This window comes from Homo sapiens, chromosome 10, assembly GCF_000001405.40.
Source record: "Homo sapiens chromosome 10, GRCh38.p14 Primary Assembly".
Taxonomy (NCBI): domain Eukaryota; kingdom Metazoa; phylum Chordata; class Mammalia; order Primates; family Hominidae; genus Homo; species Homo sapiens.
Genome location: NC_000010.11, coordinates 47,391,212 through 47,462,779, shown reverse-complemented (window position 1 = coordinate 47,462,779; position 71,568 = coordinate 47,391,212). Strand labels below are relative to the sequence as shown.

General features: G+C 47.5%; 1 protein-coding gene and 2 long non-coding RNA genes across 3 annotated transcripts, besides 5 other annotated features; 2 read left to right on the top strand and 1 right to left on the bottom strand.

Moving 5' to 3' along the window:
* Positions 335 to 990: an enhancer, noted in NCBI's record as "H3K27ac-H3K4me1 hESC enhancer chr10:48276917-48277572 (GRCh37/hg19 assembly coordinates)". NCBI's record gives its function as "activates a minimal SCP1, AML or CMV promoter by ChIP-STARR-seq in naive H9 embryonic stem cells {active_cell/tissue: H9 hESC(naive)}" and the evidence as "EXISTENCE:reporter gene assay evidence [ECO:0000049][PMID:30033119]".
* Positions 9,401 to 10,364: an enhancer, noted in NCBI's record as "H3K4me1 hESC enhancer chr10:47777655-47778618 (GRCh37/hg19 assembly coordinates)". NCBI's record gives its function as "activates a minimal SCP1, AML or CMV promoter by ChIP-STARR-seq in naive H9 embryonic stem cells {active_cell/tissue: H9 hESC(naive)}" and the evidence as "EXISTENCE:reporter gene assay evidence [ECO:0000049][PMID:30033119]".
* LOC124902420 (uncharacterized) lies at positions 44,325 to 46,680 on the top strand. Its single transcript, XM_047426116.1, has one exon. It carries the CDS (start codon positions 44,433 to 44,435, stop codon positions 46,407 to 46,409), a length of 1,977 nt encoding a protein of 658 aa, XP_047282072.1. The 5' UTR covers positions 44,325 to 44,432; the 3' UTR covers positions 46,410 to 46,680.
* Positions 47,553 to 48,053: an enhancer, noted in NCBI's record as "H3K4me1 hESC enhancer chr10:48324135-48324635 (GRCh37/hg19 assembly coordinates)". NCBI's record gives its function as "activates a minimal SCP1, AML or CMV promoter by ChIP-STARR-seq in naive and primed H9 embryonic stem cells {active_cell/tissue: H9 hESC(naive and primed)}" and the evidence as "EXISTENCE:reporter gene assay evidence [ECO:0000049][PMID:30033119]".
* Positions 47,553 to 49,096: a biological region, named in NCBI's record as "BRD4-independent group 4 enhancer GRCh37_chr10:48324479-48325678".
* Positions 47,897 to 49,096: an enhancer, noted in NCBI's record as "BRD4-independent group 4 enhancer chr10:48324479-48325678 (GRCh37/hg19 assembly coordinates)". NCBI's record gives its function as "activates an origin of replication core promoter dependent on BRD2, P300/CBP, MED14 and CDK7 cofactors, and independent of BRD4, by STARR-seq in HCT116 cells {active_cell/tissue: HCT116}" and the evidence as "EXISTENCE:reporter gene assay evidence [ECO:0000049][PMID:35650434]".
* Positions 48,206 to 55,615, bottom strand: LOC107001062 (uncharacterized). The gene is made up of 4 exons (NR_134500.1): positions 55,227 to 55,615; positions 55,074 to 55,132; positions 48,848 to 48,919; positions 48,206 to 48,284 (listed from the first exon to the last, which is right to left on the bottom strand). It is a non-coding gene; the product is annotated as an uncharacterized LOC107001062 (long non-coding RNA).
* On the top strand, positions 48,305 to 49,393 carry LINC03029 (long intergenic non-protein coding RNA 3029). Its single transcript, NR_134499.1, has 3 exons — positions 48,305 to 48,346; positions 48,537 to 48,693; positions 48,927 to 49,393. It is a non-coding gene; the product is annotated as a long intergenic non-protein coding RNA 3029 (long non-coding RNA).
* Positions 55,616 to 71,568: the final 15,953 nt, after the last annotated feature.

Here is a 71,568-nt window from a genome sequence, read left to right as displayed (position 1 = left end):
AAGGAATGGTGTGTCCATATCAACAGAGGAGGGAGAGACAGAAGAGAAAGAGCTTGTCAGGGCCTGAGTCAGAGCGGGCTCATGCTGTGGGGCTAAGAAGCTCAAACGATTTCCAGAGACAGTGGGGAAGCTTTACAGGGACAGGCAGGGGAGGATCTTAACCCGGCTTTCGTAAGCCTCTGGCTTGAGTATGGAAGGTGAGTCTGGGACAGGGAGCCCAGCGCCGAAGTGTTGCAACAGTATAGGGAGACATACAGACCAATTCCCTCCCACCTAACAGCTCTGTGCTTTGGGGTCCTGGGTTAGTTTCCTGGGAGAAGGCTGGCCTTGGCTACCTCTGTCCTTGACCAAGGACATCGTTTTAAATATTTGTGATGTGTCCTAGGCCACTGCATCTCTGTCCCTGTAGTGAAGAGAAGATACTGATTCCTAAGCTCCTACTCTGAGAACACAAATATCTGCAATACTTCGGTAAGCCCTAGGCCTGAGTGTGAGGTTGCAGGCACTTCCATGGCCCCATGCAGGTGTCCAAGTTCCCTCGTGGTATTTGGCCAAGGGGGGCCCTGTGTGATGCCCTAGCGCGGTGACTACCCGTGTTCCTGGCCCATGGGCATCTTCCACGGAATTCTGGGCTTAGCCTGGGGATTCATGCGGGCGCATCTCTGTGATCTGCTCTGGAGCAGGATGTACATCAGGTCTCTCAGACCTGAGTCCCTGGTGCCTGGCGCTCAGCCTTGACTGAAGTGCTCGGCCCACCCTGCTGGGCCAGCCAGCTCCTGCTCAGGGCCACAGCCCTGTAACCACGGCTTCCTCCCCAGGACTCAGGAATTCTCCCACTCCGGAATGCCTTGCTGCTGGGGTGACCAGGTCTTCACTTGTGAAACAGGAGTCGGCCACCTCAGCCCTGCGCCTGGCCTGGTGGAACATGGGTCACCGCCCCAACCTGGGGCAGCCGCCCCATCCCAACGCAGTTGCTGCCGCTCTCCATGCCTCCCTGTGCCCAGCTAACCGGGGGACTTGTCCCCTGGGAAAACCTGGGTACCCAGGCTGCCTTTGGTTTCAGCCCCTACTCCTCTTCCCGGGCTGCCTTTGCTCCCCGGACGGCCCCTTTCCCCGGGCTGTGTTCACATCGGCTGGGAAGGGTCCCTTGCAGACAGATCTTGGACGAGGTCGCGTCCCCCCTCGTGACCAGCAAACTCCTAAAAGCCGCCCTTGCCCCAGAGCCCCTGTAGCCTCCAACCGGCAGTCAGGAGGCAGCGCCGTCTCAGCGCCGCTTAGTGGCGCCAGGCGTGCCTGGAAATCCGCTTTCGCAGCGCCCCCTCGTAGCCGCCTCCGCCCGCAGAAAGGCGTTCCCTGGACAGAGAAGCGGGCGCGCGGGGGCGGGCGCGCGGGGCCTTGCCGGAGAACCTGACTCTCCGCAGCAGCAGTGGAAGCCAGAGTGACGCGTTGTGTTGAACACCAGTTTTCTGGAGCGCTGTGTGTTCTCATAGCTGAGCAGTCTGTTTCTCCAATCAGGTTTCAAAGCCACTTCAACTGCACTGGCCCCTGTGGGTCACTGCTGCACCGCCCTGGCCCATGTGGGTCCCTGAGGAGCGACCTGCCGGGGCCACCTGGCTGGACGAAAAAGACACACCTTGGACTTAAGCCGTGAGAAAAAAAAAACTTCATCAGTAAGAAACAAGTCAATAGACAAGTAAAAGACTAGGAGAAAATATGCATAAAACATAAAAAAGTGACTTGATTCCTGATTCTGGAGTATTTAAGAATTCCTATAACTCAACAAAAAGTTCAGTTTTTTAAAATGAGCAAAAGGCTTGGGTAAACTATTCACAAAGGAACATAGACAAATGCCAGTACACACATGAGAAGCGCATACACATCCACAAACTTCAAACAAGCCCACCTCATGTATTTCTAGTGAGTAAGGAAAAGAACGCAAACACTTTTGAAAATTGTTTGGTTGTTTCTTGTAAATTTAAACAAATACCCTATTATATTATCCAGCGAGTCCATCCTTAGGTTTTTATCCAAGGATAAAGAGGTGAAAACTCATATCTAACAAATAGACTTCTGAAAAGATGAAAATAGAAGCTTTATTCATAAAAGACAAAAACTAGAAATAACCCAAATATTCATTCACAGGAGAATGAATAAACAGACTAGGTTGAATCCATACAATGGAATGGTAGCAGACAATAAAAAGAAAATGAACTATTGATGCCCCCTACTGCACAGCAGAAGCTCTGAATCGTGTTCCTGAATGAAAGAAGTCAGGTATGAAAGAATAAACATTGTATGATTCCATTTATATGAAAATGAATCTGTGATTTAAAAATCAGACTAGTATTAGGTTGGTGCAAAAGTAATTGCGGTTTTTGCCTTTTTTTTTTTTTTTTTTAAATAGTTGCTTTGGGGTTTATGGATGGAGTGGCATGGTAGAGGTTAGCTGAAGGGGGCATGAAATAACTTTTTGGGGGTGCTAGAGTGTTGTAAATCTTACAGTGGGGGAGGGACAGGAGTGCAGGCATTTGACAAAACACATTGAATTGTGAAATTTAAGATTTTTGAATTTCTTTGTATGTAAATTACCTGCCAATAAAAACATGACGAATAGAGCAGTTATGAGCATTTGTGTGTAGCTTTTTGTGCAAACTTAAATTATAATTTCTCTGATAAAAGCCCAGGAATGTGATTGTTGAGTAATATGGTAAGTGCATGTTTTTTGAGAAACTGTCAATCTATTTTTGGGAGTGGCTGTGTGTATCATGTTATATTCCCACAAGCAAGGGATGAGAAATTTGGTTTCTCTGCATCCTTGCTAGCATTTGGTTTTATCATTATATTTTTATTTCAACTGCTCAAATAAGTGTGCAGTGATTTCTCATGATCTCAATTTGCATTTCCCCAAAGGCTAATGATGTTAAATATATTTCCACATGCTGATTTGACTCGGCCATGAAATGTCTCTTCATGTCTATTGCCCAATTTCTTATTAGATTTTTTTTTTACTGTTGAGTTTTGAGAGCTCTTTATGCATTGTAAATGTGAGTCCTTTGTCAGATACGCGTTTGCAAATATTTTCTCCCCTCCATAGCTTGTCCTTTCATCATCTTAACAGAATATTTTGCAGAGGCAAAGTTTTTAATTTTGATGAAGTCCAATTTATCAATTCTTTCTTTAATGAATCGTACTTGGGTGCCATGCCTATGAACTCATCCTCAACTCCTAGGTCCAGATGATTTTCTCCTGTGTCTTCCTATCATAGCCAGAAACTAGAAAAGAACCAAAATGTCCCTCACTAAGTGAATGCTTAAACTAAGTGACACATCTATGCCAATATTCAGCAATAAAAAGAAACAAATTATTCATGCAAATAACTAAATGGATGGATCTCAAGAGCATTAGGCTAAGTGAAAAAAACCAATCTCAAAAAGTCACATACTGTACGATTTCACTTGTATAACATTCTTCCAGGGGCAAAATTATAAACAGTGAAAACAGATTAGTGGTTGGCAGGTGTTAGAGGCGGTGGTGGGGAAGTGTGACTACAAAGAGGTAGCAGGAGAGATCTTGGGATGATGGGATAGTTTTGTGTCTTGGTGGTTACAGGAATCTACACATGTGATACAATGTAATAGAAGAACACACATTGTGCTAATGTCAGTTTCCTTGTTTTGATATTGTTCTGTAGAATGTAAAATGTAAACAGTGGAGAAACTGGGTGAAGGATATTGGGACCCCTTCACAAATTCTTGTCAATCTACGATTATTTGAAAATTTAAAAGTCTAAAGGCTCTGGGCAGGGCCTCTCTCTCTCTCTCTCTCTTTCTCTCTCTCTCTCTCTCTCTCTCTGTGTGTGTGTGTGTGTGTGTGTGCACGTAGGTTTTCTATTTTACATTTCAAGCAGATGGCCAGGCCCTTGGTATTGCACAGGTGCTTGCAGTGTGTATTAGCCAGGGTTATCCAGAGAAATAGAACCAACAGGCTATATACAGGTATATGCAAGAGGAGATTTATTATAGGAATTGGCTCATGTGGTTATGGAGACTGAGAAGTCCCACGGTTTGCTATCTGCAAGCTAGAGAAACAAGAATGTCAATGGTGTGACTCAGTCTGAGGCCGAAGGCCCAAGAAGTACAGGGCTGGGGGGTGGGGCAATGGTGAAAGTCCAAATGCTATGACCTGAAAGTTAGTGTCCCCTAAAGATTCATATATTGAAATCTTAACCCCCAAGGGATGGTATGAGAAAGTGCAGGTATGGGGAGGTGATTAGGTCACCAGGGTGGAGCCTCATGGATGGAATTAGTGCCTTTATAAAAGAGGTCCCAGAGGGCTGCCTCAGCCCTTCCACCATGGGAGGACACAGAAGACATTATTGGCCAAAAGATGCTAACAATGAACCAGAGAGCTGACTCTCACCAGAAACTCAATCTGCCTTGATATGGACTTCCCAGCCTCCAGAACTGTTTAAAATAAATTCCTGTTGTTTAAAAATTATACAGTTTGCAGTAGTTTCTTTAGAGCAGCCCAAATGGACTAAGACACAGTGGGAACAGTGGCCTGAAGTGAAACTCTCTTCCATCTTGTGTTAAGATGGAAACTCCTGAGAGGTGATGCTCAGTGTCTCTGAATGAGGGAGTGGGCAGGGAGGTAGAGAAGGCAGAGGTCAGGGAGTTAGAGATGTAGCTTGCACGTCACTGGACCCCCAAGGGGTGTCTAGATGGTGCCAGGCCCAGGGACCCAGCCTCACCATGGCCCTGGACTGAAGGACCCATGCAGGCTGGACAGTGGGTGATTGGGGAAACCAAGAGGACTGCTGACCAGGGGGCTTCTGGACACAAGACTTTGACCCAACCCTGGAGAAGGAGGAGCCCTTCAGGGTTATGTGAAAAATCTCTCTAACTATCAAGAATTCCATTTTGAAATTATGAATCTTTGAGATGAACCACAAACCTTGCAAAAATTTCACAGACCACTTGAGAATGTGGCCCCAGCTTGGGGTGTTCACTTCCTCTATCAGCTGGAGAATTTCCATGGAAAGTATAGGAAAGCCTGCCTTAGAGTCCATATGGGAGATCCCAGCCTGAGCCTGGCTACAGGCTATGCAGAGGCAGGACCCAAGAGGAGACCAGAAGGACAGGACTGTAGTGACTATAGGTTGCTGGCTCATGATCACCCGGGCAGCCAGGCCTCAGCAGGACCAGACATTGGAAAGCCCACAGGACCCCTGCTTGGGGTCTCCTTCAGGTTTCCCTGCTCCCTGGGCCATGCGGCCTCAGCTCTGCTGTCTTCTCCCCACCTCTGCCTCTCTGTGTACTTGGCTGCTAGTAGCCCTGCAGTCTGCGGTTGCTCATCCTCTGTTCAGATGACCCCATGGCCACTTTGCTGGGGAGAGATTCTGATCCCATAGTCTGGGTCAAGCTGTCTATGCCTGATCTGACCACCAAGGTCATACCATACAATCAGGGCTGCTGCTGGACCCAGCACGGGGTATGGAGAAGTTTGAGGGTGTGGCTGTGGGCAGAGCAGGTGTCCCCAAAGTTGTCTCCAGCAAGTGGAGGAGCCTGTTCACCTGTCTCCCCATGAGTGGCCCCTGTCACCTTGCTTCCTTTACTCCTGCTCCAGATGCTTCCACGAAGCTGAGCCACATGGGAAAGCAAGCATCCCTCTGCCACCCTCACTGCCTTGGCACCGCCCCTTCCATCAGATCCCACTCCTGCCTGCTGCCTGCAGCCTACCTGGTGAGCTCATGCCAGCTCAGAGACCAGGGCTGGGCCTGGGCAGAGGGAGTCCCATGCCTTATGTGCAGGAAGCATGGGTCTGGGCTGTTAACAGCAAAGCCATTGTATTTGTCCACTAGGCAGCCAGAACAAAGTCCCACGCACTGAGTGACAAAAAAACAGACATTTTTTTTTTCCTCAGAATTCTGCAGGCTGCAAGTCCAAGGTCAAGGTGTGGGGAGGGTTGTTTTCCTCTGAATCTCATGGAGCCAGGTTTTGCTGATGGCCGCCTTCCTCCTGTGTCCTCCCATGCTTTTCCCTCTGTGCATGTCTGTTTCTTAAACTGTTCCTATAAGGACAACAGTCGTACTGGATCAGGGCCCACCCTAATGACTTTGTTTAATTTAACCTTTACAAATCCTCTCCAAACACAGTACAGCTGCATTCTGAGGAATCTGGGTTAGGACTTTAGTACATAAATTTGGGGAGGACACAATTCAGTGCATGCCAAGCTTTATCAGCAGCACTACCCTCTCTAAGTGGTAATTTCTAAAAGACAATGGGGCTCTGGGGAAAGACTCCAACATGTTTTGAAGCCAAAAGGCCCCAGTTCCAGCTGGACTGCATCGTTATGGGTAGTTTGGGGGCCACAGGCCTCCTGGCTTCTGCAGAGACCACAGCTGTCCAGAGTGAATGAGATTCAATATGTCCCCCCTGCCCAGCACACCCGGGGACTCCTCTATGGCTGCTCCTGCAGGATGAGCTCCAGGCGTCTGATGCCATGCTGGGTCAGGACCCTGTGGCTCAGGCCAGCCTGCAATACCGGAGGGGACCTTGGAATCTCGTCATTTCCTCTGACGAGTGAGGAGCCAGGGTAGACCATGTGGGTGCCCTCATTGTTCTGGGGCAGTGACCCCCTGCTCATGATCCCTGTGGAGGTTCTGGGCTCCAGGGACATCCAGGCCAGAATGCCCAGCAGTTCAGCTCATGAGTCCAAAGGTAATCTGGGAGTCTCAAACTCACGGATACAATTATTGCAACCAGAAATCCTGGTCCTTTCTTCCCTATATCCCTGCTTCTGTGGGTGGGTGGGGGCATCCCAGGAGGAAAACTCTTGCTCAGAGAGCAGATGGCCCTGGAGGTGTTTGTTTGACAGCTGGGACTCCATGAAGGGAAGGGTGGCCCCAGCTCAGGCTGTCTCAGAAATGGGAAGGAACAAAGTCTGCAGAAGCTCTACCCTGGGGCCCAGGGGACAGCAGGCACAGGGGCTGAGAGGCATCTCCCATTTACCCTCCCCCCAGGGTCTTCCTGCCTTGGTGGCCTCAGACATCAGTGGCGCAGGGGCCTCCCTGAGGACTGGCATGAAGATGAGAAGGGGGTGGTGACAGTCCATTGTTCCAGGAGACACAAGTGTTACATTTGTTTACTAGGCCGATGTTACAAACTGATTTTTAAAACAATGCTTGCAGAGTCATGGAACAAATACCACGGAGCAGCACCTAGCACAGAGGAAGGCCCCCTGCCCTGGGCATCTGTGGGAAACCAGGGCCCCAAGTCTGCGGTGAGCTGGTGCAGAAACTCTGAGCTGAGGAGCTAACATTATACCCATCTGCAACTGAGAGAACCTGCCAGGCTCCAACAAAGCCAAACGGGAAACTCTCCCCGGGAGACACCGTCCTCATCCAGGGAAACCAGGATTCTCATGGAACGTCATTTTCTACTGAAGAGGAGCGCAGAGGAAAAACTCCCAGGTATCCCAAAGAGAGGCAGCAAATACAAGAAACAAGGAGATTCAAGTCCCAGAAAGTAAAGAGAATGGAGTGATCTAAAAGGAATATTTAAATGAGGGAGTGTGAAATGTTTAAACAAGATAAAGGAATAAAATTATATGACAAGAACAGCTAATTAATACAAATGCAGTTTTAAAAGGACCAAAGTTCTAAAATTCATCAATGAGAAATGAAACACAACAGAGAGTTTAAGACAAAAGGTGGAATAACTCCAAAGACAGACCTGAGCAGCATCTGCCCTGCAGCACTGCTGACCGAGACAGAAACCAGAAACAGGATATTGTGCACAAGGAGCACATGAGAAGTGTCTAGCAGGACAGGTCACTCCAGCATCCTCCGCTCACCCCAGCATCCTCAGCTCACTCCACTATCCTCAGCCCACTCCAGCATCCTCCGCTCACTCCACCATCCTCAGCTCACTCCACCATCCTCAGCCCACTCCACCATCCTCAGCTCACTCCAGCATCCTCAGCCCACTCCACCATCCTCAGCTCACTCCAACATCCTCAGCTCACCCCGTTGGGGAGGCAACCATTGAACTCCCTCTGATTTTTCTCATTCCCTCTGGATGCTGATGCTTAGGGAATGCAGACCCCAGCCCACCAACTTCTAAGCAAAGCCAGCAATGAGAGGAGCTCCCTGCTTGCTGGAAGGGAAGGGGAGTCCATCCTCCCTGCCCAGCCTAGGGACTTCCGAGATGCGCTGGATAGGTCTTTCCCCCTTGATCTTTAGCACAACCCAGAGGGTGGTGATTTCCCCCTTTGGCATCTGGTTGGACAATGGATGGGCTTCGCTGAGGGCTGGCAGCCTTGTTGAGCCTGTTCTTTCAGAGAGTGGGAGTGAGTGTCCAAAGGGTCCTCTCAGCCGCCTCCTGCTACATGCCCCTGCCCACTCTCCTAGGGTTCTGCTGGGGACCCCAGTGGGGGCAAAGCTCAAGCCTGGGAAGGATGGGGAAGGTCTCTGGGCACAGGTGGAGAATGTGAAATAACATGAATTCAGCACTTGCCATGTGCCAAGCAGGATGCTGAGCACATCCAAACCCCCAGGACCTAACCATGCTTACACGCTAGGAGGGAAGGCACAGAGCATTCCAGCCTGTGCACAGGGTCAGGACTGGATGGGCCCCTGGGTCCTGGCTGAGCCGTGCTGTCCTTCCATTCTCCAGTGCTCCCGGCCTCCAGCACTGGGTGGCAGGTGCTGGCAGGCTGCCCCACACATCGGCCTGCCCCAGGCTGCCCTTGCACCAGAAGTTGCTGCTTACGGGACTCTAGGGGACTCTCCTCAAACTACTCAGGACCCCAGCAGCTCACTGGACCCTCTAGCTGCATGGTGGCCCCAGAGGGCTTTTGTGGTCTGACCTCAGTAAATGCAGGTGATGGGAAGATGGTGTGGGGAAGCTGTGGGTCTGGCCTGAATTGTGTTCCCTCTGCTCTGCCTTGTTTGCTGGGTTTCTGAGGTGGAGGAGGGATGAGGGAGAGGAGAGGGGAATGGGGTGAAGAGGCAAAGAATTTTCCAGTAGAGGGAGACCAGCTGTGAGAGCTGTGTGTCTGTCTTCCTGCATGCTCAGCATGGAGTGTGTGAGTGCACATGTGTGTGCATATGTGTGTGTGCGGGGTGTATGTGGTGTGTGTGCATGTGTGTGCTTGTGTGTGCATGTGGTGTGTGTGTGCATATGTGCATATGTGTGTCTGTGTGATGTGCATATGTGTGTCTGTGTGATTGTGTGTGTGTGTGTGTGGTGGTGCATGTGTGTGGTGTGTGTGTGCATGTGTGTGTGGTGAGTGCAAGTGTCTTTGGGGGTGCTGGGATTGTGGGGATGCAGCGAGTTGCCATCCTGACTCTCCTTTGTGGGCCCCTCTTCTCCACAGGCCTCAGAGTGCTTTACTACATTTATCTCACCTCCCTATATCTAGCAAGGGGCCCCAAAGCAGAAGAGTTGAGGTGGGAGGTGGGGAATGGGTGTCACCCGCCCTGGCTGTTTCTCTGGCTTCTCAGGGCCACGTGCTTCCTCTCCAGCCCGAGAACACGGCTGTCCTTCATCACCTACTGCATGGAGGACAGCATCGTCCTGCAGCTCACACTCACACTAGGCAGGGGAGTGCTGCTTTGAGCCCCCAAGGGAGGCCTGAGGGGCTGGGCCAGAGGGAGCTCCAGGGAGCTGAGGGGCTCCCTGAGACCTTGGTTGGGAGCCTGACAGCACACATGGCAGGCTGGTCAGGACACCACTCAGTGCCCATCCTGATCTCAATGACTGTTTCCCTGAACGCTCCGGCCCCTGGCTGCACTGCTACTGCAGGTCCTTGTGCTCCGAAAGTTCTCGGCCTCCCTGATCTTCTCCCTCCCCTGCCCTCCCTCTGCCCTGCCTCCTTCCCTGGGAGGTGGCTGTGAGGATTCCTTGGGTGCAGGGGCTGGCGGGGCAAGTGTGTGTATCCTGTGAACACCTGCCTATGCTGGCAGCTGCTCTCTGTGTGTCCCTCTCCGCCCTGGCCGGTGGGGGAGGGAGACAGGGTCAAAGCCACGGGGAGTGCTGAGGCTTTAGCGCAGGGAAGTTGGTGGGCCCAGACAGGGGAGCCACTGGGTGGAGTCCTGAGTTCCAGGCCAGGCTGGGAAGCTGGAGGGAGGCAGGAGGAACAAGTGTCCATGGTGCTGGAGGTGGCACAGCCCTAGGGCACTGCAGAGCTGATAGGCGGGGAGGTGAGGACACTTCCAATGCAGATGCCTGGAACTGAGCCCAGAGGGAACGAAGCACAGAGGAGAGGTGAGGACACTGAGGACGGGAGGGGGCCTGGGCCCCTCTTGCAGCTTTGACGGGGAGCAGGGAGGAGGCTTCCCCTCTGTGGGAGACGGGAGGCTTGGGTGTGTGCCTCCTGTGCTGTGGGTTTGGGAGAGAGAGACTGAAGTGGGCATGAGGGGGAAGAAAGCAAGTCTATGGGGGAGGACTGTGGTGGGAGATGCAGAGAGGCAGTGGGGGCAGGGCCCTTCAAAGGCTGAGTGAGGAAGAATGGGTGGCTGCCTCCCCTCCAACCTCCCTGTTCCTGGGGGTCCTCCCCCAAACTGAATTCCCAGAGGCTGCTGTGAGGAAGCGGCTGTGTCTCAACCAATGTCTGTGTGTCCGCTGGGCCAAATCTTCACCTGGTGTCACTGAGGGTCCAAGAGGAGGCGGCTGGACCTTGAGTACTCAAGGGCCCTCTCCCCACCATGCCTGAAGCAAGGAGCCCAGGAAAGGTCTCACTTGGCCCCTGCACAGGGTGGGCTTAGCGTGATGTTCCCGCCCTGAAATCTGTGGTGCTCTCTCAGGCCCCAGGGGTACAGGCTGTGCACTCAGCCAGGCCCTCCCTGATGTCAGGTGTAAGTGGAGCCACAAGGCTGCCTGAAGATACCATGTCTCATGCCTCAGCTGAGCACCCAGGCCTCGATGCCTTCTTCAGGGCTGCTGAACACTCGGGGTCTCTCCTCCCTGTCCTTCTGTGTGCCTGTGGCAGGCAGGACACCCACAGCGGCAGGGCCAGGACACGGGTGCGGCAGGCGAGCCACTTAGGACCCTGCTCAGGGCAATCCATCACAGAAGCCCTGTTTTAGCTGCGATTCCAGAGACCTACAGGTGATTCCCCATCTCCTGCTCTTCCTGATCCAACAAGGACCACCGGGCACCCACTCTGAGGCTCAGGGAGTGTGTCCTTCCACCACTGTGGCTCCTGCCCTGAGACAAACACCACAGGGGACACAGGGCAGGTGGGGCTGGCCCCAGGAGCCAGCTGGGGTTCCCACAGGTCTGCAGCTGCCAAGGGCATTGGCCTCCACCCCGCCTCCTGGCCCTGGCCCTGTGCATTCCAATCCCTGCTGACGCCTGGGGTGCCCCTGGTCTATGCACCCAAGGAAAGCTTTCTCTGAACCCTGCTTCTTGTCTTTCTGCAGTGTCACACCTTCAAGGCGGGCTGTGGGTGAAGCTGGCCTGCCGACATGCTTTCTGAGGCTTTCAAGGATTTTCAAAAACGGGAGCCCACAGTTAAAAGCCCAACTTTGACAGGCACAGTGGCTCATGCCTGTAATCCCAGAACATTGGGAGGCTGAGGTGGGGAGATCGCTTTAGCCCAGGAGTTCAAAACCAGCCTGGGCAACATAATGAGGCCCTGTCTCTACGAAAATTTTTAAAATTTAGCTGCAGTGAGCCATGATCGTGCCACTGCATGCTGGCCTGGGCAACAGAGTGAGACCCTGTCTCAAACCTGAACATTCTTTCTAAAAATGCAAATTTCTAGATTTTTTGTAAAATGGGAATGGCAGGAATAGTGGGTGTCCCTCCATGTCGGCCCCTGGCTGGGGCCTGGGGCTTCACCCTCCTCACATGGGGAGCTGCAGGGCCCACCTTCATTCCAAGGCCTTCCAACTGCCGACTTCAGCTGGCTTGTCCTGGCCTGCTCCTCCTCATGGTATCTCCTGTTTGGCCTCTGAGGTCACCCATCCAATGGCCATGATGCTTCCTTAGGAAGAAACTTGTGGGGGCACTGAGACTGTGAGAGAGAGAGCAGGAAAGGCCAGCTTGGTGCCCTGTGCTGAGCTCCCAGGCCTGGGTCCCCTCAGTGCAAGCATTGGGTCCTCTCCCACAGCTGAGGCCAACAGCAGCTGCTTCCAAATGTGATGCTCCCAGGCTGCACTCTCAACATCTCCCTGCTCAGGTTTCTAAAGGGCCTTTGCCAGCTGGACACTGGAAGGTACATCTGAGCCTGGGTGGTGCACACCTTGGCCAGCCCAACTCGGCTACCCTGAGCAGGGCTAGGGGCTGCTCTGGACCTTCATGGAACGGGTGGTTCCAAGTTACATTCTGCCTCTGTCCCTGGCCTCCTTCCTGGGCTCCCTAGAACCCTCCTGGCTTCTTGGTGGCAGCCTGCTGAGAGGGCTCATTCTGTTGCATCTGGGGTTCAAGCTTCTGCCTTGGCCTTTCCCTGCTGTGACTGTCACCCTCCATGTGGGGCAGCTTTGCACAAGTCGGCCAACTGACAGGTCAGTGCTGTGACTGCCGGGCCACGTGAGCAGAGGCAGAGGGCCGAGCTGGTGGGCAGAGGGCACCTGTCACCTTGACTCAGCTGCCTCCAGGGAGGAGTGACGACTCACATCCTCACCTGGGGTTGCCAGGGCTGCTCAGACGCCACAGCCTGTGCATGTCCAGGGGACATCATCAGAGGAGCGCAGCTGTCACACTGGCTGCACGACTGAGCAGCTTTAAATCAGGAGCAACAGAAAGAGACCCCGACGGGGAGGGGAACTCTCTACTCCACCCCCATCCTCAGCTCTGCATCGGGGAGAGGCAGGGTCGAGGACAGAGCCCAGGACCAATCATGGAAGTGTCAGCGCAGCTCCTGTTTCTGGGACCTACCAGCTCCCAGCCCTGTGCCAGTCCCCGCAGAGCTCAGTGCCCTGGGACTCAAGACAGGCCTAACAGCGTCCTTTCTGTTCATGGGAGGCACTGCTGGAGCTTGCTGACATTGGACAATTTGCTCCTGGTAGTGTGCCCATGGGGAGCAGAGCTCAGACATGTATGGTGTGTCTGTCCCCACAGCCTACTGCCAGGGCACCCTGCAGTGAGAAACAGGGAGGCTAGAGCCCAGCTGCTGGTCTGGGGCCAGTGGCACCCAGCCTTATGCTGTCCCCATGGAGGGAGGATGCCCAGGGCTCCCTTCCTCTCCAGCAGCTGCAGCTGTGTAAATGCTGGTCAAGCAGAGCCCCAGCACACACAGGCAGAGGTCAGGACAGATGAGGTCATCACAGAGGACCACACAGGGCTGTCACCACCCATGCCAGGACCCTGGATGGTAAGAGGGCATCCTCACCATGTCCCAGACAGCAGAGACAGATGCTGTGATTTATCCTGTGGGGCCAAGGTGAGCTGAGGGTGTTTGTGTGGACGCCTTTGTTGGGCTATGGAGGTTTCCTTCTGCTCACAGGATGCTGACGCCCCCACTTCTTGTTCTTCATCCCCTGAGATAACCGCCTGGTTCCTGTTTCTCGTTTTGTTGATGTGGTAAATTACACAGATATTTCAGCTCCTGCACCTGCCTGGCCTTCCTGAGAGGAGGCCTGGCTGCTCCTGGCCTGTGGTCTGGGTTAGCTGCTGCTCCATGCCATTTGCTGGTGTTTCCCTGAGAGCTTCTCACACATGTCTTTTCTTGCTTTAGGGTTAAACTTATTGTTGTGAGGTAACAACACAAGAATTGTACACAGGTACTCACACCACCACCGCTGCATATTCCCCCCACAGCAATAGACACTCACATTCACACTCATGTGGGCCACACATCCACACCCCCCCACCCATGCAGATTGCACCACAAACACACTCAACCCACCCCATACCACACACATCACACCACACACACATACCCAAAGCACACACACACATAAATAGCAAACACACATACACCAAAAATACCAAAGACACACCACACATCCCATACACACACCACACACATCACACATCATACACGCACCACACAAAGGGCACACATTCCCCTCTCTGCCACACAACACACACACCCAGCATGCACCCAACACCATACACAGCACACACACATCACACACACACACACCCCACACACACTACACACCCAGCACATACACATACTCACACACCATAGACACACATACTTGATACACACAGAACATACCATACACCACACACAACACACCACAAGATACACATACACAGTGACACTGCCACACATACCACATATCACATACACAGCAAATACACACACATCACACATAGCCCTATACATGTACACAAGCACCACACTCACCACACACTATGCACACATACCACATGCACATTACCTATCACACGCACCCACTACACACACACACATGCAATGCCACACACATACCACACACAAAACACCCACACATCACACATGACCCTCTACACGCACACAGCCACCATACACACTACAAACCATGTATACATACTACACACATACCACCTATCACATACCCCCAACACACACATGACCACAAACACACAACACATTACACAAAAATAGCACACACAATGCACCACACACCACAGAAAAACACACACTAGACACAAAACACACACACATTGAACCCTCACACACACCACACAACAAATACACCAAATTCACACACTGCACACCCCTATACACACATACAGACAGCTACCCATACTACATACATGTCACATACCACACACACCACACACACACATCATACGCAGCACATGCACACCATCACAACACACACATACTACACACCACAAACACACACTACTTACACATGTGCCACACCACACAGAAAATGCACACACATATGCCCATCACATACCACACACATGTAGTACACACACACCCACACACCACAAACACACATAACCACATACACAGGCAACACACACAAACCACAGCCTTTTCCTCACCCCCAGACGTAGGCACAGACATTTCTGCCCTCAGCAGGGCCTCCTCAGCTCTTACCTCCTGCACACACAGTGGGGGCTCCGCAGACCTAACTGCAGTGCAGGCCTTTGATGTGAGCTGGAACACAGGAGGGGTGGAGCAGGGCAGGGAGAGTGAGCCTCTGGCCATAGGAGCCAGGCGCCTCAGCCCCTCACATCAGCCCACTCATGGCATCAATGGTGCTTCTCAGGGCCTTGAAGCCATTCTCCACTGCAAACACATGGTCCAGGCTGTCTGCAATTGTTGTTATCTACAGAGATGGGAGGTGGCTTGGACTCCCGGCCAGGGGGTGAGGATGCAGCAGATCCCAGGCTCAGGGGACAATGTCTGTCTGCTTTGGGGGCAGCAGAATGTCAGGCTCTGAGGGCCACAGGCTTCTCCAGCCAGCAGCCCACTCTTGGGGAGCGGAGGAGCTCTTCAGCCCTCCCCTCTGGTGTGGTGGGATTTATACGATCTGCTGGTCAATCACTTCTGCAGTGGCCATGGGTCGGCCCAACTCACTTGTGGCAGGTTAGATGATGGGGTGGCCCTGGGAGAGCCACTTGGGACACCTTTCCCCAGTAGGCTCCAGAGTGACACCTGCCACCTGTTCTGAGTCACCCGCTCCTACTCACATTGGCTCATACCCACGATGTAAATGGTGGCCCCCAGGCTGAGATTTATCAGCCCAGGAGAAAGAAGGTGCTGAGTATAAATCACCCAGGGACTCTGGTATTCCCCCTACATGACCACCATGGGGACAGCAGGTGCTTACATCCAGAGTTGAAATATTCCATCTTCTGAATTGCCTTCAAAGGAATGAAGAAATATTGAGCCTGGACAGTGAGATGACCCCAGCAATGTTCTAAGAACTTAAGAAACTTGAATACATTATCTGTGCTCTAGTGGTCTGTGCCCTTTCAAATCCTCTCAGTATGAACATTTCTCCTGCTGGCAACATGTACAAAGAGCCCTACATATTTCTTTTTGAAAAAAAAAAGTAAAAAGAGGGTTGAGATGGAGTGGGGTTGACTGTTAAAAATCGGCTTCCAAGCTCTCCAGGAGCCACTGTTCATTGTGCAGGGCTTCCTGGATGGAGGAGGGGGCCAGGCAAGGTCTCTGTCCTGCTCATTCCTCACTGTGATGTTGACTAGAGATTTCAAGGCCTTCTGAGCTCATCCCAGTCTCAGGGAACACAGGCCTAAGTGACCTCACCAAGGGCCCCACCTGGACCATTGATGGTGAGAGAGGAAGCTTCCCATGGATGTGCAAAGGCAACTCAGGCTCTAACAGTGGACCAACATTCCTAGCCCTAAGCCTAACTGCAACACAGGGATGTGCAGCTGAGGTCAGGGACAGGCAATAGGACAGGCCTTCCTAACCATAGCCCTGTGGGCTCTCTTGTATTGGGCACTCTAGCCTTCAACAGGCAGGGCTGAGTTCAGGAAAACTCAGCCCCCACAGCTCCATACCCCCGACCCTGACTCAGTCTCCCCTTGTCTCTTTGCTATAGGAAGCAGCAAACCAGCTCAATTAGAGTGCCAGGGCTCCTTGACTTCCTGTGCCCCTGAAACAAAAAGACCAAAGGACTTTGTTCCTTATTTCCCTTCTTATTGTTTATATTTGTGATTGGGTTGTTTTATCTAATGATTTTCCTTTCTCTTTCTCCTTTGTGTATAAGTTATACCAGTGAGTTTTATAGTTTTGCATTTTTTCATCATGGTGGTTATTATCTGTTCATTTCCAGATACAAGACTTCCCTGAGCATTTCTTGGAAGTCAGGTGTAGTTGTGATAAATTTCCTAGTTTTTGCTTGTCTGTGAAAGATTTTATTTCTCCTTCATTCCTAAAGAGTAACTTTGCTGGGTATAATATTCTTGGCTGTTAGTGGTTTTCTTTCAGTACTTTGAATTTATCATCCCACTCTCTCCTGGCCTGTAAGGTTTCTGCTGAGAAATCTGCTGTTAGTCTACTGGGTATTTCCTTATATATGACTTGACTATTCTCTTGCTGCTTTTAGAATTCTTTCTTTGTCTTTACTATTGACATTTTGACAATAATGTGCCTTGGAGAGGATCTGTTTGAGTCGAATCTGTTTGGGGTTCTTTGAACTTCCTGGACCTGGATGTATCTCTCTCCTAAGACTTGGGAAGTCTTCCAATAATATTTCACTAGATGTATTTTCCTCATCTTTCCCCTTCTGCTTTTCTTCTGGAATTCTCATAATATTAATATTTGTTCACCTAATGGTGTCCTATACATCCTGTAGATCTTTGTCAATCTCTTTCATTCTTTGTTGTGTGTATCCTATGAATATGTAACAGTACTATTTGTCAGTGTATTAGGCCATTTTTGCATTGCCATAAAGGAATGTTTGAGACTGGGTAATTTATAAAGAAAACAAGGTTAATTGACTCATGGTTCTGTAGGCTTTAGAGGAAGCATGGTGCTGATGTCTACCTGGCTTCTGTGGAGACTTCAGGAAGCTTCCATTCATGGCAGAAGATGAAGGGGAAGGAGGCATGTCACATGGCACAAACAGGAGCAAGAGAGAGACAGCGAGGTGACATACACTTTTAAACAGACAGATCTTGTGAGAAGTCACTCATAATTGTGAGGACAATGCCAAGAGGATGGTACTAAACCATTCATGAGAAATCCACCCCCATGATCCAATCACCTCCTACTAGGCCTCACCTCCAATACTGGAGATTCCAATTCACCATGAGATTTGTGTGGGGACACATATCCAAACTATATCATTTGGTTAAAAAATAAAGTATATAGTACAGAGTCTATAAAAAAGACTGGAATGGGAAGCCACGTCAAAAAACAGGACTTGTATAGCTGACGTTGCCCCAAATCTGGAAGGTCCCCCAGGACTGAGGTGGGTCCTGAGGTGTTAGGACCACAGGGCTGCTGGTGCATGCAGCTCTGTGCATTTATAAGATGAATCTATCCTGTACTAGATTTGATGGGGGATGCTCTACCTTGCTCTGGGGTCATATGTCTAAATGGATGGCATTATATGAAATTTTTTTCCCCCAGTGCTGGTTCCAAACTTGTCCACACCATTAAGGTGACTAACGTACTGGATAAGTCTGATGATGAAACCTGATGGCAAGGGCCTTGTTTTCTACCCAATACAGGCTGCAGGGCAAACCATTTACATAACATAAAAGAGGTTTGTGGGAAAGACAGTATCAAAAAGTGTGGAGGAAGGGGAGATAGATGGTTCCAGATACACCAGCTACCCATCTTCAGAGGTCACCCTACTCAGTTCACACCCTTTAGAAATGCTTCCCCATTGCCTGCAGGATCCAGTCCCCATGCCCAACCAGGAAGCAGCAGGGGGCTTCAGCACAGGGATGAAGGGCGTGCTTGAGTGGCCAGTGTTGAGGGGGAAAAGATCCCAGAGTTCCTGCCTGGTGCTGCCCTCCCTCTCCTTGGTCCTGGCTCTGTCTGTGGTCAGATCTCTTGCTTCCTCCTGGGAGTGTCAGGCTCATATGCAGCCTCAGTGGGCATCTGGGGAAGCCAGGCCTGTGTCTCTCCAGAGTGTGGGGCACAGAGAAGCCAAAACACAGCATCCAGGGGGAGGAAGTCACCTGCCAGCAGCCTGCACTGCCTTGCAACACACGGCCCTCATCCCATCCCCACCAGGGCCCAGAAAGGCCTGACTGCAGCCCCGAGTGGCCAAGGGATGTCCACCATGGGTCCTGGGCTGCTTTCTGGCCTGTTCTTGCCTTCCTCTTCTCTATTCCCTGGTCTCAGGCACCTTCCCTCAATGAGCAGAGCATGGTCCTCTCACCTGCCTTACCCTTGTGTGCCCCCCTAAAGCAGGGCTCCTTTCCCATTCCACCAGCTCCTGCCCAGGCCCCATTCCCACCTCATGTTTCAATTCAGGACCTGTACTCAGCCAGCACATGTCCTTCCAACTTTTGTACTTTTCCTCTAAAACTATCCCTGGCTTCTCCTCCTCCTACATCAAAAATACCGTTTTATTTCCAGATTCCAAACTCTCTGTGGCCCACAGTGGCCATCCCCTAACCCATAAGGCTGCCAGGACCCCTCCCCCAGGAGGAGACTGAAGTCTTATCTGGGTGTGTTTCTGGGGACAGAGCTGAGGTGAGCTGAAGGATCCTGATGCCTTCTGGAGGCAGTGTCTAAGCTGCATTGCTTCCTCATGACCACATTGCTTTTCAGGGCAGTCAGGATACTTTGTGCAACCTTATTCACCAAGCTGCAACCAGGTGCCATAGATATGGTGCCAGTGCAGGGGCTGGGTGAGCTGGGGCACAGAGACCTTCCCAGTGGGCTGAAGGCCATGGCTTTTGCCCTTGACAATTGCCCTCTGGGATCATGGCTCTTCAGAGAGCCATGTCAGGCATCTGCTGAGGAGGGCTGCACAAGGCACATCGAAATGGTGCCCATGGGCCCCCCAGACTGTGTCTGGACATGGAACCCATTCATTTCATTTGCTGGTCACTTGAGGCCAGGAATGCTGCTGGGTGTGTTTGACAAGGTTGTGTGGGCAACCCTGACTTGTTCTAACAGGGAGTAAAGATACCCTCCTTGGTCATCACCTTGGAACCATGAGAAAGCAAATTGTTAAGATTGTCCTCCTCCTTGTAACATAATGAGGACTAATACGTATTGAGTCTTCCTGTGGGCCAGTTGCTAGACTAAGAACTTTCCACGTTTTCACTATTTTAATCCTCCCAGTAACTATACAAGTAAATGCTACTATTATCCCAGTTTACTGAAGGGAACTGAAGCACAGAGAGGTTGAGTTACTTGTTCCAGGTTACAAAGCATGAGATTCATAAAGCTGGATGTGAACTGGGTCTGGCTCCTGCTCTTCACACTGCCCTGCCCCTCTTTGGACCAGCATTCAAGACCTGGTGATGGTTACTCCCAAACCACTGGAGAGCTTCCCTGCTCGGGCCCTGGTTCCTGGGTTTGCCTGGAGCTCATCTTCCTGTGCTTCCCGTGGTCAGATCCTTGGCCCAGACTGAGCCAGGAGCCTGAGGGATGATCTGATCCTCAGGGTCTGTGGTGAGGGCTGCACTGGACACATTCCCTGGATCAGCCCAATAAGGAACAGAGGAGATCACTGACCAGGAAGGAAGGCCCTCCTTGGGCCTAGGTTGGAGTCTGGATGCCGTCTCTAGGGTGTGAAGAGGGGGCTTCAGGCTGCCCATGATTGAGCCACTCCAGGAAGGCATAGACTGTCCTGGTACATCCTGGTGGTATGTTCCGGGCTCTGGGCCCAGCTGGCTCGTAGTTAGGAGTGGCGGTGAAGGTGGAATGTGCTTTTGAGCCGTCCTGAGCCCTGAGAAGAGGTAGAGAGAGGCTGTTGTTGTACCTCCAGGCTGAAGTCTGGGCCAAACCTGTAGACATTCTGGTCATTCTTGCTTTGAATTCAGTTCTGAGCTTGGTGTGACCTGGGGAAGGGAAGACAATGGTTCTGTGAGGTGAAAGAGCTCCCAAACCTGTGTCAGAAGAGGAGAGAGACAGAAAGAGACAGAAAATGTCTATCTTTAGTGCTGGGGAAAGAGACTCAGCCAAGTGCTCGTGCTCTGGGGCTTTGAGATCAGAGTGCTCCCTCCCTCGGAGCTTCAGGGAAGGCAGTTTATCAGAGGCAAGATCAGAGCTGAGGCTCAGGCTTAGAAGACAGCTGAGCCTTGGCGTGCAAAGTTAGTAGATGCAGAGAAGAGCCCTCAAAGCAGAGGGGTGAGGGAGGGTGCCTGAGACATGGTCGGGTCTTCTAGGGGCTGGGGATGTGGGTGCCTGGAGCTTCTGCTTTCAGATCTCCATCTCAGCCCCTGCTGTCTGCAGCTGTTGTAAGCTCATCTCAGCTACAAGGCCCACTTGGTGAGCTCTTTTCATCATTCTGCCCAAAGAGCTTGCTTCCAGGGCTTCAGGTGCCACCAGCATTTCCCCAGAGTTTTCATGGTGGTAAGAACGTGGCTCATGACTGGTCCTTTTTGTTTTTGTAAAAAAATAAAATAAAATTTTAGGATCTTCTAAATATATTATGCCAAAGGGGACGCTAAGCTCTGGAAACTGAGTCATGTAGCATGCTTGCAATTCTGCTTCTTAGATTATAGCTTAACTCTCTTCCTCGTTGTTCTAGTTCTATAAATGACTAGGAGAGACCAGAGATCAGACATCCCTCTGTCCAATCACTGATCTTTGTTATCAATTACCTGCCTCCTTTATTGTCCTGTTTCTGAGACCAGACGGTAACCAAAATACCTTGATATTTACATCTTCAGTGTGGAATGTTAAATCTACCTTTCCCAAAAAGAAAGACCACCTCAACTAATCAGACCATTGTAAGTATGCAGTACACCTTTTTAAGATTTTGTTAAACATCCTGAAATTTGTCTATATGAATGATCCCAAACTTCTACACTTTGGAATACTGACCTCCATTCTTTGGACTCTGTGCTTTCTGGTCAGCCTATCCTTACACTTTGTGCTTGAATAAACTCTCTTTAAATTGTATTTTGACCCTTTGATTATTTTAGATTGACGTTCGGCCACCTTGAAGGGACTCAAAGTGCGCCTCAACTGATCCCTCCTGTTATGTCATCGACCAAGGCTTTGGTGCCAAGATGAATGCCTTTTCATTCGCCCAACTTGCAAGGACTGACAGGAATCTCTGCCATGGCTCCTCTTGGGTTTCGAATCTCTCTAATTTTGGTTTGAGATTCAGACATTATTTTAGTGATCCAGTTCCACATTTGATGGAGCTAGAATTGAAGCTCTGCTTTTAAGGTAGGAGTTTCACACACACACAACATTAGAATATATATATTAGAATATATCCATATATATTAAAAATTCTGCTGTTCATGGATTTGTGATTTTTACTTTTCTCTAAGGTTGCAGGTTGCTTGTTGAACTACCCTTCAGAGTTTGTACGTCCTTTTCTCTCACCACAATTTTGGTCAGGGAAGAAAATAGTTTCCTTCTCTGAAAAGAGGAGGTGAATGTTTCATAGCATAAGAAATATTTAAGAAGTATTTAAGAAATAAATACTTTTTATTTAAAAACTGGCTAAACGCTGAAGCTTGGTTCATTTGGCGTATGTAAAGTCACTTTATGAGTGAGCAAAACCAATGAGAAACTTTCTTTGAGGATAAAGATGAGTCCTGGGATAAGGGAAAGTTTTCTTCTTTGCCAAAAGGAACCTCAAGCAATTAAGGTCTTGCAGAAGTGTTTGACTTCATTGCTTGTAACATGCGATTGAGTTCATGGCTTGTAACATGCGATTGTCCCCCAGGTAATCTCCAAGAAGAACATGCAGTGAAGCTTGTTTACCCTGGTGGGCACATAAGAAGGGTTGTTCTTCCAGTGCCGTAAGTGCTCATGATTCCTGGATTTAGTGAGCCATGTAAAAGAGAAGAAGTGACACAAGAGTGACACCTTGAGGAGTAAACCCCCTTAAGCAGCACACCAGATCCAAAACATCTTTCCCTTTCAGTCTTTGGTCACTTGAAAAGATAATCCATTTTTTTCAAGATGGCGGACTAGGGACATTGGATGCCAGATCTCCTTAGGAAGAAGGTCTTAAGTTACTGTTAAATGGACAAGTTCTGAACTGAAAACAGAGGGAAAAGAGCCAGGACCTGTCATCGTGCCCATAGAAAGAAGCTGAGGCATGGAAAAGGAAAGCAGCAAGAGTCTCGCAGAGATCAACCCCCAAGGAACTCAGAGCCCTGTGGAAAGTGTAGGTGGGAGTGCTTCTCTGCTCTTCTCTCCTCTGTGACAATCTACTGAACGCCCAACTTTTGGAGAGCACCTTTTCGCTTTTGACCCAGGGAAACACTATTGGTAGCTATTTGAGAACTCCCCAGGGACAGCAAACTGCTTGGCCAGCTTGTGGAGGCATGCTCACATTGCCCTCAGAAGCAAACTGAGATTGTGGGCACCATACTGAGTGTGCATTGATGGTGCTCCTACCCTGACTGAGAATTTTCTGCCCTTGAGTCACTGTACCACCAGATCCCCCCCTGCTCTCACTTTGGCTAGCATGGCTGGTCCCCAGGGAGTTGTGGGACTCCCTGGAGATCTAACCCTTGGGGTGGGCTGCCCCTAAAGGAAGAGGAAAGGAAACACAGCCTGCCAAAGCCCCTCTTAGGATAAAGAGTATGTGGGTGTGGGCCAACTGCTGCAGGGGCATCATTGATGACTGGGAACAAATGTTAGGAGGGGTTTCATCTCCCACCTCCCCCACCATACACTGTTGTGGATGCAAAGGTGGTCGTCCCTGCTAGGGATGGTGAGCATGAACTCAAGGAAAGTGCTCTTCATGGTGGCACCACCCCTACTGAAAGTGAGCCTTTGCCTGCTTCCAGCTTTCATGAAGGCAAAGGCCTAACTCCCTCATCCTACACAGAGCAGCAGCATCCTGGCAATGGAGGATAGACCATGGAGTTGCCTGCCATGGACTAGGGGAAGAGGCTCTGCTTCAGGCCCCATTTTAGTGATATTCATCAGAGAGGTATATCCACAGCCCCCAGCCACAGTGTGGCTGGGAACCAAAGGATGAAGCCTTTATAAACAGAAGGTCATGGGTCCTGTGACAGGGGTATCGTAGGAAAGTGGATCGCATTCCTGTCGGCTCAGGATGGGGATTTGCAGCACCCACCTTTTCTTTGCCTCAGGACCTCAATGCATTCCATCATAATCTCTTCCTGGTGTATTCAGGGCGAATGCATCCATTCAGCACCAGCCAGCCTGCCGGCTCTTACTCTTAAGTGCTATCTACTGGACAGTAGCCTGAACTGCATGAGCAAACAAAAAACCTGCCACCGCAAGGGCTTAGTGCCAGTCCATGAAATAAGCCTCCTGAGACTTCCACACCCTCAGCCCTGCAGGAGATACTGTGTTTGCCCTTACACCCAATACATAGCTATAAGAAGCAACACCTAAGAAAGCCACTGCACTGAAGCTATACACAACCAATTAACCTATACAGAGCCTTGGTCCCCTGAAAGCACCCAGAGATGAAGCCACACAATCATATACAACATACATGACAGCCACACCCTCAAGAGAAAAAAATAAGTTTACAAAAGTCCCATTTAAATGACAGAAAATTCAAATTTAAGAAGCTACGGCTCCCTCAGATGAGAGGGAATCAGCACGATTCTGACAGTACAAGAAGCCAGAGTGTTTTGGCACCTTCAAAGGATCACACAGCTGCTAGAAATGAATCCTAATCAGACTGAAATGTCCAAAATGACAGATAAAGAATTCAAAATACGGATTTAAGAAAACTCAATGAGATCCAAGGGAAAGTTGAAACCCAATACAAAGAAACCAGAAAAATAATTCAGGATATGAAACACAAGATAGCTATATTAAGAAAAAATGAAATAGAACTTCTGGAATTGAAAAACTCACTATAGGAATTTCAAAATACTGTTGGAAGCTTTAACAATAGACTTGACCAAGCAGAAGAAAGAATTTCAGAGCTGGAAGACCATTCTTTTAAATTAAGCCAGTCAGAAAACAATAAATAAAAAGAATTTTTTAAAACAACAAAGTCTTTGAGAAATATGGGATTGTATAAAAAGACTAAACCTACAACTTATTGGCATTCCTGAAAGAGGTGAAGAAAAAGTAAGTGATTGTGAAAACACATTTGATAAAATAATTTAGAAAAAAAATCCTAATCTTGTTAGAGAGTTGGCATCCAAACACAAGAAATTCAGAGAACTCCTGTGAGATACTGCACAAGATGGGCCTCTTCAAGGCATATAGTTATCAGACTATCCAACATCAATGCAAAAGAAAATGTCTTAAAGGCAGCTAGAGAAAAGGGCAAAATCACGTATGCAGAAAATCCCATCAGCCTAACAACAGAGTTCTCGGAAGAAACCTTACAGGCCAGAAAAGATTGGGGGGCCTATTTTTAGGATTCTTAAAGAAAAAAAAAATTAGTCGAGAATATTTTATCCTGCCAAACTAAGCTTCATACACAAAGGAGAAGTAAAATCTTTTCTGGACATGCAAGTACTAAGGAAATTCATGACCACTAGACCAGTCCTACAAGAAATGCTCAAAGGAGTTCTTAATATGGAAATAAATAATATTTGTTACCATAAAAGCTCACATAAGGCCATGTGCAGTGGCTCACCTCTGTAATCCCAGCACTTGGGGAGGCTGAGTTGGGTGGATCACCTGAGGTTGGGAGTTTGAGACCAGCCTGACCAACATGGAGAAACCCTGTCTCTACTAAAAATACAAAACTAGCTGGGTGTGGTGGTGCATGCCTGTAATCCCAGCTACTTGGGAGGCTGAAGCAGGAGAATCGCTTGAACCCAGGAGGCGGAGGTTGTGGTGAGCTGAGATTGTGCCATTGCACTGCAGCCTGGGCAACAAGAGCAAAACTTCATCAAAAAAAAAAAAAAAAGAAAGAAAGAGAACACAAAAGTGCAAAGCCCACAGGCCCTATAAAGCTATTGCATAATTGAGAGTACAAAACAGCTAGCTAACAACACTATGACAGGATCAAAACCTAATGTATCAATATTAAGTTTGAACAAAAAAGGCCTAAATGTTCTACTTAAAAGACATAGAATGGCAAATTGGATAGAAAAACATGAGACCCAACCGTCTGCTGCCTTCAAGAGACCAACCTCACATGTAATGACACCCATAGGCTCAACATAAAGACATGGAGAAAAATCTATCACATAAGTGGAAACCAAAGAAGAACAGGAGTTGCTATTCCTGTATCAGATAAAACCAATAGTAAAAAAAAAAGACAAAGAAGGTCATTATATAATAATAAAGGATTTAATTCAACAAGATTTAAGTAATTTAAATATATATGCACCCAACATCAGAGTACCCAGATTTATAAAACAAATACTACTAGACCTAAGAAAACAGATAGATATCCATACAATAATAGTGGGGGACTTTAACACCCCACTGACAGCATTAGACAGATCATTGAGGCAGAAAACTAATAAAGAAACTCTGGACTTAAATTTGACACTTCACCAAATAGACCTAAGAAATATCTACAGAATACTTGACCCACAAGCACAGAATAGATATTCTCTGTTCATGAAATTCTCTCATCCTGATCACATGCGAGGTCATAAAGCAAGTCTCAATACATTTTTTAAATGACACCATATCAAGCATCTTCTTGGACCACGGTGCTATAAAATTTGAAATTAATACCAGAAAGATCTTCAAGACAACACAAAGGCAGGGAAATGAAATAACTTGTTTTTGATAACTTTTAGGTAAACAACAAAATTAAGTCAGAACTCAAAAAATTCTTTGAAACAAGTGGAAACAGAGACACAACACACCAAAACCTCTGGGATATAGCAAAATGTTAAGAGGAAAGCTCATAGCACTAAATCCTTTCATCAAGAAGATAGAAAGGTCTCAATTTAATAATCTAGTATCACACCTAAATGAACTAGAAAAATAAGAACAAAGTAGACCCTAAGCTAGCAGAAGAAACAAAACAACTAAGATCAGAGCAGAACTAAATAAAATTGAGTTCAAAAAACCCATACGAAGGATCAATGAAAGGAAGAGTTGGGCCATTAGACCCATTGAGAAACTGCTAGCTAAATTAACCAAGAAAAAAAGAGAGAAGATCTGAATAAACACAATCAGAAATGACAAAGATGATATTACAACTGATACCACAAAAATACAAAGATCTTCAGAGACTACTATGAACACCTCTATGTGCACAAACTAGAAAACCTAGAGGAAATGAATAAATTCCTGGAAACACACAGCCTCCCAAGATTGACCTAGGAGTACTTGAACTCCTAACAGATCAATAATGAGTTAAGAAATTGAATCAGTAATAAAAATCTACCAACCAAAAGTGTCCTAGACTAGAGGGATTCACAGCCAGATTTTACCAGATGTACAAAGAAGAGCTGGTACCAATCTTACTGAAACTATTCCAGAAAAATCAAGGAGGAGGGATTCCTCCCTAACTCATTCTGTGAAACCAGTATCATCCTGATATCAAAGTCTGGCAAAGAAACAACAACAAAAAAGAAAACTGCAGGCCAGTACCCCTGATGAACATAGATGCAAAAATCTTCCACAAAATACTAGCAAACCAAATCTAGCAGCACACCAGAATGATAATTCTTCACAATCAAGTGGGCTTTATACCTGTGATGTGAAATGATTCAACACATGCAAATCAATAAATGTAATTCACCACATAAACAGAATTAAAAACCATATGATCATCTCGATAGACCCAGGAAAAGCATTTGACAAAATTCAACATCCCTTCATGATAAGAACCCTCAACAAAGTAGGCATCAAAGAAACATACTTCAATTTAATAAGACCCATCTATGGCAAACCACAGTGAACATTATACTAAATGGGCAAAAGTTGGATGCATTTCTCCTAAGAACTGGAAAAAGGCTAGGATGTATACTGTCACCACTCCTATTCAACATAGTACAGGAAGTCCTAGCCAGAGCAGTCAGGCAAGAGAGAAAAATAAAAGGCATCCAAGTAGGAAAAGAGGAAGTCAAATGATCTGTTCCCTGATGACATAATTCTATACCTAGAAAACACTTAGGGTTCCTCCAAAAGACTCCTTGACCTGATAAACAACTTCAGTAAAGTTTGAGGATACAAAATCAATGTACAAAAATCAGTGGCATTTCTATACAGCAATAATGTTCAAGCTGAGAACCAAATCAAGAATGCAATCCCATTTACAATAGACACACACACACACAAATAAAATATCAGGGAATACATTTAACCAGGAAGGTGAAAGATATCTATGAAGAGAACCACAAACACTCATGAAAGAAATCATGGATGACACAAACAAATGGGGAAACATTCCATGTTCATGAACTGGAACAATCAAAATTGTTAAAATTACCATGCTTCCCAAAGCAATCTACAGATTCAATGCAATTCCTATCTGATTCCCAACATTGTTTTTTCATGGAATTAGAAAGACTAATTCTAAAATTCATATGGAATTAAAAAGCCTAAATAGCTAAAGCAATCCTAAGCAGAACAAACAAACAAACAAACAAAACAAAGCCTGAGGTTTTTTTCATATTACCCAACTTCAAACTATACTACAAGGCTATAGTAACCAAAACAGCATGGTACTGGTACAAAAATAGATACATAGATCAATGGAATAGAACACAGATCCTAGAAGTAAAGCTGCATACTGACAACTAACTGATCTTTGACAAAGTTAACAAAATAAACAACTGGGAAAGAACACCTTATTCAATAAATAGTGCTGGGAAAACTGGCTAGCCATATGCAGAAGAATAAAACTGAATCCTTACCTCTCCCCATATATAAAAGTTAACTCGAGATGGATTAAAGACTTAAATGTAAGACCTCACATTGTAAAAACCCTAGAAGAAAATATAATAAAAACTCTTCTGGACATTGGTCTAGGTGTAGATTTATGACTAAGATCTTAAAGGCAAATGCAACAAAACCAAAAACTGACAAATGGGACCTAATTAAACTAAAGAGCTGGAGGATTGCTGGCAAGATGGCCAAATAGGAACAGCTCTGGTCTACAGCTCTCAGCAAGATAGACCCAGAAGGTGGGTGATTTCTGCATTTCCAACTGAGGTACCCAGTTCATCTCACTGGGACTGGTTGGACAGTTGGTGCAGCCCACAGAGGATGTTCCAAAGCAGGGTGGGGCGTCACCTCATCCAGGAAGTGCAAGGGATAGGGGAATTTTCTCCCCTACCCAGGGAAGCCATGACGGACTGAGCCTGAGGAACTCCGGCACAGATACTGTGCTTGTCCCACGGTCTTTGCAACCTGCAAAGCAGGAGATTCCCTCTGGTGACTACCCTGCTAGGGCCCTGGGTTTCAAGCACAAAACTGGGAGGCCATTTGGGCAGACACCGAACTAGCTACAGGAGTTCTTTTATTTTCATACACTAGTGGCACCTGGAGCGCCAGTTGAGACAGAACCATTCACTCCCCTGGAAAGGGATGCTAAAACCAAGGAGCCAAGTGGTCTGGCTTGGTGGGTCCCACCCCCACAGAGCCCAGCAAACTAAGATCCACTGGCTTGAAATTCTCACTGCCGGCACAGCAGCAGTCTGAGATGGACCTGGGGCGCACAAGCTTGGTGGGGGGAGGGGTGTCCTCCATTGCTGAGGCTTGAGTAGGTGGTTTTATGCTCACAGTGTAAACAAAGCCACTGGGAAGTTCAAACTGGGTGGTGCCCACTGCAGCTCAGCAAGGCTGCTGTGGCCAGACTGCCAGATTTCTCTTCTCTGGGCATGGCATCTCCGAATAAAAGGCAGCAGCCCCAGTCAGGGACTTATAGATAAAACCCCAATCTCCCTGGGATAGAGCACCTGGGGAAAGAGGTGGCTGTGGGGCACAGCTTAAGCAGATTTAAATGTCCCTGCCTGACAGCTCTGAAGAGAGCAGTGGACCTCCCAGCACAGTGTTCAAGCTCTGCTACGGGTCAGACTGCCTCCTCAAGTGGGTCCCTGACCCCCGTGCACCATGACTGGGAGACACCTCCCAGTAGTGGCCAACAGACACATCATACGGAGAGCTCTGGTTGGTATCTGGCAGGTGCCCCTTTGGGATGAAGCTTCCAGAGGAAAAATCAGGCAGCAATCTTTGCTGTTCTGCAGCCTCCACTGGTGATACGATACCAGGCAAACAGGGTCAGGAGTGGGCCTCCAGCACACTCCAGCAGATGGGCAGCAGAGGGGCCAGACTGTCAGAAGGAAAACTAAAAAGCAGAAAGGAATAGCATGTCCATTCAAAGACCCCATCTGAAGGTCACCAACATCAAAACCAAAGGCAGGTAAATCCACAAAGATGGGGAGAAACCAGCACAAAAAGGCTGAAAATTCCAAAAGCCAGAACGCCTCTTTTCCTCCAAAGGATGACAACTCCTCGCCAGCAAGGGAACAAAACTCGACAGAGAATGAGTTTGATGAATTGACAGAAGTAGGCTTCAGAAGGTGGGTAATAAACCCCTCCAAGCTAAAGAAGCATGTTCTAACCCAATGCAAGGAAGCTAAGAACCTCGAAAAAAGGTTAGATGAATTGCTAACTAGAATAACCAGTGTAGAGAAGAACATAAATGACCTGATGGAGCTGAAAAACACAGCACGAGAACTTCATGAAGCATACACAATTATTAATAGCCAAATCAATGGAGTGGAAGAAAGGATATCAGTGATTGAAGATCAACTTAATGAAATAAAGAGAGAAGACAAGATTAGAGAAAAAAGAATAAAAAGGAATGAACAAAGCCTCCAAGAAATATGGGACTGTGTGAAAAGACCAAATTTACATTTGATTGTTGAACCTGAAAGTGACAAAGAGAATGGAACCAAGCTGGAAAACACTCTTCAGGATATTATCCAGGAGAACTTCCCCAATCTAGCAAGAAAAGCCAACATTCAAATTCAGGAAATACAGAGAACACCACAAAGATACTCCTTGAGAAGAGCAACCCCAAGACACATAATTGTCAGATTCACCGAGGTTGAAATGAAAGAAAAAATGTTAAGGGCAGCCAGACAGACAGATTGGATTATCCACAAAGGGAAGCCCATCAGACTAACAGCGGATCTCTCTGCAGAAACCCTACAAGCCAGAAGAGAGTGGGGGCCAACATTCAACATTTTTAAAGAAAAGAATTTTCAACCCAGAATTTCATATCCAGCCAAACTAAGCTTCATAAGTGAACGAGAAATAAAATCCTTTACAAACAAGCAAATGCTGAGAGATTTTGTCACCACCAGGCCTGCCTTACAAGAGCTCCTGAAGGAAGCACTAAACATGGAAAGGAACAACTGGTACCAGCGACTGCAAAAACATACCAAATTGTAAAGAAGCCTAAATAGCCAAAGCTATTTACAATTTATGAAGAAACTCCATCAACTAATGGGCAAAACAACCAGCTAGCATCATAATGACAGGATCAAATTCACACATAACAATATTAACCTTAAATGTAAATGGGCTAAATGCCCTAATTAGAAGACAGACTGGCAAATTGGATAAAGACTAAAGACACATCAGTGTGCTGTATTCAGGACACTTTGCACCCATCTCACGTGCAAAGACACACATAGGCTCAAAATAAAGGGATGGAAGAATATTTACCAAGCAAATGGAAAGCAGAAAAGCAGGAGTTGCAATCCTAATCTCTGATAAAACAGACTTTAAACCAACAAAGATCAAAAGAGACAAAGAAAGGCATTACATAATGGTAAAGGGATCAATGCATCAAGAAGAGCTAACTATCCTAAATATATATGCACCCAGATTCATAAAGCAAGTTCTTAGAGACCTACAAAGAGACTTAGACTCCCACACAATAATAGTGGGAGACTTTAACATCTCACTGTCAATATTAGACAGATCAACAAGATAGAAAATTAACAAGGATATTCAGGACTTGTACTCAGCTCTGGACCAAGCGGGACTAATAGACATCTACAGAACTCTCCACCCCAAATCAACAGAATATACGTTCTTCTTAGCATCTCATTGCACTTATTCTAAAATTGACCACATAATTGGAAGGAAAACGCCCCTCAGCAAATGCAAAAGAATGGAAATCATAACAAACAGTCTCTCAGACCACAGTGCAATCACATTACAACTCAGGATTAAGAAACTCACTGAAAACCACACAACTACATGGAAACTGAACAAACTGCTCCTGAATGGCTACTGGGTAAATAATGAAATGAAGGCAGAAATAAAGATGTTCTTTGAAACCAGTGAGAATGAAGACACAACATACCAGAACCTCTGGAACACATTTAAAGCACTGTGCAGAGGGAAATTTATAGCACTAAATGCCCACAAGAGAAAGCAGGAAAGATCTAAAATTGACACCCTAACATCACAATTAAAAGAACTAGGGAAGCAACAGCAAATAAATTAAAAAGCTAGCAGAAGACAAGAAATAACTAAGATCAGAGCAGAACTGAAGGAGATAGAGACATGAAAAACCCTTCAAAAAATCAATGAATCCAGGATCTGGTTTTCTGAAAAGATCAACAAAATAGACTGCTAGCCAGGCTAATAAAGAAGAAAAGAGAGAAGAATCAAATAGATGCAATAAAAAATGATATAGGGGATATCACCACTGATCCCACAGAAATACTGACCACCACCAGAGAATATTATAAACACCTCCATGCATATAAACTAGAAAATCTAGAAGAAATGGATAAATTCCTGGACACACACACCCTCCTGTCTAAATCACGAAGAAGTCGAATCCCTGAATAAACCAATAACAAGTTCTGAAATTGAGGCAGTAAGTAATAGACTGCTAACCAAAAAAAGTCCAGGACCAGATGGATTCATAGCCGAATTCTACCAGAGGTGCAAAGAGGAGCTGATACCATTCCTTCTGAAACCACTCCAAACAATAGAAAAAAAGGGAATCCTCCCTGACTCATTTTATGAGGCCAGCATCATCCTGATACCAAAACCTGGCAGAGACACAACAAAAAAGAAAATTTCAGGCCAATATCCCTGAAGAACATCAATGCAAAAATCCTCAATAAAATATTGGCAAACCAAATCCAGCAGCACATCCAAAAGCTTATCCACCACAATCAAGTTGGCTTCATACCTGGGATGCAAGTTTGGTTCAACATACGCAAATCAATAAATGTAATCCATCACATAAACAGAACCAATGACGAAAAACACATGATTATCTCAATAGATGCAGAAAAGACCTTTGACAAAATTCAACACCCCTTCATGTTAAAAACTCTTAATAAACTAGGTATCGATGGAACATATCTCAAAATAATAAGAGCTATTTATGACAAACCCACAGCCAATATCATACTGAATTGGCAAAAACTGGAAGCATTCCCTTTGAAAACCGGCACAAGAAAAGGCTGCCCTCTCTCACCACTCCTATTCGACATAGTATTGGAAATTCTGGCCAGGGCAATCAGGCAAGAGAAAGAAATAAAGTGTATTCAAATAGGAAGAGAGGAAGTCAAATTGTCTCTGTTTGCAGATGACATGATTGCCTATTTAGAAAACCCCATCGTCTCAGCCCAAAATATCCTTAAGCTGATAAGCAACTTCAGCAAAGTCTCAGGATACAAAATCGATGTGCAAAAATCACAAGCATTCCTAGACACCAATAACAGACAAGCAGAGAGCCAAATCATGAGTGAACTCCCATTCACCATTGCTACTAAGAGAATAAAATACCTATGAATACAACTTACAAGGGATGTGAAGGACCTCTTCAAGCAGAACCAGAAACCACTGCTCAAGGAAATAAGAGAGGACACAAAGAAATGGAAAAATATTCCATGCTCATGGATAGGAAGAATCAATATCGTGAAAATAGCCATACTGCCCAAAGTAATTTATAGATTCAATGCTATCCCCATCAAGCTACCACCGACTTTCTGCACAGAATTGGAAAAAACTACTTTAAAGTTCATATGGAACCAAAAAAGAGCCTGCATAGCCAAGACAATCATGAGCAAGAAGAACAAAGCTGGAGGCATCACACTACCTGACTTCAAACTATACTATAAGGCTACAGTAACCAAACAGCATGGTACTGGTACTAAAACAGATATATAGACCAATGGAACACAACAAAGGCCTCAGAAATAACACCACACATCTACAACTGTCTGATCTTTGACAAATCTGACACAACTGAAACTGGACCCCTTCCTTACACATATACAAAAGTCAACTCAAGATGGATCAAAGACTTAAACATAAGACCTAGGACCATAAAAATCATAGAAGAAAACCTGGGCAATACCATTCAGTACATAGGCATGGGCAAAAGACTTTAAAACACAAAAAGCAACGGAAACAAAAGCCAAAATTGACAAATGGGATCTAATTAAACTAAAGAGCTTCTGCACAGCAAAAGAAACTATCATTAGAGTGAACAGGCAACCTACAGAATGGGAGAAAACTTTTGCAATCTATCCTTCCGACAAAGGGCTAATATCCGGAATCTACAAAGAACTTAAACAAATTTACAAGGAAAAGGCCAGGCGTGGTGGCTCACACCTGTAATCCCAACACTATGGGAGGCTGAGGTGGGAGAATAGCTTGAGGTCGGGAGTTTGAGACCAGACTGACCAACATGGAGAAACCCTGTCTCGACTAAAAATACAAAATTAACCGGGTGTGGTGATGCATGCCTGTAATTCCAGCTACTTGGGAGGCTGAGGCAGGAGAATCGCTTGAACCTGGGAGGCGGAAGTTGTGGTGAGCCAAGATCATGCCATTGCACTCCAGGCTGGGCAACAAGAACGAAACTCGATCTCAAAAAACAAAAACAAAAACAAAACAAATTTACAAGAAAAAAAACAACCCCATCAAAAAGTGGGCAAAGGATATGAACAGACGCTTTTTCAAAAGAAGACATTTATGCAGCCAACAGACATGAAAAAATGCCCATCATCACTGGTCATCAGAGAAATGCAAATCAGAACCGCAATAAGATACCATCTCACACCAGTTAGAACGACAATCATTAAAAAGTCAGGAAACAACAGATGTTGGAGAGGATGTGGAGAAATAGGAATGCTTTTACACTGTTGGTGGGAGTATAAATTAGTTCAACCATTGTGGAAGAGTGTGGTGATTCCTCAAGGATCTAGAACTACAAATACCATTCCACCCAACAATCCCATTACTGGGTATATACTCAAAGAATTATAAATCATTCTACTATAAAGACACATGCATACATATGTTTATTGCGGCACTATTCACAATAGCAAAGACTTGGAACCAACCCAAAAGTCCATCAATAATAGACTGGATAAAGAAAATGTGGCACATATACACCACAGAATACTATGTAGCCATAAAAAAGGATGAGTTTATGTCCTTTGCAGGGACATGGATGAAGCTGGAAACCATCATTCTCAGCAAACTATCACATGAACAGGAAACCAAACACTGCATGTTGTCACTCATAAGTGGGACCTGAACAACAAGAACACATGGACAGGGAGGGGAACATCACACACAGGTGCCTGTTTGGGGGTGGGGGGCTAGGGGAAGGATAACGTTAGGAGAAATACCTAATGTAAGTGACGGGTTGATGGGTGCAGCAAACCACCATGGCACGTGTATACCTATGTAACAAACCTGCATGTTGTGCACATGTACCCCAGAACTTACAGTATAATTAAAAAAAGAAAAAAACCATGAAAACTAAAGAGCTTCTGCACACATACATACACACACACACTAACACACACACACACAAAACACTATCAACAGAATAAGCAGACAACCTAAAAAATAGGAGAAAATATTTGCAAACTATGCATCCTTCAAGGTACTAATATATAGAATCTATAAGGATCTTAAACAAATCAACAACAAAACCTCCAACTGACTCCATTATCAAATAGACAAAGGGCATGAACAGATGCTTCTCAAAAGAAGACATACAAGTGTCCAACAAACATATAAAAAAATACTCAACATCACTAATTATCAGAGAGATGCAAATCAAAACCACAATGAGATACCACCTCACACGAGTCAGAATAGCTCATTAAAAATTTTAAAAATAACAGATATTGGTGAGGATGCAGAGAAAAGAGAATGTTTATACACTCTTGGTGAGAATGTATATTAGTTCAACTCCTATAGAAACAGTACAAAGATTTCTTTTAAATAATTTTTTTTTCCGGAGCATATGTGCAGGTTTGTTATATAGGTAAACTGGTACCATGAAGGTTTGTTGTACAGATTATTTCATCACCCAGGTATTAAGCGTCATACCCAATAGTTATTTTTTCTGCTCATCTCCTTCCTTTCACCTTCCATCCTCTAGCAGATCCCACTGTCTGTTGTTCCCTTCCTTTTGTTAATGAGCTCTCATCATTTAGCTCCCACTTGTAAATGAAAACATGAGGTATTTTGTTTTCTCTTCTTGCATTATTTTGCTAAAAATAATAGCCTCCACCTCCATCCATGTTCTTGCAAAAGATAGGATCATGTTTTTTATGGCTGCATAGTATTCCACAGTGTATATGTACCACTTTTTTTTTTAACTCTAATCTGTCATTGATAGGCATGTAGGTTAATTCGACGTCTTTGCTATTGTGAATGGTACTGCAATGAACATTTGCATGCATATGTCTTTATGGTATAATGATTTATATCTTCTCCAAATCAAGGGCATCTGGAATATAACTTACTGCGGAAGTGGCAGAAGGTCTGTTATATGCCTCTGAGACCCTCTTCCCAGGAAAACTCTGGGCTACTACCAGTGATATTCACTCAGCTGTGGGTGCAGTGACTGTTCTGTATTCATGAGCCAGGGGCCTTGCCTTATGGAGTGGGGATGGGGGTTCCCAGAAAAGAGGGGCTGGACTCCTCTCTGTATGGTGGCTGCAATATGCTGGAGGTGCCAGTATAATGACTAGGCCCTTTGCTCCTTCCCAGTTCTAGGACTGTTAGGGCTGCGCCACTGCAACTGTAGTGGCAGAGAGGTTGTGGCTTGACTCTGGGATTACCTCCTTGGGGAATGCTGGGCTGCTTCTGATTGTGGTGATCAGGGAGGGGCAGGGTGGTTGTGCCGGAATCCAGGTCGGGTGGCCCTGCCCAGTGAGGAGAAGTAAGAACTGGGATCTGCATGGAGAATAGTCTGGCTGCTTTTCCGAGAGAAAGTTGTTCTGTGCTGGGGGTTTGGACCAGCCCCTGGTTCCCACAGACTCTTCCATGCCTGGAGACAGCAAGAGCAAGGGTTGCAAGACAGCAAAGATGGCAACCCACCCCTCCCACTGGGAGCTCCATCCAGGGAGTTGCAGAGCTGCTCCTGGCTCCATAGCCCTGGTGGGGGTGGCTGGAGGCCTGGGCCTTAAGCACCTTCCCAGTGAGGAGATATTGGAATGGGCATCCATGTAACAGTCTGTCCACTTTTCCTTAGGGCTGCTGCAGTATGCTGGGAGTCCACTCTAGTCCCTAGTTACCTCTGATTTTCCAGTACTGTCTCCCTGGATGGGGGAGATTTCCCTGGTTCCATGTGTCTTCCTGGTGGGCTGTGGTCCTGCCTTACTTTTCTCCATTTTCTGTGGGTAGAGTTGTTTTCTTGATTAGTCCCAATGTGTGTACCTGGATGTTTCAGTTGAAGGTGCTGCATTTACTTGCCCTTTCCTTTCCTCTCTGTGAGAGTGGTGCACATTAGCTGCTTCTAATCAGCCATCTTGGCCACTTCAGAATTGGAGATTTCTTAAAGAATGAAAAAAATAGAACTATCGATGGACCTAGCAATCTCACTACTGGGTATCTACCAAAAGCAAAATACATTTTTCTATCAAAAAGATACCTGCAATCATGTTTATTGCAGCACTATTCACAATAGCAAAGTCATTGAATCAACCTAAGTGCCAATTAGGATTGAATAAAGAAAGTGTGGCACATATATACCATGGAATATTATGTGGCCAACAAAAAGATTGAAATGTCCTTTGCAGCAATATGGATGCTGCTGGAGGCCCATTATCCTAAGCAAATTAAAACAGAAACAGAAAGTCAAATACTGCATGTTCTCACTTGTAAGTGGGCACTAAACATTGGATACTCATGGACATAAAGATGGAAAAAATAGACAACTAAGGACTCCGTAAGTGGGGAAAAAGGGAAAGCAAGGTGTAAAAACTACCTATTGGATACTATGTTCACTATTTGGGTGATGAGTTCAGTAGAAACCTAAAGCCCAGCATTATGCAATATCCTATGTAACAAACATGCTCATACATCTCATGAATCTTAAAAAAAAATAAAAAAAGAGAGAGCTCAGGTTATGAGCAATCATCCCTTTAAGACCAAGTCAGTCTTCTTGATGAGAGATCCCCCTTTAGAAACTCCAGCTTGATTCGTGTATTTATAGATTTATAGTACCATCTCCTGTCAGTATCTAGAAAAATGTTCTTACCTAATCTATGAAGACTTAAAACTAAAAAGGTCTAAATGGGATACCTTTGATATACCTAAATTCTTTTATTTATGTGCAGTGATATGCACCTCCATATCTTGTTAAAATAAATAATTTATATTTTGATTTGGAGGTGACAAAATATCACTGCACATAAAAATTAATAAATAAATTACTAATATTAAAATAATTTTTATTTATGTGCAATGATGTTTTGTCACCTCCAAATCTCATGTTGAAATGTGATCCCCAATATTGGAGGTGACGCCTGGTGGGAGGAGTTTCTGTCATGGGCGTGGGTCTTGCATGAATGGCTTAGTGTCTCCTCACAGTAATGAGTTCTTGCTCTGAGTTCATGCGAGATCTGGTCGTTTAAAAGAATGTGGCACCTCCCCCGTCTCTCTCTTGCTCCCACTCGTGCCATGTGATATGCCAGCTCTCCCTTCGTGTTCTGCCATGATTGTAAGAATCCTGAGGCCTCTCCAGAAGCTGAGCAAATACTGGCACCATGCGTCTTGTACAGCCTGCAGAACCATGAGCCAATAAATCTCTTTTCTTTAAAAATTACTCAATCTCACATATTTATCTATAATAATGTCAAAATGGGCTGATATGAGTCTCATGCCCCTTCCAGTAGTTCTGGTGTTTCATGATGAGTATCTTCTCTCCAAGGACAAAATTGGGTATAAGATCAGAAATGTATTCATGTTTTGGCCGGGCACAGTGGCTCACGCCTGTAATCCCAGCACTTTGGGAGGTCGAAGAGGGCGGATCATGAAAGCAGGAGATCAAGACCATCCTGGCTAACACAGTGAAACCCTGTCTCTACTAAAAGTACAAAAAATTAGCCAGGCTTGGTGGCACGCACCTGTAGTCCCAGCTACCCAGGAGGCTGAGGCAGGAGAATCGTGTGAACCTGGGAGGTGGAGGTTGCCATGAGCCAAGATCGTGCCACTGCACTCCAGCCTGGGTAGTGAGACTCTATCTCAAACAAAAAAAAGAAGAAGAAGAAGAAGAAAAATGTATTCATGTTTCTCTAAACAGTCACTGATGCTTGACACTAGTATGACTAAGGATAAAGTATGCCACTGGCCTATTAATAATACTTTACAGAGTAAAGAGCATGGGAAGAGCTTCTCAGTAAAAGAAACTAGTTCGTTACCTGATATGGTTTGGATTTGTGTCCCCGCCCAAGTCTCATGTTGAATTGGAATCTCCAGCATTGGAGGAGGAGCCTGGTGGGAGGTGATTGGATCACGGGGGCGGATATGCCCCTTGCTGTTCTCATGACAGTGAGTGAGTTCTCATGAGATCTGATTGTTTATAAGTGTGTGGCACCTCCCCCTTCTCTCTATTCCTTTACTCTGGCCATGTAAGACATCCCTGCTTTCCCTTCACCTTCCACCATGATTGCAAGTTTCTGGAGGTCTCCTCAGCCATGCTTCCTGTACAGCCTGCAGAGCCAATTAAACCTCTTTTCCTTATAAATTACCCAGTTTCAGGTATTTATAGCAGTGTGAGAATGGACTAATACATTACCTTTAACACTGATGGTGCCCCGTCAGAGGGATGAAACAAAATTGCCTCATTTGAGAGATAAGACAACTCAATTTTAGGATAGTATAACACAAATTTGGGACTGTTTTATCTGCCTTACCCTCTGCTGTGGTCAGCTCAGTCAACTTGCCCGTTTGTTTTGTGAACAGATAAATTATACCAAAAATGCCTTACTCAACAACACTGAAGATATGGGATGAATATCCAAAGAATGATATATCCGCACTATTACATTACAAAGTACTGATTGGCATGATGGTGAACAGGCACAATGAGCAAGTATTTATTGGTTAGCTCCAAATGGAATGTCTTGGCTATGTAGTACTAACTTCTGGCCATGGTTACCCCCAGGATGGTTAAGACCATGTTCCTTGGCTTATGCTTGGGCACAGGTTAAGTAGTTCATACCCTGTCAAAATCTGCAAATTTTTCTCACAGTCTCGTTGTGTTCATTCTGTGTTTCATCGGTATGATCATTTAGCTTTCATCTTTATACCACAAATCAGGTATTAAGAATATCATTTGTCATGAAGATATCCTAACCAATTATACACAAAAGGCCCTAAATAATAGCTGCATGGATATGTCATTGCTAAACAAGTAAGTTGCTTTTATGAGAACTGCTACATTACAGAAGAGTATGGCTTTAGACACACTCAGTGCAGCCTGAGGAGGAACTTGTACATCAGAAAAACTCAGTGTTGTGTCTCTACCCCAGATGAATTGAACAACTTCATGAAATTAATCACGGGTATACAAATTCAAATAACTAACTTTTCAGATTCTATACTCTCTGATTAGTTATGCAGCTGGTTTGTATCTTGGAGAACTTGGTGTAAAAAACTGTTACTAATTCTGGGAATTATAATCATTTGTTGTGTTTTGTTCTGTTTTTGTCTACACTGCTGTTATGGCATGTGTTTGCAATCGAGTCAATGCACAACCAAAAGCGGCTAGAATAATGGTTGCTCAGAGAACTGCTTTGAACAAAGAGGCAGTCATGTGGCCTGAATCAGGTTTGAGGACCACTTCTCCCCTGTTTACTTTATACGTTGGCTTTAGTTCTTTCTAATTCTTCCCCTATTGGACATGACTTCCTACGAATGAGCCTTCCTAGTAGGGTGAGATTTTGACTTAAATACATGATTCTTCTGCCCTGTTTTCTCTGAAATAATTTGAAGAAAATGAAGAAATGTAAAAGAAGTAAAATGTCCAGAACTTCTAAATTTATTATGCCAAGGGGGAAGTTAAGCCCTGAAGACTCAGTCACATGCCGTGTTTGCAATTCTGCTTCATAGATTATAGCTTAATTCTCTCTCATTTTTCTAGTTCTGTAAATGACTAGGAGATACCAGAGACCAGAACGCCTCCCTTCCCATCATTGATGCTTGTTATAGATTACTTGCCTCCTTTGTTGTCCTGTTCCTATCTGAGAACAGAGGGTGCTCAAGACCTCATGATAGTTACATCTTTAGTGTGGAATGTTAAATATACCTTTCCCAAAAGAGAAAGACTATCTCCACTAATCAGATCATTGTAACTATCATTAAGCTTCACATGGACAGATGTTACAATTCAGTTTAACTTTCCTGAACTTTGTCTGTATAAATGTTCTCTAACTTCTCCACTTTGTAATACTGACTTGTTTTTTGGAATCTATGCTTCCCAGTTGGTCCATCCTCAATCTTTTCAAGTGAATAAATTATCTTTAATCTACATTCTGACCCTTTGATTATTTTACGTTGATATTTTTCTGACCTGCGGGAGACTCTTTGTGACTCAGTTTGTTTGACTCATAAACCCGCAGGCCACTGGTTTGAAACCTAAGCCACTACCAGAGCTGATTACAACCTCTGGGAGAGCCAGGACTGGTCAGACGTCACTAGCTGCTATATCCAGAAACCTGGCTCCTTCAAAGAGAAACTCCTTGTGCTGAGACAGGCCTGGTGGTGCAGGGGACAGGAGCCCTCATGCTTGCCCTCCACTGGGACACTAGGGTGAGGTGGGCCTCTGGTTGCCCCTGGCATCAAGTGACCAAAGGCCGACACCCATAGAGCCTGCCTTCCTCCAGGGCCCAGGCCTCTGTGGCAGGATCCGGCTGCCCCCTCCTCCCACAGTCCCAGCCTGGGGGTCACAGCCCCTCTCCACTGTGCTTCTCACCTCTATCCCTCTTATCCTGCACACTCCTTGGCACCCACAGCAATAAACAATCACAGTGGGGCAGGTGTTCACAGGAGGCGGGGGCAGTGGTGATGGAGGAGGAGGTGGTTTCTCCTATTCTGGCTCCTAAAAAATGAAAAACAGAACTGTCTGCTTCCTTTCCGGGCAGATCCTGGGTGCAAGGCCATGGTGTCGTTGCCTCAGCACCAGGCACAGTGCTGACCACTCCCAGATGTGTATCTGGGGAATGAAAGGACTAGTGAGGAGCCCACACCACAGGGGAGAATCTTTTGTGTGAGAAACATGCAAACTCCTCCTGGTTTGCAGACATGGTTTTTCCCCTAAATGCCAACGACTTCGTCTCTGTCCCTTTGTTTCTTCCGCGGCCAGCCCTGTTGAAAGAGGCCTGCTCTGGGGGCTGTGCAACAGTCCCAGCATTTGCAGATGACTGTCTGCATCCACCTGGTTGCAGATGCAGCCTCCCTGAGCCCACTCTGGAGCACCGCAGAGGCCAGCCTTGGCCAGGGAGGCCTGTTCCCACCCCATCCCAGGCCCAGGGCCTCCTGCGTCAGCTACTGCCCTCACCACAGCCTATGGCCCCTGGGGTGGGTCCCTGGCCCAGAAGCCTGCTTCCAGACTCCTGGCCCCTGTGTTCACTGGGCTGGGTGTCTCTCCCAGTTCGGTGCCTGCCAGGACTCCCGCATCCCTAGAAGCTAACCCCAGCCAGCCCCTCGTCCCTGCCAGGAGACAGGGATCCAGAGAGGCCAAATGGAGCCACATCTGCATCCGGAGCCTGGGGACGGGGCCAGGTCCCTAAAACACGGGGCTCCTTTTCCAGAGCGCCTCCGTCCTTAGCATCTTATACATGCTCTGTGGAATATTGAGAGGCGAGCCCCATTTATTCAGGAGAGATCATCACAGTTGCTGAAACTGGCCACCCCAGGCTGTGAATTGGTGAGAAGCCTCATTTTGAGGGGTGCAGGGAGTGGGAAGGGCGTGCTGGGGACATCACTGTGAGTCCCCACCCTTCTCAGGCTTCACTCTGCCCCTCTGTCACCCTCTTCTCTGCCTCGGCAGGTGGAGGTCATGGGGCGCAGCCTTCATGGCACTCTTGGTGAAGGTCAGTGGGCTCCTTGGGATGTGACAATATCGGGACCGGAACTGCGACTTACTTTTTCTGGCTTCTGCACAGGTGGTGGATCCTTGACAGTCTAGAATGTTCAAAAGAGAAAAACGTGGGCTGGATGGGGGTGGACAGGCTCTGCCTTGGCCCTGCACAGAGCTCGGACCCTGGTCTGGAGCAGGGCTGGATGGGGGTGGGCTGGCTTTGCCTTGGCCCTGCACAGAGCTCGGACCCTGGTCTGGAGCAGGGCTGGATGGGGGTGGGCTGGCTTTGCCTTGGCCCAGTACACAGCTGGGACCCTGGTTTGGAGCAGGGCTGGATGGGGGTGGGGCAGCAGGACAGAGCATGGTCTGGACCCTGGTTTGGAGCAGCAGGAAAGGACAGGACATGGCCTTTGGGTGCCACCTGGGCACTCTGAGCCTGTGGTGTACCCAGCAGGCTCCTCCTCCCAGGCCTCAGCCTCCAACCTTACCCAAGGGAAACTCCTGTACAGCCGTTGTGGGGTTCCTAGGGCTCAGCCAGGCCAGGGACCAGGTCCCTAGAGAGGCCCAGTCCCTGCAAGTGTCCTTCTCTGCCCATAGCCATATGGAAAAGAGAGAGCCCACCCTACTTACCTTCCTCAGGGAGAGCCTGTCTGTCCCTGGGAGACTTCCCTGACCTCCCAGCCTCATGGTTGAGTCCCCGGCTTCCTTCCCTCGTGGCTCCCTGGGCAGAGATGAGACCTGTCTGTTCTCTGGGCTGGGCTCTGTCCTCTCCTCCCCCTGCTCTGTCTGTCTGCAGCTCTCTGGGCTGGGTCCGTGCACCCCAGCTCCAAGGGCCTCTATCACCCTCCCCGCCCTGGACTCCATCTCTGCTTTTGACTCCTGCTCTGCCTTACAGGGGGCCCTTCCCATTCCTGTGGGGTGGGTATTTCACCCTCATCCCTGACCAGACAGGACTGTGAGCTCCCTGTGGGGAACTGTGGCTGCTTCATTTCTGTCCCTCCCCAGCCCAGCATGGGGCCCAGGGGAAACTGGAGCTCAGTAAAGACAGATGAAGGAATGTGGAAGGCACCAGACATATGCCAAGATCCATACTGGTTTCCCAAGGCACAGACAGCTGGGGGTTACAGCACCATCCTCCATTTGGGCCAGCAGGGCCTCATGGGTGACCCTCTCTTCCTCCCTCCACACAGAGGCCACCTCCTGGCCCTTGTCCATCTGAGGCTTCCAGAAGTCCAGCTTGTTGAGGCAGCCCTGGTTTCAGGGGTTCTGGGGTCACTTCTCTCTAGGAGCCAGGGCAGGCCTCAACCCCATGTCCAGGGCATCTCAGGCCAGCTGTGACCAGCCGTGGCAGGAGGTCCTACAGAAGCCCAGGCCTCCTAGACTCTGTGAACGTGTGGACAGCTTCCCTTGGCTCATGTGATGACCTGGGAACTGATGAGAAACTTCCCACAGGTGGGATCACACGGCAGTCACATGCTGAAGTCCCTTGGAGGTTGGGCCTGTGTCTGAGCCCCAGGGCTGGGCGGGCAGGGAGCACTTAAGGGAGCACTTATTCTCCTGCCACATAGCTGCCAGAAACCACAAAGCAGCAGCAGGGTCAGGAGCAGGGCCGGCAGGACCTGGATGATTAGTGGGTTGCTAGTCCAGCCCTCTGGTTGACTTGCCTCCTGTGATGGACCAGTGTCCTATGACGGCAGATGGGTGCTCTCTGATGAACAAGTGGTCTGTGATGGACGGGTGCTCTGTGATAGATGGGTGGTGTGTGATTAATGGGTGCTTTGTGGTGAATGGGTGGTCTGTGGTGGATGGGTGGTGTGTGATGGACGGGTGGTTTGCGGTGAATGAGTGGTCTATGATGGATGGATGGTCTATGATGGATGGGTGGTCTGTGGTGGATGGGTGGTGTGTGATAGATGGCTGGTTTTTGGTGGAAGGGTGCTCTGTGATAGATGGATATTCTGTGGTGAATGGGTGGACTGTGGTGGATGGGTGGCCTGTGATGGATGGGTGGCCTGTGATGGATGGGGGCTCTGTGGTGGGCGAGTGGCCTGTGATGGATGGGTGCTCTGTGGTGAATGGGTGGCCTGTGATGGATGGCTGGCCTGTGGTGGATGGGTGCTCTGTGGTGAATGGGGGCTCTGTGGTGAATGGGGGCTCTGTGGTGAATGGGTGGCCTGTGATGGATGGGGGCTCTGTGGCAAATGGGTGGCCTGTGTTGAATGGCTGGCCTGTGATGGATGGCTGGCCTGTGATGGATGGATGTTCTGTGGTGAATGGGTGGCCTGTGATGGATGGCTGGCCTGTGATGGATGGGTGCTCTGTGGTGAACGATTGGCCTGTGATGGCTGGCCAGCCTGTGGTGGATGGGTGCTCTGTGGTGAATGGGTGGCCTGTGATGGATGGGTGTTCTGTGGTGAACGAGTGGCCTGTGATGGATGGCTGGCCTGTGGTGGATGGGTGCTCTGTGGTGAATGGGGGCTCTGTGGTGAATGGGTGGCCTGTGATGAATGATTGGCCTATGATGGATGGGGGCTCTGTGGTGAATGGGTGGCCTATGATGGATGGGGGCTCTGTGGCAAATGGGTGGCCTGTGTTGAATGGCTGGCCTGTGATGGATGGATGGCCTATGATGGATGGATGTTCTGTGGTGAATGGCTGGCCTGTGATGGCTGGCTGGCCTGTGATGGATGGGTGCTCTGTGGTGAACGATTGGCCTATGATGGCTGGCCAGCCTGTGGTGGATGGGTGCTCTGTGGTGAATGGATGGCCTGTGATGAATGGCTGGCCTGTGGTGGATGGGTACTCAGTGGTGAATGGCTGGCCTGTGATGGATGGGGGCACTGTAATGGATGGGTGCTCTGTGGTGAATGGCTGGCCTGTGATGAATGGCTGGCCTGTGGTGGATGGGTGCTCTGTGGTGAATGGGTGGCCTGTGATGAATGGTTGGCCTGTGGTGGATGGGTACTCAGTGGTGAATGGCTGGCCTGTGATGGATGGGGGCACTGTAATGGATGGGTGCTCTGTGGTGAATGGCTGGCCTGTGATGAATGGCTGGCCTGTGGTGGATGGGTGCTCTGTGGTGAATGGGTGGCCTGTGATGAATGGCTGGCCTGTGGTGGACGGGTGCTCTGTGGTGAATGGGTGGCCTGTGATGAATGGCTGGCCTGTGATGGATGGGTGCTCTGTGGTGAACGACTGGCCTGTGATGGCTGGCCGGCCTGTGGTGGATGGGTGCTCTGTGGTGAATGACTGGCCTGTGATGAATGGCTGGCCTGTGGTGGATGGGTGCTCTGTGGTGAATGGGTGGCCTATGATGAACGGCTGGCCTGTGGTGGATGGGTGCTCTGTGGTGAATGGGTGGCCTGTGATGGATGGGGGCACTGTAATGGATGGGTGCTCTGTGGTGAATGGCTGGCCTGTGATGAACGGCTGGCCTGTGGTGGATGGGTGCTCTGTGGTGAATGGGTGGCCTGTGATGGATGGTTGGCCAGTGACAGATGGGTGCTCTGTGGTGAATGGGTGGCCTGTGGTGAATGGCTGGCCTGTGATGGATGGGTGCTCTGTGGTGAATGGGTGGCCTGTGATGGACGGGTGTTCTGTGGTGGATGGTTGCTCTGTGGTGAATGGGGGCTCTATGGTGAAAAGGTGACCTATGGGGAATGGGTGGCCTGTGGGGAGTGGTTGGCCTGTGGTGGATGGGTGGCCTGTGATGGATGGGTGGCCTGTGATGAATGGGTGGCCTGTAGTGGACAGGTAGTCTGTGGTGGATGCATGTTCTGTGATGGATGGATGGCCTATGATGAATGGATGTTTTGTGATGGATGGGTGTTCTATGGTAAATTGGTGTTCTGTGGCGAATGGGTGGCCTGTGGTGGATGACTGTTCTGTGGTGGATGGGTGCTGTGTGGTGAATGGGTGGCCTGTGGTGGATGAGTGTTCTGTGGTGGATGGGTGATCTGTGGTGGATGAGTGTTCTGTGGTGGATGGGTGCTCTGTGGTAAATGGCTGGCCTGTGATGGATAGGTGGCCTGTGGTGGATGGGTGTTCTATAATGAATGGGTGCTCTGTGGTGGATGAGTGGCCTGTGGTGGACAAGTAGTCTGTGATGGATGCGTGTTCTGTGATGGATGGGTTGCCTGTGGTGGATGAGTGGTATGTGGTGGACTGGCACCCTGTAGGAGAAAGGTATTAACACGCACTACACCTGGTAGACAATGCGAATGTCAGTGGCCTGGGTGGCCTCTTCCCAGTGCCCACCATTTGGAGGCCCATCTGCCCACTCCTCATTCTCCCTAGCTGGTCCCTCCTCCATGTACCACAGTGAGGCTAGCAGTCAGGGCTGGTCCCCAGAGAGCTACAGACCCCTCCTTCGGTCCTGCTTAAAGGCTCTGCCCTAGAGCCCTGCCAAGAAAGTCCCAGAAGCTTCCTGGTCTCATGAACCTAGCCTCACTGAACACCTCGCTTGCAGCACAGGGCTTCTGTGAGGACCACAAAATCTACAGGTACAAAGACAGGTGAGGGTGGGGGTGCTGTGTCCAAGAGAGGTGCAGGCGCAGGAGCAGGGGCAGGAGACCCGGGTCCATCACCCACAGCCTCTCTCCCCACTTCCAGGCTCTGCACCGTGGGCACATCCGTGCACCGCTCTGAGCCTCAGCCTCCACACTTGTGCAAAGGGAATAAGCCGCCCTCCCTGGGGGCACTTGTGAGGTTTAGAGAGCTCAGAAAAAGGCCTGGCTCAGAACCAGGGCCACATGGGGTGTAAGCAACGGGAACTCTTCCCTGGGTGTTCTTCACAGTAAAGGGACTTTGGGCGGCAACCTTGGGAATGCAGGCTGCCCAGGGCTTCCCCAAATCCAGACTTCTGCTTAGAGAGAAGGCTAGGGAGGGAAGAGGAGAGAGCTCGTGCTGGGCCTGAGCCTGGCCTGTACGCCTAACAGCCTCCCCATCGGCAGCAGGAGAAGACATACTGCAGGGCTCAGTGAGGGAGCAGAGAGGGACAGCTCCGGGGCCCAAGCAGGTAGGAGGGTCAGAAAGGAGGCTGACAGCATCTGGGAAATGACAGCAGATGACCACCAGGCAGGCTCGGGCGACAGGGTTGTGAGTGGGTTTAGGATCATATCAGCAGCTGGGGCACCGGTTCAGCGGCACACGCATCCTGAAGGTAGTGCGTGGAATCCTCCAGATCCCCTGGACCTGAGAGGCCCACGTGGAGAAGGTGGAGACCCTAGAGGTCCTGGATTCTGGCTCCTGGCACACAGCCTCCAATCCTCATCCACCAGTGCCAGCTGGAACAGGATCAAGCAGGCCCAGGTGCCTGCTGCACACATTACTTTTCTGGGACTGCCTGGGAACTGTGTGCTCTTTCTGTCCTCCCCAGGGTGTATCTCATTCCAGTGCAGGGCCTCTGGACAGCCCAGGTTGGTGGCATCCCCACCCTGGTACTCACACAGGTGGTGCTCTTCATAGTGATGTCATTAGAAAGGACATTTCTGCCATTGTTCAGGCTGGCTTCAACAAAGACCTCCTTAAAGCACAGAAAGCGAAGATGGTGAGAGCCAGCCCGGAGAGATGCAGTTCTTGCCCTTGGTGAGTAGACAGCATGGGTAATGCTCTCATTCCCCAAAGCACTGAGGTCAACCTCAGCAACAATGGCCAAGGGGGATGTGGGTCCAGCAGCAAGGGGCCCTGCATGAGATTTCATGTCATTGTGACTGTGTCCTAAGTGACCACAAATGGCTGCTTGGTGTCAACCATTCTGGCTCTTCTGTATTTACAGAGTCCATTGGCTTAACTCTGAAAGGCGACCTGGAGCAACGGTACCATTCCTCGGGCAATCATCTCCTGCATCCTGCCCTCCTCACAGACCCTAGGACACTGCAGATCCCTAGGACACTGCAGATCCCTGAACACCTTGGGGGCCACCAACAAGGGAGGTGAGCAATGTGTTCTCAGCCCAGCCGCAGACACGTGCTGCCCCAGCAGGGGGGCATCCACATTCTGTACACCTCACAGTGCCCAGCTGTGACCCCTGGCCTCCTGCCCTCTAGAGCCTCCTGCCCTCTAGAGCCTCCTGCCAGGGATACTTACTGTCCAGGTTGTTTTTAATCTTTGGTCCAGGGCAAGTCATGAAAGTCTTGTCCATACTGATTGTTTTTTTTTCTAAAAGGAAATGACATGGGAAGAATGTCGATGCACATGTTCGTCCACTGTTCCTCCCACCTCCGGTCCTCATCACGCAGAGCGGACCCTGTGGTCCACGACTGGCATCTGGGCTCTGCTTTCCCATTGCAGAGACCCCTGTGAGCACCCGCCACGCCCAGGCCCTGTGCAGCACTCTGATGTGTAACAGGAAAGGCAGGCAGAGTCCCTGCTCTCAAGGACTCACCTTTAAGGACTGCATGGGAGACAGACAACAAAATTAAAAATAGAGAACAAAATAGATGGCAGAGTGCAACGTGCTGTGATGTCCATGAGCAGAGGGAAGGAGAGGCACAGAGAGAAAGGGACAGCCGCTTCGTCACAGGCGACCAGAAGCATTCGTGTGATGTTCCACAGTTTCTTCAATCCCATTTCATTTTCTTTTTCTTCCATCATATTTAAGCAAAATTAAATTTATTATGTTGTAGTTGAAAATGTTAATAGCACTTGTCTTTGGGTTTGGGATTTGGGGCAATGTTTTTATTCATTATGTTTTGTCTATGTTTCTTTTTTCTACATTGTATCATTTTTATAATAAAATATAATTAACACTTTAAAAATAATTGTACATATGTATAACAAAATATAATACTATAATTTTATAAATTAAAATTTCATGTATACATAAAATTACTTTCTATTGTTTTTCTCTTTTTCATGTAGGTCAGGGTTACTATGGACAAAATGACTCATTTCCACATGGAACAATTTGTTGACCTGAACACAATGGTCAGATTAGCCATGAATTTCTAAACTGTTGACCTCTTCCTTGGTGCTGATAAAGATAACGATCAGGAAACAGATTCACTTTGAGAGATGGAAAGAGTGGGATTACTGGGGTAAAAATCCCCAAGATGTGTGACCTGACTGCAGAATGGCATTCAGGAGAGCTCAGGGAGCTCCTGGGGAGGGCGGGTGGCACTGGCACCCTGAGGCCATGGCTCAGGGTCAAGATGGGCAGAGGGTCCAGCAACACCGGGCTGCTGGGAAAAGAGTTTTCAAATAGGTTAACCGATTAAACCCATACTTCAGTCACCATATTAAAAAATTTCTTAAATCACAAAAACATAGCCTATAAAGACAGAAAACATGAAGCATATAGAAACATCAAGCTTTGAATATGTCTTCTTGCTTCCCTATTTCTAAAATGTTTCTCGAATGTTTTCTTCAGAGGAAAATGTAATTAATGACAAAGTCACTCCTCAGTACATCCGAGCTCCCTGCAACAGGCAGCCATGCCCGGCCACTTCTGCAAAGGCACCAACCAGGAGCAGGGTGGCCATCTGCAGAGGTACCCAGGACTGTGGCATGGGCTTTCCTATGTGAGACCTGGTGCTGGCCCACATTGGAGAAAAAACTAGTGCCCTCCAGGAAACCAGTGCACCCACAGGCGGGCAGAGGAGGCATCTGAATGGACTTCCTGGGGGTAGGCAGGGCCATGCCTTCCCCAAAAACCATCATCTCAGGGACGCAGAAGGCCCCCACTGGGCAGATAGATCTCCTGGGTCTACTCTCCAGGTGTGTGGTGCTGGGAAGCTCTTCCATCACCCCTGCCCTGGCCATCCACCCATGCAAAGGAAATGCAGTAAGGCTGCTTTGAGAATTCATGGAGATATTGAGTGTGAGGCACTTGGCACAATATCTGATATGAGAAGCATTCAATACCCGGTAGCTCTCCTTAGGAGGGGGCTGCTCCATCCCTAAGCCACTCCCACGAAAGTATACGTCAGTGGAATCTTAATGGCCTGAGACCATCTACACAACTCTGCCACATGAGAATGTGACAATGACAGCCTCTTCCCCATTCTATATACTCAGGGACAGGAGGAGAGATGGCTGAGAAGCATCCTGCAGGGAGAGGAGTCATTCCAAGTTTACTAGATGACCCTGAATAAGAGGCCATTGAACATAACATGATCAGATGGAATGAATGTAACAAGGGGTCAAGAGGAAGAATTGAGGGGGATGCAGAAAATCCAACTGCACCCCGGGCACTCAGCGGGGAAGAGCACACTCGCTCAGGACCCAGGGCACATTGGCTGCCTAGACTGTGCGCTTCCTCAGGCCACTCCCCAATTGCAGAGGTCCCCGGATGCCTGAGTGTTGCCAAACAATAGGAGAGTTTAAAATATTATAAAGTCCATACTTGTGCCAGCTGCTCTACACAGGTGATCTTGCTTAGTTAGGTTGAGTATCCCTAATCTGAAAATTCAAAATCCAAAGTGCTCTAAAATCTGAAATTCTTTGAATGTCACCGTGATGCTCAAAGGAAAAGCTCATTGGATCATTTCAGATTTCAGAGGAGGCTACTTATCAATGACTTTGGCTTTGCTGAACTAGAATCTGCAAATAACTTGGTCCTGGCTCTTTGCATTATTAAAGTCATATCCGTGAATAATCACTTGCTTGGATTCTGCAAGAACAACACTCAAAAGTCTGAGTGAGGAAGAGTGGAGGGCTCTCTCCACTCTGACCTCCCTGCTCCTGGTGATCCATCCCCAAAACTGAATTCCCAGGGGGCTTCCCTACAAGGAAGTGGCTGTGTCTGAATGAACATCTGTGTGTCCACTGGACCAAATCCTCATCTGGTGTCACTGAGGGTCCACAAGGAGGTGGTTGGGCCTTGAGCCCACAGGAGGACTCCCACACCCTTCCTAATCCAAGGAACCCAGGAAAGGCACCCTGCCTCAGCCTCTGCACGGGGGCAGTTCAGCTGGAGCTTTCCACCCTGAAATCCTACAGTGCTCCCTCAGGCCACAGGGGTCAAGTCCTTGCAGTCCTGAGCAGTGTTGTAGGGCTGACAACTTACCAGAAGGGCAACAGGACACAGATAGAAGTCACCTGTGCTGGGGGTGGCGGTGGGGACTGGGACTCCCGCACACTGCTTGGTATGGCCTCCTGGACAGAAAAGCAACACTACTGAAGAACGTTTCACAAGTGTGTGCCCTTAATGCAACAATTCCACTTCTTGTCTCAATCCCAGGGAACTACTGAGCCACATGCACAGAGAGGTCTGAGGGGATTTTCTGGGGGCCATAGTAACATTCCACATCTTCACAGGGTCTGTGGTTACACAGATGTGTGTGCTCTTGTCAAAACTCATCAGATGACACACAAGATTTGTGCACTGCAAAAAGAGAACTTAATAAATATTGTTCCCTAGTTAAAGATATACGAACTGAAGGGTTTAGGGGTAAAGTACCCTGAGGACTGTAAAATATTTTGAATGCATCCAAAAATAAGATGAATTGGTGGAGAGAAAGAGAGACAGTGAGAGGAAGACATGCATAGAGACAGGATAAAGCAAGCATGGTCAAGCATTAATTAAAAATCCCCACGATGGAAACAGGCGTGTACATTGCACAATCCTTTCCGCTTGGCTGTAAAGTTTGAACATTTTAATAATGAAAGGTTAGAAGAAAAACAAAGAACTAAATAAGAAAATTATGTTTGGACACACACAACCAGAAGTCATGGTACATCCTGGGTGACAAGTGACTGATGAGAGGGACAGACCAAGCCCTTGGACTGCAGGAAGTCAGAGGGGCTGGTCATCAGGGAAGGCTTCCAGGACAAGGTGCCCTTCGAGCAGGGCTGCAAAGGGCAGGTGGGCTCGGCCTTTCAAGGTGAGGCAGGGCTTGCAGAGTGCCTATGCCCCACCTGGTCCCACCTCTGCACAGGGTGCCCAGAGCAGGGAGTGGCCCCTGGAGGGCCTCACTGCTCCAGGCTGGTCCTTAGCCCAGCAGAGGCCTCTGCCAGGCTGGATATGAGGCCCAGGGCTGAATGGGGGAGTCTGGGCTGCGTGCCTCCCTCCCTGGGCTCCTTCCTGGGCTCCCTGGAGTCCTCATGGCTTCTTGGTAGCAGCCTGCTGAGAGGGCTCATTCTGTTGCATTTGGGTTCCAGGCTCCTGCCTTGGCCTTTCCCTGCTGTGACTGTCACCTTCCATGTGGGGTGGCTTTGTACAATTGGCCAACAGCTGACAGGTCAGGGCCGTGACTGCCAGGCCACATGAGCAGAGGCAGAGGGCCGAGCTGGTGGGCAGAGGGCACCTGTCACCTCGACTCGGCTGCCTCCAGTGAGGGGTGACGACTCACATCCTCACCTGGGGTTGACAGGGCTGCTCAGATGCCACAGCCTGTGCATGTCCAGGGGACATCATCAGAGGAGCGCAGCTGTCACACTGCTGCACGGCTGAGTGGCTTTAAACCAGGAACAGCAGAAAGAGACCCCGAGGGGGAGGGGAGCTCTCTCTACTCCACCCCCATCCTCAGCTCTGCATGGGGGAGAGGCGGGGTCGGGGACAGACCCCAGGACCAATCATGGAAGTGTCAGCACAGCCCCTATTTCTGGGACCTGCCAGCTCGCAGCCCTGTGCCAGTCCCTGCACAGCCCAGTGCCCTGGGACTCACGACAGGCCTGACAGCGTCCTTTCTGTTCATGTGAGGCACCTCTGGAGCTCACTGGAATTGGACTATTTTCTCCTGGTCATGTGCCCGTGGAGAGCAGAGCTCAGACATGGACCATGTGTCTGTCCCCACAGCCTACTGCCAGGGTGCTCTGCAGTAAGGAACACGGATGCCAGAGCCCAGCTACTGGAGGGCCTGGTGGTCTTGCTAAGGGCCTCATGCTGTACCCCTGGAGGGAGGATGCCCAGGGCTCTATTCCTTTGCAGCAGCTGCAGTTGTACAAACGTCAGCCATTCAGAGCCCCAGCCTACACAGACAGAACTCAAGACAGACAGGGGTCATCACAGAGGCCCTCACAGGGCTGTCTCCACACATGCTGGGACCCTGGCTGGCAAGAGGACATTCTCTCCACATCCCAGACAGCAGGGATGGGTGCTGGGTTTTATCCTTTGGGGCCGAGGAGAACCAAGGGTGTTTGTGTGGATGGCTTTTTCTGGTTACGGAGGTTTCCTTTTGTTCCCAGGAACAGAAGGAGATGTTGACACCCCCACTTCTTGTTCCTCATCCCCCTGAGAAAATTGCCTGGTTCCTATTTCCCGTTTTGTTGATGTGGTAAATTACACAGATATTTCAGCTCCTACGCCTGCCTGGGATTCCTGAGATGAACCCTGACTGCTCCCGGCCTATGGGCCGGGTTAGCTGCTGTGCATGCCCACACCACATACACACAGATACAACACCCACACCACAAACACACTATACCACACACAACTAGCACACATATACCACAGACACAACATAAACATACTGTACCAGAAACATCCATGATCTAAACACCATATACATACCACACACACCACACACCATACGTGATGCACAACACACACTCACACAGCACATACACACGCACAAACACCACATGCATCCAAACGCAACTTCCACAGCACACACACCATACTGCGCACATTCACACACCATATACCCACTATAGCCAACACACACATCACAAAACACACCACACACGCCCTATGCCCACTATAGCCAACACACACACATCACAAAACACACCACACACGCCATATACCCACTATAGCCAACACACACACATCACAAAACACACCACACACGCCATATACCCGCTATAGCCAACACACACACATCACAAAACACACCACACACGCCATATACCCGCTATAGCCAACACACACACATCACAAAACACACCACACACGCCATATACCCGCTATAGCCAACACACACACATCACAAAACACACCACACACGCCCTATGCCCGCTATAGCCAACACACACACATCACAAAACACACCACACACGCCCTATGCCCGCTATAGCCATCACACACACATCACAAAACACACCACACATGCCCTATGCCCGCTATAGCCAACACACACACATCACAAAACACACCACACACGCCCTATGCCCGCTATAGCCAACACACACACATCACAAAACACACCACACACGCCCTATGCCCGCTATAGCCAACACACACACATCACAAAACACACCACACACGCCCTATGCCCGCTATAGCCAACACACACACATCACAAAACACACCACACACGCCATATACCCACTATAGCCAACATACACACATCACAAAACACACCACACACACCATATACCACACATGCAGCACATACCCTTCTTACTACAGCGGGGCCTCCTCAGTGCTCACCTCCTGCACACATAGTGGAGGCTCCACAGACTTCACCTCAAGACACCTTGTGTTCCGATCTGGAATAGAGAGCGAGGTACAAAGGGGCAGGGAGTGTGAGCCTCAGGGCACAGGAGCCAGGCCCCCACCACCTCTCCAATTGGCCCCACTCACTCTGTCCACTAGGCCATGCTGTTCAGAAACTCCATGACCCACTGCAAACATGCGGTCCAGGCTGTGGGCAATTGTTGTTATCTTCAGAGAGGGAACGTGGCTTGGACCCCCACCCAGGAGGTGAGGATGCAGCAGGTCACAGGCTCAGGGGACAGTGTCTTGCCCCCATGCTTTGGGGGCAGCAGAATGTCAGGCTGTCAGGGCCACAGCCTTCTCTAGCCAGCAGCCCACTATCAGGGAGTGGGGAACTCTTCCGCCCCCGCTTTTGGTGTGGTGGGATTTCTACAACACGCTGTCAGTCACTTCTGCAGTGGCCATGGGTTGGCCCAAATCACTTGGGGGCAAGTTAGATGACTGTCCTTGTGGTGGCCCTGGGAAAGCCGCCTGGGATGCCTTTCTCCACTCAGCTCCAGAGTGGTGCCTGGTTACTAGTTCAGAATGACCTGGCCTATCTTATAATCAGCCACACCCAGGGTGTAAACGGTGGCCCCCAGGCTCCCAGCCTTTCAGCCTAAGGGAAAGAAGGCATTGAGCATTAGTCATCAAAATAGGTGGAGCAAAATGCTGGTAACTGTGAACCCAGCTGGCTTCTTTGAGAGTCTCCTGAAATGCATTTGAAGGTATTGAGTATTAGTCATCAAAATGGGTGGAGCAAAATACTGGTAACTATGAACCTGACTGGCTTCTTTGAGAGTGTCCTGAAATGCATTTGGCACCTGTGCTCCACTGGTCATAGCAATAATCGTGCTGGTAACCTTGTTGTCTGCAGAAGAAGCAAGGAGTGACCTGCTCAGCAAAGGCATCAGGAGTGACCTCCAGAAGCTCCGGGACCCCTGCAGTTGGCTGGGCCCGCAGCACTGCTCATTCCAAGGCATGGCCAGGTGCCCCCACCTCATCCTCCAGGGGAGAGGCTGCCAAGACCCAAGCACCTGCCACCCAGAGACCCCTAGAGTGATGCGGGGCCTCAGCCTGGTACCCATTTTACAGAGGAGGGATGGAGAGGGGCAGGGCCCTTCCCATCACTCTGCCTGAACCCTCACCCACTAGCAGCCTGCACCACTTCTGCCTGAGGGCAGCTCCAGCCAGAGCTCCACAAGCACAGGCCTGTCCCACAGGCAGGGGGAGGAGCAGCCGGGCAGTCCCATGGGCAGAGCCTGCGGGCAGCCCTGCCAACATCTTTGGGCCCAGGAGTTCAGGACTCCAGGTCAGTGGCACCTGGGCAGGGGATCCCATGGCCACCTCAATGCCTTTCCCCACGAGCCCCGCCTCTTCCTGACAAGACCTGCAGCCCCACAGTGGGGAAGGGAGTCGGGGGCTGTGGACAGCCTTCTGTACCATCTGAGACACGATCAGGTGATGAAAGTCGCTTGAAGGGGACACGAGGAAGGGAGGAGGAAGACTAAGGTGTGTGCAAGGGGGCAAACCCCTTGGCTCTTCTCTTCCTTTTCACACAGCCCAGCTGGAGGGCAAGCACCAAAGGGTTATGAGCACCAGAACTGCACACGCAGGATCCCACACAGTTCTCAGAACTCCATGGAACGGGGGATTACTATGCTCATTGCACCTGGGAGGGCACCTGGAGCTCGGAGCAGGTGAGCAACTTGCTCCAAGAAGCAGGGCAGGAATCTGCACACAGAGCTCTCTGAGGCCCATTCCCAGCTCTGTTCACCCTATGGGACCACCATGGGGATAGCAGGAGGGCTTACCTCTGGAGTTGACACATTGAATCTACTAATTTGCTTGTAAGGAAATGAAGATGTTCTAAGAATGCACAGTGAGGCGACCCCAGTAATACCCTAAGAGCATGAGGAACTAGAACACATTCTGTGAGCTCTAGTGGTCTGTACCATTTTACCTCCTTCCTGCATGAATGTGTGTCCATGAGACTCAAGATCCTCTGTTAAGGTAAGATGTTCATGGATTGTTTTTCTGAGAAAAATAAAAAAAAAAAAAAGATTGAGGTGGAGAGGGATGGAATGTTACAAAACAGCTCCCGAGCTCTCCTGGAGCCATTGTCTACTGTGAAGACCTCCCTGAATGGAGGAGGGTGCCAGGCACATACCTTATCATGCTCATTCATCGCTGTGACTTTGACTAGAGATATTTTTGTTTTCTCTGTCTCTGATCTGGTAAGCATAGTGGGAGGGAGGGTGTGGGGTTAGGGGCTGCTTAGCTGGTACCCTGGGTATAGCCTCGCTTTCCCTGAGCTCATGCCTGTCTCAGGGCACTTAGACTTTGGAGAGCTCATAAAGGCCCAGCATGAACCCTCCATGGTGAAATGGGAGCATCCCATAGATGTGTGACTACAAATCAGGCCCTTCCAATGGGACCAGCTTTCTTAACCCTAACCCCTAACCCTTAACCCCTAACCCCTAACCCTAACCCTAATCCAAAGGCATGCAACTGAGATTCAGGGACAGGCAATGGGACTGGCATTCCTAATCTTAACTCTAATCCTAATCCTAAACCTAACCCTAAGGGCTTCCCTTGTGTTGGGCAACGTATCCTTCAAAAGGCAGGGCTGAGTTCGGAAAAGGCATCCTGCTAAGCCCCCAGCCCTGCACCCAGCACCCACAACTCCAGACCCCTGACCCTGACTCAATCTCCTCCACTCTCTTTATCCTACCAAAGTAGCAAATCTGCTTAATAAGAGTGCTATGGCTCCTTGACTTCCTGTGCTCCCGAAACCAAAAGACCAAAGGCTGAAAGAAGCGGCCCCAAAGGGTGTGCAGGCAGCTGAGCACGGCAGGCTGGCTCGGGGATGTGGCCTGTCAGCCTCTGTTAAAGCAGACAGGACTGGTTGGGCCAGGCAGAGCTGGCTCTGATGGCAGGACTGGGACAGGCTAATCCAATGTGACAGGCTGAGCCAGCACAGCAAGGCTGGGCCAAGCATGGACCCTGAAGGCTGGCTTCGCACTGCAGGAAGAGAGTCCCTGCCATGTGGGGGAGCTCTGAGAGCCTCAGCCCAGGAGGGAAGGAGGCCAGGCCCTGCCCAGCCCCTGCTGCCCCTCTGGGCCACCACCCAGAGTCCTTCCCCGTGAACTTGCTTTCTTCGCCCTCATGCCCACCTAGGTCTCCCTCTCCCAAACCCACAGCACATTATGCACAAACTCAAGCCTTCCCCCAGCTCAGGGAGCAGAAGCCCCGTCCCAGCTCTTCCTCAAAGCTGTAAGTGGGGCCCAGGCCCCCATCCAGTCCTCAGGATCCTCGGCTCTCTTCTGTGCTTCACCCTCTTAGTGCCCAGTTCCAGGCATTTGCATCAGAAGTGTTCTTACCTCCTGCCAATCAGGAGCTCTGCAGTGCCTCCTGCTGGGCCTGGGCACCCCTCTAGGCCAACTCCAGCTGCCTGAGCTTGCTCCTCCTGCCTTCCTCCAGCTCCCCAGCCTGGCCTGGGGCTCAGGACCCCACCCATGGTCTCCCCTGTCTGAGACCCACCAGGGGACCAAGCTCTTCTGCACTAAACTCTCCAGCACTCCCCCTTACCCTGACCCTGTCTCCCTCCCATAGAGAAGGCCAGAGCAGAGAGGGGCACACAGAGAGCAGCAGCCAGCACAGGCAGGTGTTCACAGGACACACACACCTGCCCACCAGCCCCCGCACTCTGGGGAAGGAGGTAGGGCAGAGGGAGGACAGGGGACAGAGAAGGTCAGGGAGGCCAAGAAATTCGGGAGCACAGGGGCTACAGGTAACAGTGCAACCAGGGGTCAGAGGGTTCAGGGGAACAGGCATTGGGGTCAGGGTGGGTACTGTGAGATGCCCTGAGCAGCCTGCCCTGTGTGCTGTCAGGCTCCCAACCAAGGTCTCAGGGAGCCCCACAGCTCTCTGGAGCTCCCTCTGGCCCAGCCTCTCAGGCCTCCGTTGGGGGCTCAAAGCAGCACTCCCCTGCCTGGGGTGAATGTGAGCTGTGGGACGATGCTGCCCTCCGTGGAGTAGGTGATGAAAGACAGCTACATTCTCAGGCTGGGGAGGAAGCACATGGCCCTGAGAAGCCAGAGGCACTGGCTGCACTGGACCCAAGCATAGCCAGGGCGGTGAGGCCCACTCCCCACCTCCCACCCCAACTCTTCCATCTTGGGGCCCCTTGCTGGACACAGGGAAGTGAGATAAATGCAGTGGACTCTGAGGCCTGTGGAGACGAGGGATCCACAAAAGAAAGTCAGGATGGCAACTTGCTGCATCCCCACAATCCCAACACACCCCAAAGAAACTCAAACTCACACACACCACGTACACATACACACACATGCACGCACACACATGCGCAAACATGCATGCATACCACACACACAGTCACACATGGACACACACACACACCCCCCATGCTGAACAAGTAGGGAGATGCACACACAGCCCTCCCAGCTGGCCTCCCTTCTACTGGAAAATTCTTTGCCTCTTCACCCCATTCCCTCCTCCCCCTCCTCTCCCTCATTCCTCCTTCATCCCAGAGGAGTGACTCATCCTATTGGCAGCCATGCACACAGCCTTCCTTTCCTCTCCCTGACCCTCCTTCCTGCCGGCTGGCCCTCAGTGGCCCTCAGCGACAGTGCTGCCATACATCCCCAGCGGAGCTCCCCATGGATCCTGCCCTTGTTGCCCATTCATTTTACCCACAGTCATCAGACTTTTCTTCCTTAAGTGCCACCTTGATCATCCCACTCCTCTGCTCAAGAGCCTTCTCTGGCTGTCTATGGCTCACAGCAGGAAATCTCAGCTCCTTGGCCTGGCATAATGAGCCCCTGTGGCTTTGGCCTCAAACTGACCTTCCCAGCCCTCTCCCAGCCCTGCCTGAGCTAACCTCATTAGCTCAGCAAGCTAAGCCAAGCAAGACCACTCACTCCACCACAGGTCCCCTGTGGTGGGAAATATTTCAAGTTTTGCAGGGAAAATGTGAGGCTTGTGAATTAAGTGTTTTGTCTTTTCCATCCTGCAAGACCCAGTTCAAAGACCCACATCCCTGGAAGCCACTCTTGACTTTGTCGTTAGGAGTTCCTGCTTTTTCCTTTAACCTTCCATGTGAGTTCTTTGTCCCTTTCCTTGAACCCTCGGCAGTGCATAACCCAGGGTTCCGGGACTGAGTCACTGATTTACCTACCTAATGTCCCTTCCCAGCCTGCGATGTCCCCAAGGGCAAACTTGGGGCTCAAGTATTCCCAGGGCTCACAGGCAGGAGCCAGCCAAGGCTGCCGAGATCCAATGGAACCAGTGAGCGCTGGCCTCATTCCTGTTTCAGAATGCCACTTTGTGCTCTGTGTCCCCCACCGAGGAACTCCCACGCCCACCCAATCTGATGGGTTGTGCTTTCTACCTGCCAGAGGAAAAGCTTCCTGCAGTGCAGGGAAGGCTGCAGCCTCACTTTACTTATTTCTCTGCAATCTCTTCTGTATTGCAGAGCCATAAAGGTCAAGGCAGGAATCCAGGCTGCTGGGCCTGAAAACAAAGGAGACCTGTGTTAGGGAGTTGAGGCGCATCTGTCTGGTGGGCAGGTGTCTGTCCACTCCAGCCTCCTAGCAGTCTCTTAACAAGCTCCCCCGACCCCAGCAGAGCTTTGGCTGGGGTACACCCCCAGCAACCACAGTGGATCATCTGGGTGGTGACTTTCATTAGGGTGACCACCCAGACCTGTCTGTCTGGGACCAACAGGCTTTCAGGGATGAGGTACATTTTTTGCTAATAGTTGACTATTACCATAGTCAGCTGACTAGGAGGATAGCTGACTGGTTACCTTAGCTGGGGGCCGTGTAGATAAGAACTGTGGGAGGATGTCCCAGCTGAAAAGCCCTGAGCAATTCTGATATGCTGGCTCTCCTTGCTCCCACTTACCCGGGGGGTTTATCCATCCCCAACCATCTGTGATTGGATAGGGCAGAGCTCTTGGGAATCACGGTCCATCAGACGCCCCTTGAGAACAACAGACCCAGACCTGGTCCATCATTCCTCTGTTGGACTCTTGGATTCTTGGACATCAGACCGGACCCTTCGGTTGGGGATCCTTCTGGCAGCCTGTGTGTGACCTGCTAACCCTATTCATGACACCTCCAGATCCTGCTCACTGTCCCACATTTCCCAGCACCCACAGAGGGAGGTAGTGACATTCCCTGTGGGAGCCTGGGCCTCAGGCAAGGGAGGATGTGCACTTTGGGCCATTTTGCCTCCCATATTTCTTATAAGCTTGCAAAGCCAAGCCGCTCTGGGCATGGAGAGCCTTCTCCAGCAGACACCACTGGGGAGGGAAGAAGCACACCTGGCCACTGCTGTCCTGGCGTCATCATTTCCCCAGCATCAGGGAGAGCCACATGCCCTTATTGTCCTGACTTCCAGATCTTACTGCTAATATTCTCCCACTTAGTCCCCAGACACAGAGTAAGGAGCTTGAAGGGGGTTGGAGCCTTGTGAGACTTCCATCTAGGTGGGGATCAATCACATCTGCCCTACCCGCCCAAGACGCAAAGGTCTTTGCAATCCCACAGCTCCATCGGTAGGTACAGCTTGGCAGAAATGGGAAATATTTCAAGTTTTGCAGGGAAAATGTGAGGCCTGTGAATTAAGTGTTTTGTCCAAGGTCCTGGAGATGGTATCAGTTAAAACTAAGGCTGGTGCCCTCATCTGAGTCCTTTCTCTGTATCTGTGTTGCTTTATGGTCTTTTGTGTATTATGTACTCAGGGGAGCCTACCAGGAGGCTCTTCTCCCCTCCAGCAATGACCATGTCTATAAATGTTTGCCTCCTGAACATCATGCTTGTATGTGGTAGTTCTCATGCATCCAAGAGCAGCCTTCTCCCCTCCACTGTTCCACTGCCTCCTCTAGCCTGCATCTAAATCTGCATACTGTATTATTTTCATTTTACAGATGAAAAACTTGAGGCTCTGAACGGTCAAGCAATTTGTCACAATTTCCATAGCTGTGAGGCGCGTCTGTCTGGTAGGCAGATGTCTGTTCTTCCTCACCTACTCCACTGGGACTGGGGTCAGGGGGGCTACTGACCCCACCATGGAGGATCCAGGCAGGGCCCTTCATAAGCTCTCCAAAGCCTGAGTGCCCTGAGACAAGCATGAGCTCAGAGAAAGCCTGGCCATACCCAGGGTACCAGCTAAGCAGCCCCTAGCCCCACAGCCTCCCTCCCACTGTGCTCACCAAGTGTGGGATCTGCACTCACAGCTTGCTGAGGCCCACACCCAGAGGCAGATGCACCAACAGAGGCAGGTAGTGACATTCCCTTGTGGGAACCTGGTCCTCCCTTGCCTGAGGATCAAGCTCCACAGGGAATGTCACTGCCTGCCTCCATTGGGGCAAAAGTAACTACAGTTTCAGACTGTGAATTTTAAATCATTATAACTAGGCTCAAAGACATCTTTATTAATCAAAACGGAAACCATTACAATCAACACATTTTTGCCAATGAGAAACAAATTTGTTTATTCCTGCAGTGTAAAAATCCATGCTTTGGGATTGGACAAACTCTTGGAAAGCATTTTCTGCATCCTGCTGGTTGTGAAATGATTTTCCCTGCAAAAAGTTGTCGAGATGCTCGAATAAGTGGTAGTTGGTTGGCAAGAAGTCAGGTGAATATGGCGGATGAGGCAAAACTCTGTAGTCCAATTCCTTCAACTTTGGAAGAGTTGGTTGTGTGATGTGCAGTCCAGCATTGTCATGGAGAATTGGGCCCTTTCTGTTGATCAATGCCAGCTGCAGGCATTGCAGTTTTTGGTGCATCTCAACCATGTGCTGAGCGTACTTCTTAGATGTAGCGGTTTTGCCAGAATTCAGAAAGCTATAGTGTATCAGACCAGCAGCAGACCACCAAACCATGACCATGACCTTTTTCTGGTACAAGTTTGCCTTTGGAAAGTGCTTTGGAGCTTATTCTTGGTCCAGCCACTGAGGTAGTCATCACTGGTTGTCATATGAATTCCACTTTTTGTCACACGTCACAAGCGGATTGAGAAATGATTCATTATTGTGTAGAATAAAAGAAGACGACACTTCAAAATGACAATTTTTTAAATTTTTGCTCAGCTCATGAGGCACCCACTTATTGAACTTTTTCACCATTCCAATTTGCTTCAAATGCCAAATGACTGCAGAACAGTTGACGCTGAATTCTTTTGCAACTTATCGCGTCATTGTAAGAAGATCAGCTTTGATAACTGCTCTCGGTTGTTGTCAACTTCCAATGGCCAGTCTCTATGTTCCTCATCTTCAAGCCTCTTGTCTCCTTTGCAAAATTTCTTGAACCACCACTACACTGTACATTCCTTAGAAGTTCCAGGGCCAAATGCATTGCTGATGTTGCAAGTTGTCTTGGCTGCTTTATGACCCAATTTGAACTCAAATAAGAAAATCACCCGAATTCGCTTTTTGTCTAACATCAGCTCCACAGTCTAAAATAAATATAAAATAAACAGCAAGTAATAAGTCATTAGCAAAAAACATAAAGTGAGAAATGCACATTAAAATGATATATAACATAACCATATTTATTTAAGAATGTATTCCAATATCAAACAGCAAATTTTAAAATGCAAAAATCAGAATTTCTTTTGCACCAACCTAATAGCATGGATCTGAACCCAGGTCTAGCTGCAAAACCATAATTTACCCATTGCACTTAGGGTGTCTAGGTGACACTGTGGTATCAAACGATACTGGAAAACAAAGCACTGGACTCTCAAAACTCATCCACAACACAGACTTTGCCCTTGGCAGCTCCCACACTAACATGTAAGACAACCCCTTTCCTAACTAATGATAACAGTTTCCAATTTCCTTCTCTTTACACTCTACTCTCTTTTTCCTTCAGCAAAAAGGGTCTTCCAGTGAAGGGTTATGGGGAGCAAGAATCTTCATTCCATTCACCCACTCTGGTAAAATTTCCAGTTTGAGATGATTTTGAAGAAGGGTCTACATTTTAGACCACAGAGGAAGCCAGTGCTCTTGGGTGGTGAAGGGCCACATGAACTGACATGTCCCCAGAAGGAGGAGAAGGAGGCAACATGGAAGAGTGCAAACTATGTGGGCTTCTGGCACACAGAGCTCTACTTATGATTTAGTGCCCCAGTCTTACATGAGAACAGAGAGACCAGGATCACCAAACATTTGAGAACACCTCTACCATTACAATTTGAGACCAAAACATCATAGTGATATAACCACATTGCAGAAATGGAAGTGGGTAGGATTGAATCCTGTAGGAAAACTCAGCTATGAGAAAGCTAAATACTCTTCCCCCATAGGAAGAAGTCAACAGAGAATATGTAAGCTGACAACAGCAAGAAACAGCAGTCAGTACAAGCATATTTTTAAAAACAAGGACATAAAACCAGAAGAAAAAGCTAAAACACTTGCAAGTGGCTGCTTCTGGGGAGTGAGATCAGAAGTGGGAAAGAGTCGAGCAGGAGCCTTGGGTTTTTTGTGTGTGTGTGTGAGCCTTCATAGAGTATTTGATATTTACATTTATCTTCAAGCTTTTCATTAATTAATGTAAAAATGAAATTACAAGCAAAAACTAGCAGCATGGAATGATGTCATCAAAATGGTGGCTTAAACACTCCAAGCCCCTGCTCCCCCATAGAAACATTGAAAGAAAAAAACAGAATCTGTGTGTGCCAACTTTTCAGGGACTCAGGCAAACAGTAATCAAAGATTTACTGCAATATACCAGGTGCCCAACTGAGAAAAAGCTACCTTCAAAATCACAGGAAAGTTTTGTGATGTTTTTGTGGGGGAAAGGAAGACAGATCAGACTGTTATTGTGTCTATGTAGAAAAAGGAAGACATAAGAAACTCCATTTTGATCTGTACTAAGAAAAATTGTTCTGCTTTGAGATGCTGTTAATCTGCAACCTTAGCCCCAACCCTGTGCTCACAGAAACATGTGCTGTATTGAATCAAGATTTAATGGAGTTAGGGCTGTGCAGGTTGTGCCTTGTTAACAATTTGTTTGCAGGCTGTATGCTTGGTAAAAGTCATTGCCATTCTCCATTCTCAATTAACCAGGGACACAATGCACTGTGGAAATCTGCAGGGACCTCTGCCCAAGAAAGCCTGGGTATTGTCCAGGTCTCCCCCCCACTGACACAGCCCAAGATACGGCCTCGTGGGAAGGGAAAGACCTTACAGTCCCCTAGCCCGACACTCGTAAAGGGTCTGTGCTGAGGAGAATTAGTGAAAGAGGAAGGCCTCTTTGCAGTTGAGATAAAAACTCTCCTGTTTGTCCCTGGGAATGAAATGTCTCGGTGTAAAGCCCGACCATATATTCTATTTACTGAGGTAGGAGAAAACTGCCCTATGGCTGGAGGTGAGACATGCTGGCAGCAATACTGCCCTGCTACTCTTTACTGCACTGAGATGTTTGTGTAAAGTTAAACATAAATCTGGCCTACATGCATATCCAGGCACAGTAACTTTCCTTAAACTTATTTATGACACAGATTCCTTTGCTCATATGTTTTCCTACTGACCCTCTCCCCACCATTACCCTATAGTCCTGCCACATCTCCCTCACCGAGATAGTAAAGATAGTGATCAATAAATACTGAGGAAACTCAGAGACCGGTGCTGGTGCAGGTCCTCACTTGCTGAACACTTGTCCCCTGGGCCCACTTTTCTTCCTCTATACTTTGTCTCTGTGCCTTATTTCTTTTCTCAGTCTCTCATCTCCTCCTTGTGAGAAATACCCTCAGGTGTGGAGGGGCAGGCCCCCTTCACTTTTCACATATCCTTTCTGCAACACTTTCACAGCATATTGGCAGTTTTGGTCTTGAGCAGTGACCCAGTTCCAAGTGATTGTCTATGAACTAGAGGGAGCAGCGTAGCTCTTACTTGCACATTTCTGTGTATATCTGTTCTAACCTGGCTGGAGGACACCCAAAAGACTAGCTCCCTCTACTCTATCTCATATAGCTCAGTCAGAACACATCTAGAAAATGTGGTAAGCACTTCTTGTAAAAGTGATGACAAATCTACAGGGGACAAAAAGCCCCATAGATGCCTGAGGCAAGAGAGTTTGGGTGAATACACAATAGACCATCAAAGGCCCCCAGGAGAAGCTAGGTGTGACTCTTTGGGAACTAGGATGTTTAGGATAAGCTGTGTACACAGGGGAATTTAGAAAGTCATGGACATGCCCAGGCAAGATATGTGCTCAGAGAAGTCCACACTTTAAGCTTTCCATAGACTTAGAGCAAGTCTAGTTAAGTTGTGAAGGAGTGCCCAGAACAAAACCAATCTGCAAAGACAGGAATGTGGCTGCTCTTTCTGTTAAATTTTTTAGTGGTTTTCCTTTTGTCTTAGCTCCTGGCATTCAAAGAAATCTGTCAAAACATCACCTGAACATGAACTACAGAAGGAAAAATTTCAGTGATCCTACACAACCAGGAATGGCCTTTGTAAAAATAGTCTGAAAAATTTTCAAAATGAACAAACTACTACAGGATTTTACAATTAAAAAACAAAAAACAAAAACAAAAATAATCCATTAACTTATGGGGAAGTGGGGGGGGATATAATTTATAGAGTTACTACATTATAATAATCAAACACCCAACTTTCAACAACAACAAAAACAAAATAAAAAACACAAGACTTAAAAAGAAACAGAAAAACATAGCTCATTCAAAGGAACTAAATAAATGGACAAAAACTGCCCCCAAAGAAGCCAATATTTTAGACATACTGGACAAAGACTTAAAATATCTATCTTAGATATGCTCAAAGAGGTGAGGAAAAACAAGAAGAAAGAAATAAAGAGGCTTGGCATGGTGGCTCACACCTATAATCAATCAAGATGGGAGAATCGTTAATTGCAGGAGTTTGAGATCACCCTGGGCAACATAGTGAGGTCCATCTCTAATTAAAATAAATAAATAACTGGGTTTGGTGGTGCATCCCTCTAGCCCCAGCTACTTGGGAGGCTGAGGTGGGAGGATTGCTTGAGCCTGGGAGGTTGAGGCTGCAGTGAACCATGATCATGCCACTGCATTTCAGCCTGGGAGACAGAATGAGACTTTCTCTGAACAAGCAAACAAACAAAAAAGAAAGAAAAGAGAAATAAAGGAAATCAGGAATTACTGATTTGTTTAAAGAACTGAAATAAAAAAGCTATTAACAAAGAATTCCATGTTCTGCAATACTGTCTTCTAAAAATAAGGAATATATTTGAGGCATTAACAAATAAAAGCCGAGGGACTTCATTACCACTTGTCTTATAAGAAATGCTAAAGGGAATCTTTCAGGTGAAAATTCAAGGGCACTAGACAATAGCTGGAAGCCATATGAACATAGGTTTCTGGTAAAAATAAATACATGAGAAAATATAAAAGTCAGTAATATTGTAATCTCGGCTTGTATCTCTATTATTTTTCTATAGAATTTAAAAGGCAAATGCACAAAAATCATTATAAATCTGTTATTGGGCACACAAAACCTTGATAAAGAGGGGCACAAAGCTGTACAGGGGCACAAAGCTATACTCAACTCTGCTGTTTACAATTAAAGTTAAGTTAAAGTTGATAGCAACTCAAATTAGATAGTTATAACTTTAGGATGTTACATGTAATCACACGTAATAAAAAAGGAAATATCTATAATATGATATAATACAATATACACAAAAGGAAATAAGCAAGGTATCAAAATGTGTCATTGCAAAAAATTACCTAAACACAACTGAAGACAGAAATGGAGAAAATGAGGAACAAAAAATCTAGAAGATATACAGAGAACGAATATAAAATGACATAAGTAAGTTCTTCCCTATCAGTAATTCATGCTCCATCTACATGCTGTCAAGAGACTCATTTCAGATCTAAAAGCACAAATATGTTGAAAATTAAAGGATGGAAAAAGACATTACATGCAAATGAAGACCAAAAGGGAGTGAGGATGCTCACAGTAATATTAGACAAAATGGAATTTAAGTTAAAAGATACTGGCATAAGAGACAAAGAAAGACTGATATTAATAAAAGGGTCAATTCACTAAGAAGATAAAACAACTATAAACAGATATGTACCAAAAATCAGAGCTATGAAATTTATTAAACAAACATTGACAGAATTAAAGGGAGAAATAGGAAGACTTACGTTAATAGCTGGAGACTTCAGTACCCTACTTTAATCAGGTATAGAATCAGACAGAATGTAAGAAAAGATAGAAACAAGAAAATAGAGGACTTGAACATCTCTTTTAACTGAGTGTACCTAACACACATATACAAAACCCTCTGCTCAAAGATAGCAGAATACATGTTTTTCTCAAGTGCACATGGGATATTCTCCAGGATAGATCACATGTTAGGCCACAAAACAAGTCTTAAAAAATCTAGAAAGTTTTAAATCATACAGAACACTTTTTCCAATCACAATGTAATAAACTAGAAATCAATACCAGAGGGAAAACTAAAAAATTCACCAATATGTGGAAATTAAACAAAATGCTCTCAAATAAACAATAGGACAAAGAAGAAATCACAAAGAATATTAGAAAATACAAATGTTTCTTGGCATACAATTGGGGTATATCCCATTAAACCCACTGCTAATTCGAAAAGTCATTAATGGAACAATCATAAGTTAGGGACAGTCTGTACCTTGAGATTAATGACTATGAAAACACAACATACTAAAACTTATGAGATGCAAGGAAAGCAGTGCTAAGAGGGTAATTTATAACTCTAAATGAATAAGTTAGAAAAGCTCTTCAATCAATAAACTGACTTTACATCTTATGTAACTAGAAAACCAAAAGAAAATTATACCCAAAAATAGCAAAGGAAAAAAAAAGATTACAGCAGAGATAAATGAAAAAGAGAACAGAAAAATAGAGAATATCAATGAAACCAAAAGTTTGTGTGTTTTTTTTTTTGGAAAAATCAACAAAATTGACAAACTTCTTTCTTGGATGACTTAGAATAAAAGAAGGATTACTCAAATTACTAAAATCAGAAAATGAGAGTGGGACTATGACTACCAATTTAACAGAAATAAAAAAGATTATAAGCACATAAAATGAACATCTGTACACCAACAAGTGGAATTAAATAGATAAAATGTTTTTTATGAATTTGGGTGTTCTTAAGAATCTGGGTGCTCATGAAGAATATTTTGCTCTTTATGAATCTGGGTGCTCATAAAGAATATGATTTGATTTTGATAGACTGTGTGTTTCTAGGAATTATCCCATTTCATCTATTTAATTCTATTTGTTGGTGTTCAGATGTTCCTAGTATGTCATTATAAAATTTTTCATTACTGTTAAACTGGTAGTCATTTTCCCACTCTCATTTTCCCACTCTCATTTTCAGAAATAAGACTGCACACCTACAACCATCTGATCTTCAACAAAACTGTCAAAAACAAGCAAAGGGGAATAAATTCCCTATTTAATAAACATTGCTGGGATAGCTGGCTAACCATATGCAGAAAATTGAAACTGGACCCCTTTCTTACACCTTATACAAAAATTAATCAAGATGGATTAAATACTTAAATGTAAAACCCAAAACTCTAGAAGAAAATCTAGGCAATACCACTTGGACATAGGCACGGGCAAAGATTTCATGATGAAAACATCAAAAATAATTGCAACAGAAGAAACACTTGACAAAAGAAGCTATCATCAGAGTGAACAGACAACCTGCAGAATGGGAGAAAATTTTTGCAATCTATCCATCTGACAAAGGTTAAATATCCAGAGTCCACAAGGAACTTAAACAAATTTACAAGAAAAAAACAACCCCATTAAAAAGTGGGCAAAGGACATGAACAGACACTTCTCAAGAGAAGACATTCATGCAGCCAACAAACATATGAAAAAAAGCTCAACATCACTGATCATTAGAGAAATGCAAATCGAAACCACAGTGAGATACTATCTCATGCCAGTCAGAATGGCAATTATTTAAAAGTCAAAAAACAACAGATGCTGGTGACGTTGCAGAGAAAAAGAAATGTTTTTACACTGTTGATGGGAGTGTAAATTAGTTCAACCATTGTGGAAGGCAGTGTGGTGATACCTCAAAGACCTAAAGGCAGAAATACCATTTGACCCAGCAATACCGTTACTGACTGTATGCCCAAAGGTATATAAATCATTCTACTTTAAAGATACATGCATGTGTATGTTCATTGCAGCACTATTCACAATAACAAAGGCATGAAATCATCCTAAATGCTTATCAACGATAGACTGGAAAAAGAAAATGTGGTACATATACACCATGGAATAATATGTTGCCATAAAAACGAATGAGATCATGTCCTTTGCAGGGACATGGATGGAATTGGAAGCTATTATCCTTAGCAAACTAATGCAGGAACAGAAAACTAAACACCACATGTTCTCACTCATAAGTGGGAGCTGAATGATAAGAACACATGGACACATGAGGGTGAACAACACACACTGGGGCGTGTTGGAGGGAGAGCATCAGGAAGAATAGCTCATGGATGCTGGGGTTACTACCTAGGTGTTGGGATGATCTGTGCAGCAAACTACCACGGCATACGTTTACCTATGTAACAAACCTGCACATCCTGCATGTGTACCCCGGAACTTAAAATAAAAGTTGATGAAAAATAAAAAAATTTAAAAAATTGTGAAGAAATAGAAAATCCGAACAGACCTATAATAGTAAGGAGATTGAATTAGTTATAAAAACCTCTCAACAAAGAAAAGTCCAGGACCAGATGGCTTCATTGGTAAATTCTGCCAAATATGTAAGGAAAAATCCTTTGCAAACTCTTCCAAAAATCTGTAGGTGATGGAACACTTCTAAACGAAATCTATAAAGGCCAGCACTGCACTGATACAAAAGCCAGACAAAGACACTGTAAGAAAACTATACACCAAAATCCCTTATCAATATTAGTGCAAAAATCCTCAACAAAATACTGCAAACTGAATTCCACAGTTTATTAAAAGATTTTTATATCCCCAAAGAATGAGATTTATTTCCATAATTTAAAAATGATTCAACATTAAAAAATCAGTATTATACACTTCATTAGTAGAATTAAGACAACTACATGATCTCCATTGATAAAGTATTTGATAACATTCAATACCTGTTTTGATTAAGACACTCAAATTAAAAATAAAGTTCTTCAACATGAAAAAGGACATATACGAAAACACACAGCTAAAATACTCAATGCTGAAAGATAAAAAATGTTTCCCCTAAGATCAAGAGCAATACAAGGATGTCCATTTTCATTGTGTCCATTCAACATAGTATGGAAATTCAAGCCAGAGCAATTAGGCAGGAAATAAAAATAAAAGGCATCCAAATTGCAAAGAAGAGGCAAAATTGTCCCTATTTATGAATGATATGATCTTACTTGTAAA

Excerpts from the sequence above, each read along its gene's own strand:
- LOC124902420 (XM_047426116.1), top strand. The coding sequence starts at position 44,433 with ATGGACCAGTGTCCTATGACGGCAGATGGGTGCTCTCTGATGAACAAG.